Below are 70,663 nucleotides of genomic sequence, written 5' to 3'. Positions count from 1 at the left end.
ACCCAGGACATCATCGCAGAGGTGCAACATCACCGGGGGACCCACAGGTACCTGGGGGTGCCTAACCCCCCCAGCCCCCCTAGTCCAGCCAGCCCTACTGGCCCCTCTCCAACTGCCCTGCTCCCCGAAGCACTGGATGGGCCCCACCAGCTCTGCCCCTCCCGCTCCGGTCTCTGCCCCCCAGCAGGTGCTTCTCTTTCGGCATCGGGGACGGGGGCATGTGATCAAAGGCATCGCCCGGGCAGTGGGGGGCAGTGCCGAGTTCATCACCGGCCAGGACCGCATGCAGCCGAAGGTGAGAACCCAGCAGTCCTGGCTCCCAGCTCTTCCACTCGAGCCTACTAGACCCCACTCCCCTCCAGAGCTGGGGACAGGACCCAGGCATCCTGGCCCACCGTGTGTGTCCCGGTCCCCCTCCAGGTGCCGCAGTCTCTGAAGCAGGCCCTGCAGCCGGCGGTGACCGGGATCTCACTGAGCTGGGATCTGCCCCCTGGGATCCAGGCGGAGCTGCTGCAATGGGACCCTGAGGTGATCTTTGCTGGGCAGCGGTGCCTCTTCTACGCCCAGCTCCGCAGGCAGCCCCAGGTGAGAGAGCGAGGTCCCCACACTGGGATGCCCACAGGGCTCGGGGTTAATGACTGAGCCAGGAGCCCCACAGTCACCTCCTGGGCGATAACTCTGACCCCTAACGATGGCCATTGGGTCAGGGGTCTCTGTGCTACCCAAGCCCCATTGATTTCAGTTGGGATTGTTAACTCTGACCCCTAACGATGGCCATTGGGCCAGGGATCTCTGTGTCACCCCAGCCCCATTGATCTGAATGGGAATTGATAAATCTGACCCCTAACGATGGCCATTGGGTTGCAGGTCTCTGTACTACCCTGGCTGCGTTGATCTCAGAGCAGGTCTAGACTACAAATGTTCATCTCCTGCCGACGTAGCACTGTCTGCACTGGGGGCTAAGGTTGGTGTAACTACGCCACTCATGGGTGTGGATTTTTCATGCCCCCGAGCTATGTAGTTCTACCAAAGTATGTAGTGTAGATGAGACCTCAGTGGGGATTGATAACTCTGATCTCTGATGATGGCCACTGGGCTGGAAGTCTCTGTGCTACCCTAGCCCCTTTGAGCTCAATGGGGATTGTTATCTCTGGACCCTAATGACGGCCACTGGGCTTACTAAGCCAGCCCCCCAAGTGATGTTAATTGTGTGTATTTGCCCCCTTTGTTCTGTAAGCTGGGTCTGAGTGGTCCCAGGGCATCTTCTCCCCCCTTGCATTCCACCTCTGACCACCTTTCTTTCCCCGCAGCCCCCAGACATTCCCATGGGGGGCATCACCCTGCAGTACCGCATCCAGGACCAGACCTACAAGGAGACGCTGCAGTTCTTCCTGCAGCCACAGGATGGAGACAGGTGACAGCAATGCTCCCCTGGCTCCCATCCCCCACCCCAGGCAGCTGGGTCCTGCCCCCCCACGTCCTCACCCCAGCAGAACAGAGACAGGATGGGACCAGCCTCCCTTCTGTGACCACTAGACCGCACTCCCTTCCCGGGTCCAGGATAGAACCCAGGAGTCCTGGCACCCCCCCCGCATCCCGCTAGACCCTGCACCCCTCCGCGCAGCGGCTGGAACCCAGGCATCCAGGGCTGACCCCGTGAATCTCTCTCCCTGGGCAGGCTGCCCGTTCACCGGCTGGCAGCCAAGTCGCTGCTGCTGGAGCTGGAGGGGGCCGTGGGCGCGGGGTCGGAGGGGGACGGGCGCCGGGCACTGGAGGCCAGCCTGAGCTCGGGGGTCGTCTGCTCCCTCGTGGCCTACGTGGGGGTGGACAGGGAGCGGGGGCAGCTGGTGCAGGGGCTGCTGGTGAGACGGGATGTCCCGGTGGCAGGTAACCCCCGAAGGGACCGGGCCTCCTGGCGCCAGGTGGGGACTCAGCATGTGGGGGGAATTTGGGTGAGAGGTGGAACCTGGCACTGGGGGCGGTGGGGGGAACCTGGCGCCAGGGAGGGGGGCAATTCAGGGAGGGATCCCAGCATGGGGGGATCCCAGTGTAAGATGGGGGGACCCAGCATGTGAGGGGAACTCGGGTGGGAGGAGGAATCTGGCACTGGGGGTGGTATGGGGAAGTGGGGGGAACCTGGCGCCAGGGAGGGGGACAATTCAGGGAGGGATCCCAGCACGGGGGGATCCCAGTGTAAGAGGGGGGGACCCAGAAGGGGCATGCGGGGGGCGTCATGTTTATGGGGTAATGTCCCTTTGCCCCTCTCCCTGCCCCCCTGACTCCCGGGGGCTGTGCTGTCCCCTCCCTGCTCCAGTGCAACGGCAACCCCAATCCCCATACCTCCGGGGCATGGGGAGAGCAAGGGCACTGGCAGGGTGAGACTGGGAGTAGCCCACGGGGGTGTGTGGTCCCCCCCCGCAGGACCTGTGCCAGACAGACGGACAGAGGCAGACAGGCATGCGGAGACCCAGAGTTAGACAGGGACAGAGACCGAGAATCAGCCGACAGACCCAGACGGGGACAGGACAGAGAGACGCAGAGAGAGAAGGAGACCCAGTCAGACAGACCGACCGACCCAGACAGACGCAGGGACAGGAGGGGCGGGCACATTGCTGTCATGAGCAGACCTGGCTAGTAGGGGCCTCTCGCCCCCCAGCATCCTGCCCTCATCCATGGAGCGCAGCACCCACCCCTGCATCCCTTGGGGCTGGAGGAGGGGTCCTGGCTGAGGAGAGAAGAATGGGGCTGTGGGGACTGGATGTGGGGGTCACAGCCGGGGGGAAGGGCAGGAGCTGGGAGATCCTGGCTGTGTTGGAGCTGCGGGGAGAGGAGGATGGGGCTGGGTGTGGGGGGGTCCCAGCTCGGGGAAAGGGGCTGGGGGGTCTGGAGGAGGGGTCCCAGCGGTGCGTTGGCTCTAAGTGCCTGGGGGAGGGGTCGGAATTCTCTTCCCTCCCTTTGCTTCTCTGGGTCTGTTTTCGTGTCCGTCTGTCTCTGTGTCTGTCCGTCTGCTCCCTAAATTTCGATTTCATCATGGACTATATGGAGGTGATAGACTGGGTCTCGATAGACCCCATCTGCGAGCGGCCGGCGAGCGGAGTGCGCCTGGACGAACCGAACCAGCGCAGCGTCTTCGGGCGCTTGTCCCGTGACTTGGCTGCGGCACGTGAGTACCACGGCCACGCGTGCCTGCAGCTCCCAAAGTCCAGCGCCGGCCAGCGCCTCCCTCGCAAGCGCCTGTCCTGGCTCCGTGGCCTCCCAAAGCTCAGCCGGGGGGGGCCCAACACAAGGGCAGACAGTCCTGCAATCAGGGGGTCCCACCGGAGACGGCACCCCAGAACGGTGAAGGGGGCTGGGAGTCAGGACTCCGGGGGTGGGCAAACGCCAGGGTGACGCTTCATCGGGTTAGAGACCCATGTGCCCTGAAGGTCACGGAGCTGTGCAAGTCTTTAAAAACGACATAGAAAACGAAGGAAAAACCTTTGTGTTGCTGAGGGAGGGGGAATTCTTGGCTGTTTCTTTTAGTGTCGTGAAGCAAATTATCTCGAAAGAAAATGAATAAAAAAATAAGGAAACCCTCAGGCAAAAAACTCTGTGAGGGTGGAATTTGGGGTGTGAGTTTGTGTCAGTGAGCTAAGGGTGTGTGTGTGGGGTGGCGGGGGGGTGGGATCAGTAGTTTTTCTTAACAGGAATGTCTCTGAGCAGTTTTCTCTGAAATAAACCCAGAGGGAAATTCCCAGGCAAAAAAACCTTGTGAAGCTGGGTCTGAGCTTGGAGGTTTGTACAGGCGAGTTCAGGGGCAAAAGTCTTTCTTGGCACCTTCTGGTTTATAAACGAAGAAACCCACGAAAGGCAGAAATTTTAAAGTGAAGGTTACCTTAAAACCTGCATTTGGAGAGTCTGGAAATACAAAGTGACTGTAGCCCAGATAACGTTAACTCTGCCCCGTAACCCTGGCCCATGCATGGCTATAATATCATATAGACTCTGTAACATCCCATCCCCCGCTACCCCTTTAGACTCTTGTGTCTCTCTCTGGCCGTAGGTCTGTATCGCAGGTTGTAGTGGGGGATGGTCCCGGGGACAGACTGTGTTTGAGAAACACCGTGGGGTTGTGGAATTAATGCCTGGGCAGGAACAGTCACAGGGAGTTGGGTGCCCATCTCCGGTTGAAAGTTAATTGTCATCCCATGGGTGCAAGAAGGGACAGAGTTAAGGATGTCTGTTTTGAGGTAAAGTGTGCAGAGGAGCAGGTTAAGGACACCCATGGAGGGACAGAGTTAAGGCCACACAGAGGGTGACAGTTAAGGTTGTTGGCTGTCCCCCAGCCTGGACAGGCCATGTCGCTGTTCTGTACCCACCACCCTCTGCCAGCCCCATCTTCCTGTGTCTCTCCCCAGAGCGGGCACCGGAGGAGTCTCCCTTGCTGAGGCTGGTGTCTCTGCAAAATGCCGACATCTCGTGGAACCTGGACCCCCGGCTGGCTGCTGTGCTGAGAGTGAGTGAGACTGACGCCGAGGGGAGGATACCCAGTGAGGTGAGCGGGGGTGCAGAGGAGAGGGGAGAGATCAGGGGCAGGTGCCATGGGTTGGGCCTGTTCTCTGCTCTCAGATGAGATTGGGGGTGACCCAGTCGGGGGTGGGGGGTAGTCTGAGGGTGACTGGATTAAAGGACCCCTGAACCTGGAGCCCAGTGGGCGAGACGGGCCCAGATTGGGGGGCTGGGAACCCCCTAACGGGATCGGAGCATTTGATCGACGGGCCCAGGGCCAGATGGAGGCGCCCAGGTTGGGCCCTGTCTCAGGCCATCTCTCTACTCCCTGGACATGGCACTGGGCATCTGAGTAGAGGGTCCACAGTGCTGGAGCGGGGGCGATAGGAACCCTCTGAATCTGGGTGGGGGGGTCCCAAGGGAAGGGGGAAGGCTGGGTGAGGGATGGAGGTCAGGGGAGGGGGCCAGGCTGGGCGCTGACTCAGGCTGTCTCTATCCTGCCCCCCCACAGGACGTGACCCCCAGCATCTGGGCCACGGTGCTGGCCATGGTCTGGCTGCACGGCCAGGCTGTGGGGCAGTGCGACGAGTCGAGCTGCTGGAGGCCAAGGCTGTGGGCTGGGTGCGGGACTGAGCAGGTGAGAGGGGGCCTGGGGGTGGGGGGCAGGGACAGGGACAGGGTCCAGGGTCTCGACCCTGAGAGCCCCTGCCCCATGGGGCCCCTAAGCCTGGGCCCCAGGAACCTCCATCCTCACGCCCCTGTCCCCACGGCCCAGAGCCATGAGCCTGCCCCCCATGTCCCATAGCCCAGCCCCCTTCAGGGCCCTGAGAGCCTGTGCCCCATGGGTCCCAGGGCCCCCATTCCTGAGATTCCTGCCCCCCGGGGCCCCACAGCCCAGCCCTCGAGAGCCCCCATCCCCAGCCTCTCCCCATCCCAATCCCAGCACCCTTCTGGGGTTTCCATGCCCCGCCCCCCAGCACCTTTACTTCCCAGGTTCCCAACCGCCACGCCAGTCCCCCACATGCTGTGAGCTCTGTTCCCTTTGCCCCCAGGCCCTCCCCTCGTTCCCCGGGCTGGTGTCTCTCCAGTGCCCCCCTCTCATTTCAGGGGCCCGGCTGAGCGAGTCCCTGGAAGCTGCCAACGCCCTGCTGGGCTGCAGCATTGGTCCTGCCATCTTCGGGCTCTGAGCCCCCTCCGGGATCCCTGCACCCGCTCCCCAAACTACCCTGGGCATCCAACTGGGAGCCCGAGAGCCAGCAGGGGACACTGGGTGCAGACCCACTTGGCCGGCCTGTGCCCAGCCCAGAGCAAACCCCCAGCTGGGATCCCACCACTGCCACCAATTCGGATGCATCTGCCTCCCGCTGGCTGAAGAGGAGCGATGGCTGCCCCCCAGCTTCACCCCACTCTGACCCGCTGTTGAGTAACCCCCACGCTGCTCACAGCCGCCGCCTCCTCTCCTCATTGTGGGGGAGTCCTCGGGATCACCCTGCATCAATGTCTCACATTTCTTCGCTTTTTACAAATGACTGAGGGGTCCCTCTGTAAACAGCCCCCGGCACCCACCCCAGAGGTGGCTGCACTGACCTCGCCCTGCATGAGCCATCCAGTGTCAACCTAGTCCCATCTACACGGAGTTCAGCTACTGGACAGCCAGCCAGACCAACCGGATCTTTGCTTGTCCAAACACGACCTCCTTTTGTCGTAATGGCAGTTTTCTCTTCGCTAGACAATCCTGAACGCAAACACGAGCACAGTGCTTCGCTGAATTCTTCATTTCCTCTCTGCCTAGGTCCAGACTAGAGCTGGTCAGACATTTTCCAGCTGAACAGTGCTGTGTTGGCAAGTGCAATTCCGTGGTGAAGGCTGAAAGGTGGAATCAGGCAGCAGATGGAGGAAGCTCGCCCCGTGCTGCGTGTTGTGAATCCGTCCCCATTCACCAGCTGCTGAATTCTCTACCACAGGAAGAAATGCTTCAAAACCTGACCGTCCATCTCGATGGTTAATGCTCACACTGTGTCCATCCTGGGCAGCACCGGGCCCTTCTCAGGACATCCTGGGACTCAAGCGAACGATGAAAGACCTCAGCTGGTTAATTCCCTGGAAAGAAAGTGCTATTTGCATCAAGAAACTGCAGGAACATAAGGAAGAAGCAAACAGTTTTCCCCACTTCATGTTAGCCAGCACTGACCTCCTTTGAACAGCTTTCACCATATGTCTCTGTGCTGGGTGGTGTCCCTATTTCAGCCTTTCCGTGTCTGAGAAGGCAACTCAACAAATTCAATTTACAGCCACATTGCGCAGCGACTCCAGGGAAGGATTAAGATACCAGGTAATGGATTAATTGCCTTATGGCCTGAAGGAATGCTGCCCTGGGACTGAGATTTCCCCAAAGGCCGGACGGAATTCAGAGATCTTAGTTCTCACTTCCCGCTATGAATAGTGGAACTTCAATACCAGCGGTGACACCCTGGTCCATGGAAATCAAAGGCTGTTTTGTCTTCGACTTCAACGGGCACAGTATTTCAGCCCATGTTACTAGGCTTTTGCAAATTAAACCCTGTGGCTGGGATTTTGGAAGAAGTGGTTGAGGCACCCAGTTCCAGGGGATTTGTCCTCTTTGAAAATCCCAACCTACTGTCCTGGTCCAAACCCACTGAAGTCAGAGGAAAGGCTCTTTTCAATGGGAACTGGTTCCCCAGCTCTCTCTGAAACTCCAGCCGGAGTAAGTCTTTCCAGCGGTCTTTAGATAAACTCCGTTGGTAGAAGCTGATTGCCTAGCTCCCTTCGGCGCCTTTGGATATCCCAGCTTCCAGCTGACTCCAGTGGACTTTGAAGCAGACCCAGTCTGTATTTCTGAACCTTTAGATAGGTAGATAGAAAATCCACACACAGAACAACTAAATAGAATCATACGACCGTCTGTACTCACACGTATGTGACCATAAACAGCCTCACGTACTGTAGCACACCCATTAATGTATGAACCCTCCAGCCTGTAATGCCCCATCTGTTCCTATCTGGTCCTGGGTCCTAGGTCCTCTCCTTGGCTCTGGCTGGGCTTGGCATGCTAGCGACTAGAGCAGGGGTCTGGCCCATGGCGTTCCCGGGTTCTGTTTTGGTTCCTGGAGGCAAATGTGGCCTAGTGGGTTGAGTAGGGGGGACTGGGACTCAGGACTTCTGGCTTCTACTGTGGTAAAAGCATCACAGAGAAACCATAATAAAGACAAGAAACAGATGTAAACACACTGAGCATAGCAGGAGTCACCCGTCCGTCTTATGGGGCCCCAGCAGGTCAGAGTCTTTCCAACGCTTCCGCCAGCCCACAAGGTCCTGTCCGCAGATGGGTCCGAGTCAGTTCAAGCTCATCCTTTCAGAGCAGAAGTCCTTTCTTTGTTTCCTCGTTTCTGGAAAAGCCAGCTTGACCCAATGTGTGCGAACCCCCCTGAGGGCGTGGAACTTCTGTTGAGCGGATCAGTCTGCGGTGGGGTGTCTACACTGCATTGTAAACCCAGGCTTGTGGACTCGGTGTTTCCAAGCCAATGCTTGAGTGTCCACGCTGCATTGGAAGCCTGGGTTTACAATGCTGGGTCTGGGTTAGCTGTGCTAACATGTCCATATTGCACTGTGCAGACCTTCTGACTCGGGTCTGCGGCTTGACCCACGTCCACACTGCACAATGACAGGGCTTGGACCCGAGTCTCAGTGGGAGTCGGGCTCTGACCCATCCCCCGAGCAGCATCCTAGGACCCTGGCCCTGAGTGCTTCCTGAGCTGAGTCAGACTGACCTGTGTGCACGCAGATTAAGCCCATTGCTACTTCTCCTCCCTTCAGTGGCAATGGAAAAAAATGGATCACCATCCTCTTCAGAATAGCCCTTCGCTTATTGGAAGCCAGTTTCGGGTCCCCCTCAGTCTTCTGGTCTCAAGGCGAAACATGCCCAGTATTTTAACCTTTCCTCACAGGTCAGGTTTTCTAACTCTTTGGTCATTTTTGTTGCTCTCCTCTGGACTCTCTCCAGTGTGTCCACATCTTTCCTTAAGTGTGGTGCCGAGAGCCAGACACAGTACCCCAGCTGCGGCCTCACCAGGGCCGAGTAGAGCAGGACGGTTACCTCCCGCGTCTTACATACGACCCTCCTGTTAATACAGCCCAGAATGCGACCAGTGCTAGGGCCTGTGTTACACACGAGGGAAGATGAGATGGTCCCATAGTTTCCAAGGCCAGAAGAGACCAGGGAGTCATCCCCTCCCGTCCAGTCCCTATAATGCTGCTTCCCTCTCATTCCTTATCCTTTGCTGCCCTCTGGCGACCGCATGAAGCAACCAGAATTTCATGTTTCAGAGTAACAGCCGTGTTAGTCTGTATTCGCAAAAAGAAAAGGAGGACTTGTGGCACCTTAGAGACTAACCAATTTTTTTGAGCATGAGCTTTCGTGAGCTACAGCTCTGTATTCTCCATCTTTTCTCTTTACCAGTTCGCTTCCAAATGCTTCCCGTTTGTCAGTCAAAACTCCTAAGCAGCAAGGGCTGGTTGGGGTGCTTGGACTGTGGATGGGATCGCAGCGCCCCAAGCACCCACCGAGATTTGCCTTTGTATTAAGTCACCAGCAGGGAAGGCACGTAGGCCCCAATCCTGGTGAGACAGGGCCAATGGGAGGTTGGCCTTTGATCTCAGTGGGGACAGGTTTTGCCCCCATTGTCTATCTTCTGAGCACTGTCGTGTCTGAGCACACGCAGGGAGATGAGTCCAGTGGAGCTACGGCCGGATCACACCACCTGGGGATCTGCCCAGTGACTCCAATGGAGCGACAGCTGATTGTGGGCCAGATCCTCAGCTGGAGCCAGAGTTTAAGGTTGATATTTTCCAATCCTGACAAGGTGATTTGGACACACAATTCCCATCACATTTAGTTTGAAAACATCAACCTAAGTGACGCGCTCAGTGCCACACAGGGAGTCTGGGGCAAAGCCAGGAACTGAGGTGGGAGTTCCGAGGGCCAGTCCAATGCCTCCAACACACGCTCAGCTATCACCGCCACGCTGGGGTCCGTGGGTGAGGGTCTTTGGCCTGTGCTATGCCCAGAACAGACTATATCCCAGGGGTCCCTTCGGGCCTTGGAACAGCTGGGAACCTATGAGTCTCCTAGCGAAACTGATCCGTGGCTGTTCAAAACAATCGTTTAGCATTAAGCCTCCTGCTCCTCAATGAAAATTGCAACCTCTGCTTTTCCCAAATGAACAGCTTTAGGAAGATTGATTTGTGGCCAACATTTTCAAATTGGGGGACCTAAAATTAATAATAATTAGGCTGGAATTAGGCACCTAAATCCGACTGAATTTCAATGGGATTTGGACATCTAGCTTCTATAAAGCTGCTTTCAAAGTGCCAAACTTCGCTGTCATCTGGCCCAACCGTAGACCTCAGCCCCATCTGGCGAAACTGAGGCACAGAGAGGAGATAGGTCACACCTTCAAAAGCATCTACTCCTAGTATCCAGAGGGACAGGTTTTTAAAGGTATTTAGGTGCTTTGTGGAATTTTCACAAGTGCTTAAAAAAGTTAAATGCCTAACTCCCCTAGAAATGAAGAGAAATTGGGCATCCAAATCCCTTAGGCAGTTTGAAAATCTTAGCCTTAACGTCTCTGTTTTAGTCTGGGTGTGTTTTTCAGGATTGCTGGGCAGCCCTGGCTTCCAGACAGGTCACTGAGAAATGCAGGTGCCCAACACACCTACAAGTCTGGCCACTTTGATTAGTAGGGATTTTTGCTGGCTAACTTTAGGCACCTGAGTTTGAAAACTTTTGCCTAAGTGATTTGGCTGAGGTCGCAAAGAAAGTCAGGGCCAGCTCCGATATTAAAGCTAAGGTCTCTGGATCCCCATCGCATGCTCCAGACTATTCTTATGAATTCTTCTTCTTCTCCAAACTTACACCAGTGAGACCAAGGTTCGAAACTGACCTCTGGAGACAAATCAGGGTCTCAGGTGCCCCAATGCATTAGCCCCACTTAAGTCACGGAAGGTGAATTCTGATTCACACTATGAAGACCCAGAACTGTAACAGAAGTTTAACATTTTTGGTGATATATTGCGCTGTGTGTATGTGTATATGTGAGGAAGGGGGAATTTTTGGTACTATTTTTACGACCTCACTATGTGCCTCGGTTTCCCCTCTATGGCATGTGGTTACCCAGTGCGGGGAAAAGGACTCCGTGTGTTTTCAGGAAAGGCTAAAAGACAGAGGAGTGTGCGTGTCAGCTCCCTGTCTGGGTGGCATGAAGAGTCGTTAAGGAACTCGTTGAAACTGACCCAGATGAACAAGGGGGTCAGCGAGACAATGCCAGCGCTGCCTGGATTTCCCCCCTTCTCACAGGGAAGCTGAGCCAAGACACCCACCTGCCAGCTGGAGAACGGAGGACGGGGAAGGGGTGAGCTGGGGGGTCAGAGGTGGCTTCCGGACACTCTCTCTCTTGGGAACTGACTACATAGGTTCGACAGACACACAGACACAGCCTGGACATGGGGTTCACTCCGGCTGGGCGGGGCCCCGGGCTGACCAGAACAGGCGACGTTTTCACCTTCATTTCTCTGTGCTAACCTAAGAGCTTCCGAGGCTGTGTCCACGTGACTAATAAACCCGGCTGTTTTGCACACGCTGCCCGAGTGTCACTGCGAATCCTGGGGGAGGCGCCCGGGTCCCTGCACAGTGGACACGTCTCTCTCAGGAGTCTGGCTCCGCTGGACAGAGCTCACGGGATGAAGCAGGGGGGCTGGAGCCCCAGAGGGTCAGTCCAGGAGGTGGTGAGGCCATGTGGCCTCCCCTGAAGGGAGAGTGAGACCCTTTGAGGGTCTGGCCCATTGAAGGGGATCCGCCAAGGGACTGTTCCAAAGCTGGGGGCGCAGCATGGATCCTGTGGATCTGGGACAGTATGTCTGTGAGGCTGTTCCCCCTGCCGGAGGCTGTGGGATTTCCTGTGTATTTGTGTGTGTGTTTTGTTGTTGTCCCCTGCTGGAGGGAAGGAGACCTGCTCAGTGTGTGGGTGCAGGTGCATGCATCCCTGCTGTCCTCTTCTCTCACTCGGGTGTCGGGGGCGGGATGCGTATTTCCCTTCTGCACCCTCTTGGAAGGAAGGACACTTGTTCTCTGAGAGTGGGTGTGTGGGGGGAGAAGTGCAAGCTGCTTTGTGAGGCATGGAGACAGCTCAGTTCTGGCCTGGGCCTGGCCTGGCAGGGGCTGCCGGAGCTCAGAACTCCACAGAAATACCAGAGCTCTGAGGATGCAGGGCCTGGGCCAGGCTCCTTCGCCTGCGTGCTGCAGACAGGGCAGGAGCACTGCAGGAGGAGAGCTGCCGGTCACAACTGTGGTGCATTGACAAAGCTCTGGTGGGGGGTGAACTTGGATCGCAGAGGGTCAGGACGGATGGGAACTGTCAGCGCTGTGTGTTCGGGGCAGGGCAGCAATGACAGCTCCTTGCTGTGATGTATGGGCAGCGTTAGGACGGGCACAACAGGGGTATTGTCAGTCAGGGCTGAGATCCCTCAGCAGAGCTGTCAGGGAGTCAGGGCTGGGACCGCAGGGGGCTGCGGGTCGGGATGGAGGGGCAGCAGCACAGCTGTGTGTATGTGAGCCCAGAGATGGAACGGGGTGGGGGAGAAGGGGGCTGTGGGCTAGGACCAAGGACATCGGCAGAGGTATGGGTTGCGGGCAGGACAGCAATGCCCGTCAGTCATTGAGGCCTAGAAACCCGGAATTGCCATTTGCTCACTGCCCCTGGGCTGTGACGCCTTTGCTAACCTCGTGGGAAACTGAGGTTTGTTTACATGTCTGTTTCACTGCAGCTCCCCCTCCCACACACACACACACATTCCCTCACTACCTGAGGGTCTGATGGAATTTACGAAGGGGGGGATCACCTGTCACGGGCACTTGGAATGAACGGCTTGACTCCTTTGGCTTTACCCATCGGGGCTATCTGCCATAGGAACAGACCTGTCCCTTCCTTTGTCTGACTTTAATCAATGCCTCTGACTTTCTGTTCTAATCAGCCCCCACGAGACTGCCACCGAGACTGGCATTTCCCGGCAGTGTTGCCATTCTAATGGCCCGCGGCGGGATCCATTAAAGCAACGAGTAACTTTGTTTCTGCTGCTGGCCCGTAATTCCTCGAGAGGGTTGTCAGCTCTCCAGGCCGGGCCCAGCCCTGTGCTGGGCTGAGCCCTTCTCGGAGTGCTCATTAAGACGTGCGAAGTTCTAATGACCAGTGTGTCCTCCTGTCGGTCTCAGTACACTCACAGACGCTGCAAGGCTCATGGGAGAGAGTTCTTTTTAGAAGGAGCTTTGCTAACAGGAATGGTTTTAATGAGCACAGAATGAAGCAGCCTTTTGGGTTTGTCTGGGTTTTTTTGTTTTTTTAAAATATTTTTGTCCTCAGCAGAGCGTCAGTGAAATTAATGTGTTTCAAATGAAATTGTTCCAGGCTGTACAGAAGGTCACCATCGCCTCCTGCAGCACCCTTTGCAGCTGAGTGGGGCTCTGCTGGGTGCTGCCTCTGTCTTCCCCCCAGAGATCACTTTGACTTTAAGGCTAGCAGGGACCATCATGATCGTCTGGTCTGCCCTCCTGCACATCGCAGGCCACAGAACCTCACCCACCCACCCACTCCTGGAATAGACCCCCAACCTCTGGCTGAGTTACTGAAGTCCTCAAATCTTGATTTAAAGACCTCAAGTGACAGACAATCCACCATTTACACTAGTTCAAGCCAGCAAGTGACCCCTGCCCCGCACTGCAGAAGAAGGCGAAAACCCCCCAGGCTCTCTGCCAGTCTGACCTTGGGGAAAACCCCCCAAAAACCTGCATGTTCCCACATCAACTTTTGAATTAATCACACATGTATCTCTATGAGTTAATGCTCCATTCACCTTAGTTCATAGCGCTGTCAGGGTGCTCACGGCAAGAGAATCTCTCCTGACTCATGCCAAGGAGAATAAACACATGCAAAAAAGAAAAAAAAGTTGATGTAATCTCCCCTCTCTTAGGGTTGGATTTTCGAAGGGCTTTGAGAGGGATTTAGAGGTCCAGCTCCCCTGGAATTTCAGCTGGCCCCCGTGAGCCCCTTTGACAATCCTGGGCTCTATCATTTTCTTCACTAAATTGGTGTTTATATCATGGGAGGGAGTGGCTGGGGCGCTGGGAGCCTGCTGTTTATTTCCATGCCTACCACTGACCAGCTGAGTGACCCTGAGCAAATCACATGACTCCTCCGTGCCTCGGTTTCCCCATCTGCAAAAGGGGGTTAGCCATGCTTCTCTTTCTTTGTAAGGACTTTGAGCTCAAGAAAATTGCACTGGGTATGTGGGTGTGATGGGGTGTCCACCCCACACAAGCCCTGAGTGGGTTAATGTGGGCTGGGAGGGGCCAATTAACCTTTGATGCTGCACCTGGAGGGAAACCAGGGCTTGATAGGGCCTAATGGCAGGTGAAGCCCAGCTGTGGGAGGAGCTGGGCGAGCATCATCAAGCCAGGAAGCCCATGCAGGAATGAGCTGCTGGGAGGCAGGATGTCTGCAGTTGTTTCTTGGAGAGAAAGGGAGTTGGCCTGGGACAAGGAGGAGATCCAGGGGGAAAAAGAAGCCCTGGAGTTTTGCCCTGAGACAGGGAGTCTGACAAGAGATCTAGAGGACTGAAGTAGCTAAGGGGTGTGGAGGAAGCTCCAGGGGTGAAGCCAGAGGAAGGCAAGGAGATAGAGTGCTGGGCTGCAGCAACCGGGTCTGAGACTGAGCAGGCCTAGCGTGCTAGTCAGAGGGTACCTGGGTCCCCCCACCGGCAAAGTGGCCCAGGACCTGGCGTTGGGACAGAAGCTGCCTGAGAAGGCAGATGGACAGCTTGTTGGCTGGGACTGCATTACCCTGGGGTGTCACATAGTGACCTGGCCGGAGGGCTGAGTCACAAGAAGGGAGCACCCTAAGCAACTAATGGAAGAGGACACCAGGTGGGGTGAGAACTGATTCCCAGACCGAGCCAGGAGGAGGTGTGCCTGCGTTGAGTCACTCCCTTCCCAGGGAGATCAGGCTGAGATTTCAAAAGTGCTGAGGGGATTTGGATGTCCACAACCAGCTGAATGGCAGTGAAAGTCTGTGTGTGTCTGTACTAAGGTCAGGGCTAGCTCATGCGCATTTACAGAGATGTCCTGGTCACTCCAGTTAATGGTCCCCACACAGCTGTGCAGTATTTTTTTTTGGTGGGGGGGAAGGGCCCTGCCTGCCTGCCTATGGGGGTCTGACCCCTTCTTCTAGTCTCCTCCTACCTGAACCAGGTTCAGGTGGAGCTTGCCTTTCTGTGGGCCAGGATCTGGGGAGCCCTTGCCCCTCTGGATGGGGGAGCGGAGAACAGGCAGGCCTGGAGCATGCACCAAGAACACACTGCTGAGAAAGGGGGGTGCTTGACACACCAGAAACCCTCCAGCCCTGGGGAGGGGAACCCCCACTAAAGTGAACGGGGGCAGTTCACTTGCCTCAGAGCTGTGCTTTCAGGCTGTATTGAGCCCTCCTGGGTGTTCTCTTTCAGCTGAGAACCTCTCAGGGAGATGAGTGGGCCACTTCCCACCTCTCTGAGCCCAGGCTGCTGCAGATAGTTGGGTGGATCCCCTCCCCTTCATTCTCCCCCTGCTTCATACAGTAATGGAGAGCCAGGGCAGCTCCGCCCTAGCCAAGGTTGGGAAGCCCTTCTTGTTAAATGGATGACTCCAAGTGCTCTAAAATTCACATGCTTATGCAGATTGTCTTAAAACTTGCCATAGCAATCCTGGTGGCAACTGCAAACATTGCGAGGCACTGCTATTGCACTAAACCAGTGGTTTTCAGCCTGTGGTCCACAGACCCCTTTGGGCTCCATAGTCTGCCTAAGATTTCCAGAGGGGTGCATACCTTCATTGGAAATTTTTTAGGGGCCTGCAAATTAATAAAGGTTGAAAGTCACTTCACTATAACCAAAGTATGGGGAGGAACACTGGGGAATCACAGAGCAACCGTGCGGCTGAAGGGAAAGCTCGTGCCCTTCCATACCATTGCGTTCAGCAAATCTCAAACTTTGGGTAAGGTAAAAGCCCGAGTCGCCTTAACTCTGCCCTCAGTACGTGCTGCCCTGCCCCCATGACCATAATACACACGCTGCCTCTCTGCCTTGTCACAGCAATGGACGGGTATATCTGCAGCTGCCTGGCCTTCAGTGCTGAGCCAGGCCCTGTAAAATGTAACCAGACTTTTACAACTATGATGCTTCTTGGGGTGCCCAGGGCTGGGAGTCACCTTGTTACCCCCTGCCTCCAGCACGAGGGAGTCCTGCCTGTGCTGGCTGAGTGAGAGCTCCGGACACAACTGGCCGCTCAGACGCTCTCCTTTGGTCTCCACCAGCCCTGCAGGCTCACGGTCGATGCGCCCCACTCCAACACACCTGCAGGGCAAGCACAGACTGGGGGGAGGATTTAAAAGGGAGCAGGAAAGCTCCCTTGTGGGTAGACTTGGCAAGAGGTGGAGGGAGAGAGGCTGTCTGGCTCTTTGGAAGCACTAGGCTCTGGAGAGAGGTCTCTGGATCCTCAGGATGTGCAGGTTAGGAGACGTGGTTCCTGCCTAGGCCACATAGGGGCACCATTTAGGGGGAGCAGGGGAGGGCTCTTGCCCTCCCCGCCCCATGTTTTGGACCAGAGGCCTGCTCACAGGGCATGCCCTAGGCCCAGATGAAGCTCCTAGCTTCAGCACAGCTTGAGTGTGATAAGTTCTGTGCTGCTCCCAGCTTCCCCCTTGAGCCTGGGAGTTTGTTTACAAACAGAGGCAGGGTGATTAAGATCACAAAAGGCTTGTCATTCAATTCAATTAAGGATCATTGGATGATCCTGAAAGCATTGCCAGGCAGGCCAGTTAAAAGATAGGAAACACAGGTTAGGAATAAATAATCTGTTGTCAGACTGGAGAGAGGTAAATAGTGGCGTCTCCCAAAGGCCTGGACGGGGACCAGTGCTGTTCAGCATATTCCTCCATGATCTGGAAAAAGGGACAAAGAGTGAGGTGGCAATATTTGCGGATGATATGAAATTACACAAGATAGTGAAGTCCAAGACTGACTGCAAAGAGTTACAAAGGAATCTCCCAAAACTGGGTGACTGGACAACACGATGGCAAATGAAATTCAGAGTTGATAAATGTGAAGTAATGCAAATGGCAAAATATAATCCCAATTATACATCCAAAATGACAGGATCTAAATTAGCTGTTAGCTGGCAAGAAAGGGATCTTGGAGTCCTCGTGGCTAGTTCTGTGAAAACAGCTGCTTAATATGCAGCGCTAATAAAAAAAGCGAACAACATGTAGGGAATTATTATTGGGGCTCTGCCTCAGCCTGCAGCCCCCTTGCTGGGCTTGGTAACCCTCTCTGGGTGCATGTATGCCCCCTTCTTTGGGGCCAGTAGAGGAACCCTGTCCCACCTTGACACAGGTAGCAGCCCAGGCCTCTGTACTCAACAGCTAGGTCTGCTCTTTTCTCTTTGCTGCAGGTTTCCCTGGGCACATCCTACCTCTCTTGTCAAGTTCCCCTCTCGGGTTTCCTTGCGGCTTTCAACTTCCTACCTAGTTCTCATTCCAGTTCATAGCCCAGCTGAGCTTTGTCACCGCTGAACTCTGGTTCTTTTGGGACCAATACATGGTCCCTCTGAGATAGGACTCATTCTGTAATCAGTTGGACTAAGCCCCAGGCTCTGCAGCCCAGGGGAAAGCACTCTTCTTTCCCTGTTACAGACCTGCTCTGCCCAGCCCTGCTCTTATTGGGTTGAGGGGGTACATCTTGCCTATACGCTCAGTGTTTAGCTGATGGCCATATTTGGGCTGGGGAAGAAATTTTCCTCCAGGGCAGGTTGGCAGAGTCCCTGGGGGGGTTTCACCTTCCTCTGCAGTATAGGGCACCGTTCACTTCCTGGAGGATTCTCTGCACCTGGAAGTCTTTAAACCATTATTTGAGGACTTCAATAGTTCAGACACAGGTTAGGGGTTTATTACAAGCATGGATGGGTGAGATTCTGAGGCCTGGATTGTGCAGGTGGTCAGACTAGATGATCATAATGGTCCCTTCTGACCTTAAAATCTATGAGTCCATGAGTTCAGACCTCTCCACTTCAGACCTGGTTTCCAGATGGGCTAAGTTCACAAAGGCTCGACTGGCTGCAGTTGGAATTTTCTTGGTTCTGGTGATTCTGACATTCAGGCCCTTCATCATTCAGAGGCTGACAGGTTTGTTGAGAGGATGGTGAAACCCCATTGCTGATCAGAAGGAGGTCAGAGTCCATTCTCTAGGAGCTGCAGGTTCATTTGTCCTGCTGTGGGAAGTGGAGCTGGAGAGCGAAGATGTTATGTGAATGAGCCTGCATGATGGAGTTGGAGACTGAGGGATGGGAGCCTCCTCCCAGAAATACTCCCAGGAGATCAGGTTTGAGGACATCTCTGGGGAGCCTCTTGCGAGGAAAAAAACAAGGGTGGCTCATTGATGGAGATGTCTCTGTCCCAGGGATGGGGGAAGCTCCCAGCCAGGCTATGCAGCAGGGAACCCATTTCTACCCCGAGAACATATGCCCAAAGAAGTAAATGGCTCTTACCTCCATGAGGGAGAGGGGTCTTCCCTCTCAGCCTCTTTTAGAACTACCACTGCTTGGTTTCATAGGACAAGGTGAAGTGTCACCACTGCTCCCTGAGGTGGCTCAGCTTCTGACTGCACCCATCTGGGAGGCTGTCACACACCCCAGGGCCTAGAAGACACGGGGGGAGGAGGCTCCTCTTCATGTCAGACTCTGAGAGCCCAGAGAAGGGCCAAAGGAAGAACAAAGGGCAGGAGATGAAGCTAGCCCTGAGCCTCTGTCCCATCCTCACCTCCTCAAATGTGGAGCTTCCTGAGCTTCAGTTGGGCAGAGAGTCTGTAGCACTGACACAGAGGTCCTTCTGCGGCATATGGGGCAGGAAGATCTCTGCCTGGGAGCACTGGGAATGGGATGGGGGTGACATCAAGGAAAGAGGGGAGGGGTATGGGTGTGAAGGAAAGAGCTCCTGCCTCAGATGAAGGAATCTGGGGGGCCGAGGGAAGGACCCAGCTCCACAGAGAGGGGAGAGAGTTTCTGTGAGTGCCAGGGGCCTCCATTTCTGCTTCCACTAACCCCCCACTTACAGTGAGACAGAGCAGTGCCTGCAGCAGGGAGCGGGACTTGCTGAACAGGGAGGGGAACCTTGAAGAGCATCAGATGAGCCACAGCCCTTGCAGCGCCTCGGGCATCTGGTGCAAGTGCCGGATGATGTGAAGCTGGCACATGACCTTGGCTGTGACATCCTTGTGCTGCAGGGGAACGAGAACATGTCAGAGACTGAGACACTCCCCAGGAATCAGGGAGGATTAAGGACACATGGAACCAGCACCTGCTTCCTGAGCTCCCACTTCACGCCGCCCCTTGCCCCCAAAACCCCGCCCCGCCCCCAGCTCCCTTCTCTCCCCACTCATCCAGTCGCTCACACTTATGGCCAGTGAAAAGTGGTGGGCCCTGGTCCCCCTTGTTCCGGCACCCCTGGATGAGAGTGGGAGAGGATGAAGAACTCCTTTCAAATATAACCCCCCCCCTCCCCCCGACCATAAAAAAGCACAATTTGCCAGCAACCTCAAAACACGCACCTAACCTACCCGGGCCAGTCACGCTGTGTCATGTGTGACATTCCCATCCTGGGGCGGTTTGTCTTTGAGAATGTGAACCCTGCAGGCCCGGGTGTTTCTCTGCGTCATGTGACTTCAGTGCTCCTGTTGAGAGCCATTGTTTGTAAATGTTTCAGTAGCAGACATATTTATCATTCATGTACATACAGACATTTATTCATAATTAGAACTGGTCAAAAATAGCAGGGGTGGGGAGGTTCATGAAAATTGAAGAAGAAACCACTCCCCCGCCGTATTCTTCAAACTTATTTGTAAATGTTTTTAATGATCAATTTTTTGTTTCGTTTTGGTGGGAAAAATACCACGTTCTCTCTCAAGTGGGCAGAGAAATCCAAAATGTTTTTTTAAAAAGGGAACTTTTTTCAAATTATCAATGTAATCCAAAGTGGCATTTTTAGTTAAAAGGTTGCATTGTCAGTGTAAAACCATTTTGAACCAGCTCTGTTACTGTATAACAGGATGAGTTTATTTTTTGTGATGCATTGTTTGGGCCAAGTTCCAAGTGGCATTTCAGTTTTTGCACAGCTCTTCTCTTCTTGCGTCTGCACCTCTCATAAGCTGTGGCCTTAATCTCGGCCCTGGAAACACTTAGGTGCATGTTTAACTTTAATTAGTACTGTGAATAATTCCATTTCAATGGGACAACTCTGAGGTCAGGTTTACGCTACGGCCCTATATCGGTGTAACGACGTCATTTATTTAATTTTCTTTCTTTTATATGTGAAAGTTATTGAGAGGTTAAAGCAGGTAAAATACATGAACAGGTTGGGACAGTCCGAGTTTGTCAGTGCAAAGTGACAGCAGAGATGTGGGATCTGCTAGTTTTCCATAAGTCTCTCAGGGTTACCCAGGATAACTTTGGGGATCTCTGTCTTGCATCGGGAATGTTCCCTGAAAGTGTCCAAACAGCTCAGATACAGAACCATTCCCTGGACCCATTCTTATAGCTGTCTTCCCCGGAAACCAGTCTGGCAAGTGTTCCTGTCAGCTCATTGCTAAGTTATCTGTCAAAACACTAAAGTTTTCAGGTGCCTAAGTAGCCCCTGGAATCAGGGTGAAATTATCCTCCCCACCACCACCAAAATTGGAAATGGTGCCCCGGAGTGCACGGGACCCTACCGTGCTTCCCCCATGGGAGCTGCATTAACAGGCAACTCTGCAAGTTATCTGCATGCCTCTGCACGTGACCCCCATGCCTCTCCATTTCCTTGGCCACGTGTATCCTGTCCCCATGCTGGCGGCTAATCCAGAAAAAGAGGGAAAGAGCTCACCACTGCGACCACCTGAGGGATGTGTTGGGGTGAGATCAGCTGGTCAAAGCAGGCAATAGGGACAGAATCTGAGACTTGAAGCTCCTCGAGTGACCTCTGACCTTTCTAGACCTGCCCTTCAATCAGACACAGCGATTGTAAAGTTGAATGTGGTAGTAACTAGACCCATTTGAAACCCTTCACCACACAAGACAAAGCCCTTAGGATTCATCATGAACTATTTATTTCTCCTCCCCTGGCTCCCTACAGCCACCAGCCACCTTGGCCGCTTTCCCTCCTCTCTCCCAGGCTGGGCTCACTTGATTGCAGGAGCTCAGCGGATGGTCCAGCTTTGCCCTTTCGCTTCCATTCTTCACGTCTTTGGGTGGCTGCATTGGCAACTGAGCAGCCTGGTGGAAACACTGAGTCCTCTGTCTCGGCAGGCAGGCCCAGCCGCCAAAGCCTCCCTGAGAACAGGGGGAGGTTCGCCTGAACTCTCAGGAGTGGAGGCTGGACCCATAGGGTAGGGTTACCATATTTGAACTTTCAAAAAAGAGGACACTCTGGGGGGGAGGGGGGGGAGTGGTAGCCCTGCCCCCTATCTACTCCCACCCACTTCCTGCCCCCCACAGAACCGCCAACCCATCCAACCCCCGCTACTCCTTGTCCCCTGATCACCCCCTCCCAGGACCCTGCCCTCTATCTAAGCCTTCCTTCTCCCTGTCTCCAACTGCTCCCTCCTTAGACCCCCGCACCCTAACTGCCCCCCTAGAACTCCACCCCCTACCTATCCCCTGACTGCCCCACCCTCTATCCGCACCTCCACCCCCTGAAAGACCCCCGGCTCTCCCACACCTATCCAACCACTCCCTGTCCCCTGACTGCCCCCGCAGAACCCCCGACCCATCTAATCCCCCCTGCTCCCTGCCCCTGACTTCCCCCCCGAACCTCCGCCCCATCCAACCCCCCCTGCTCCCAGTCCCTTTACTCCCCCGTCCCCTCTCCCTATGCCCACCCCCTGACAGGCTCCCCCCAGCACCCCTGACCCATCCAACCCCTCCTGCTCCCTGTCCCCTGACTGTCCCTTGGGACCCCATGCCCCTTCTCCAGCCCCCCGGCCCCCGTATCCTGCTTCTCAGAGCACTGTGTCTGGGGTGCGGAGCCAGACACAGTGCCGCGCTCCCACGCAGAGCGTGCAGCTCCCACCCCCCCGGCCTCCAGAGTGCTGCATTGGGAGGGAAATCCTGGACCTTTGGAGAGTTTGACAAATTCCTCCCAGAGGGCGATTTAAAACCCAAAAAGCCGGATATGTCCAGGAAAATCCGGACGTATGGTAACCCGACCACAGGGACTCCAGGATCTGCAGCTGCTGCCACCTCTTTGGTGAATCCTCCGACTCATCACCAACCAGCTCTTCCCCATTCTGCCACTCGGCCCCACGATCTAACCGTGCAGGAGAACAGAAACCCTTTGGGACAGCAGGAGAGTCTCTTCAATGCCGCACTCTTTGTTTGGCTTCCCGCGGTCACCGTGAAACATGACTACCCTGCCCCCAGGAGTCTCTCAAGGAGCTGCCAGCGCAGTCACTGGGCACCCACTCGGAATGGTCTCGGGCAGTGGCATTGCAGAGGGAGCTGAGCAGACCGTCCTTTCTGTGACTGCCTGAATTGCTGCCAGGACGGATTCTCCTCTGCACTAGGGAGATTCCCCGAGGAAAAGCAGCTGTGGTGGGGGAGGAGGCAAGACAAGCACTCCCCCTGAGCCCTTGACTAGCAGTCAAGCAGGACTCTTGGAGACAAGGGATCGGTGTGTCTTGCTGGGAGAGCAGAGCTGGAGAGCAGAAAAGGGCATTGGAGGAATTGAAGAAAAGTCAGCGTCATGGCTGGGTCATGGGCAGCCAGACCTAGTGGTCTGAGGCAGAGTCCACACTCACAAGACAGGAGTCGAGAGTCAGCTGGGTCAGGACACTGGAAGAGCAGAAGCAAAAAACCAAATTGTGTTCAGAACCTCAAATCAGATGAGTCAACCCGAGTCCGGATGCCAGGAAATCAAGCCTGGGGAGTGGGAGCAGGAACAGCCAACACACGGTCCAGAGCCAGTGAGGAGCGCGGCTGTTCAGACAGTTTCTTGTTCCTGCTGCTGGTTTAAGGAGGTCCCGGGGGCTGATAAGCTGCTCTGGGACTCTGCCAATAGGAGCCTCAAACTGGGTCTGGACTTCGTCAGTCCTAGCTAAGCAGTTTTTCGTAGGCTTCCAGGTGGCGTGCTGGAGGGTGGCTGCTCCCAGGAACCCTGCAGACCCGGGTTAATAACCCACGGGTCATGACAGTGAGTGATCTCTCCCCGCTCAAACCTCCTGCACGAAACAGTCTCCAGGGTCCTGGATGCATCCTCTGAGAAGAAAAAAACACAGTCATGAGGATAAATAGGCTATGGAACAGGAGCCCCCTCTTTGTTGCAACAGCCCCAAGTGCCCAGAAGAGTGGACGGTTCTTACCTCCAGGAGAGGCCTGGGATCTTCCATCTAAGCCTCAATGGGACCCATGTTGCTTGGTCTGACAGGAGGAGATCATCTGTCCCCACTGCTCCCTGCGCTGGGCTGGCTGCAGCACACATCTGTGTAAGAGGCTGGGCCAGAGAGATGTCACAATCAGGGTCCAGGCACCCCACAAGGAGAACAGAGGGTCTGAAACCAGAAGACGAAGCAATCAAATCAGCGGATTCGACAGAGAAGTTTTCTACCCTATAGGGACATCAAAGAAGGTCTGTTAGGAAAGCTGAGACGTTAGTCTGGAAACTGCTAAGGCAAAGATTGTGACTTGTTAAGATTCAGTTTTAGTCACTGCAAAGTGTGTTGTGTTTTGTTTCTCTCTTTGAAATTTGTCTCTTTCTCTTGCTTAGTATCACTTAAATCTCTTCTTTGTTACTGTGCTTCCCAAACCACCTGAGTGTTGTGTGTTCAAGTGAAGTGTGAGTCTCCAGCCTACCCAACAGGCTGAGCTGTGCCCTGTCTCTCTGAAGGTAGCGAATAATTTCTTAGCGGTGCTGGGCCCAGAGTCCAAGGGCAGTTCACCAGATATCTCGTGTGAAGCCCAAAGAGACCAAAGGAGCAGGAGAGATTCCGGCCCCACTGACCCATGGGAACTTCCCACAGAAGAGGCTACACAGGGCTCCAGATACAGCCACTTCGGGTGTGTACCAGAGTTAACTCACCGCTAGATGCTGACCAGGCCTCGTGTCACCACTTTCTAGCTGGGCTAGCAACCCCGCTGATACTCACTCTTGCAGTTTGTTGGCTGGGAACTCAGCCCTCCAACTAGGTGACTGTCCTTTATTCCACTCCTTCCTGGGTCATGCTCTCTGCAAACGAAGTCCAAAAATGTCTTGAACAGAAACAAGGCCTTCCACCCTCGTGGGAAGTTCTTCCTCAGCCTGATTTCGGTTCGGCCTGCCCTTCTTGGGTTTCTAGGGTCTTCTATGTCCCCTTCCTTAGGGATGGTGAGAGAAGCCAGTCCTACCCTGGACTCCAGGGTTTGGCCCAAGGCCGTCTACTGAACAGCTCACTCTGCTTCTGTACTTTTGCTGCTGTTTTCCCTTGTGTCCTCTCAGGTGGGGCTCACTTGGTCATCAATTTGGCCTAGCTCCAGGCTAGGCAGCCATAGGCCAAGTCACCCTATTAGATACCCTCCTCCTTCAAATCCGGTCCAGCCCGGCTGACAGGTTTGCTGAGGGGATGGTGAAACCCATTGCTGATCAGAAGGAGGTCAGTGTCTGTTCTCTAGGAGCTGAAGGTCCGTTTGTCCCGCTGCGGGAAGTGGAGCTGGAGAGTGGAGATGTTAGGTGAAAGAGACTGCATGATGGAGTTGGAGACTGAGGGACGGGAGCCTCCTCCCAGAAACGCTCCCAGGAGAACAGGTTTGAGGAGTTCTCTGGGGAGCCTCTTGCTAGGAAAAAAACAAGGGTGACACATTGATGGAGATGTCTCTGTCCCACGGATGGGGGAAGCTCCCAGCCAGGCTATGCAGCAGGGATCCCATTTCTCCCCCAAGAAACCCATATGCCCAAAGAAGTAAATGGCTCTTACCTCCATGAGGGAGCGGGCTCTTCCCTCTCAGCCTCTTTGAGAACTACCACTGCTTGGTTTCCTAGGACAAGGGACCTGTCCCCACTGCTCCCTGAGGTGGTTCAGCTTCTGACTGCACCCATCTGGGAGGCTGTCACATACCCCAAGGCCTAGAAGACACGGGGGGAGGAGGCTCCTCTTCATGTCAGACTCTGAGAGCCCAGAGAAGGGCCAAAGGAAGAATAAAGGGCAGGAGATGAAGCTAGCCCAGAGCCTCTGTCCCATCCTCACCTCCTCAAATGTGGAGCTTCCTGAGCTTCAGTTGGGCAGACAATCTGTAGACTTGACACAAAGGTCCTTCTGCGGCATATGGGGCAGGAAGATCTCTGCCTGGGAGCACGAGGAATGGGATGGGGGTGAGATCAAGGAAAGAGGGGAGGGGTATGGGTGTGAGGGAAAGAGCTCCTGCCTCAGATGAAGGAATCTGGGGGGCCGAGGGAAGGACCCAGCTCCACAGAGAGGAGAGAGAGTTTCTGTGAGTGCCAGGGGCCTCCATTTCTGCTTCCACTAGCCCCCCATTTACAGTGAGACAGAGCAGTACCTGCAGCAGGGAGCGGGACTTGCTGAACAGGGAGGGGAACCTTGAAGAGCATCAGATGAGCCACAGCCCTTGCAGCGCCTCGGGCATCTGGTGCAAGTGCCGGATGATGTGAAGCTGGCCCATGACCTTGGCTGTGACATCCTCGTGCTGCAGGGGAACGAGAACATGTCAGAGACTGAGACATTCCCCAGGAATCAGGGAGGATGAAGGGCACCTGGAACCAGCACCATCATTTCCACCAGCAGCTGTTCATGTCTGAGTGGTGGATTCACCCTCCTGACCCCCAGGATGGAGGCTTGCTGTCCTCTCTAGTGACCTCCAGTGCCAACCCCCCTCCTTGTCGGGTGAGCTCCTGCCACCTCCCCATCCGTGCCCCTGACAGCTGTTCCACCTCCAACCCACCTGGGGACACCGCTCAAGTTCGGAGAACCCTCTCCTCCACCCCCACCTCCATCCCCACCCAGGTACGGCAGAGAGGGGGCTCTAGAAGAGTGGTGGGGGGCGGGAGGGATTCTGGCAGCAGTGAAGTGGGATGGGGAGAGCTTGAGACCTTTCCCCAAGTCACCCCAGTGACAAAAGCTGATGGCAGCCCTGGTGAACGGAGCAGGTCAGCAGCCCCTGCTGACTGAATCCTCCCAATCTCTTGAGAGCGGGTCCAGCCCTACCAGCAGCAAGACCAGCTTCCCACGCCCATGTGCCTCAGCCCTTCCTGCTCAGTCGCCATCACCACTCAGTCCTTGGCCTCCCAGGCTGCCAGGGATGGGAGCAACTCTGGATGGTGGCTCGGGTGACATGGACGCTAGGCCATGGGGAAATGGGTGCAGCTCTGTGGGGCAGGAAAGGTTTCCAGAGGGCACTTAGGGGACTCTCCTGTCATTCCCAGGGGTGATAGCACAGCACCACATCCTAAGAACAGAAGTCCATGAAGTCCAGAAGTCCCCACGAGGCTCCTTGCTACCAGGCCAGCGAATGCCGATAGGATGGGAATGAGGCCCTGGGCCCCACCCCAAGCTCCTCAGTCGATTGCAGCTGCTTACCGTGTCCCCTGTCAGTTGCTGGGCTTCCCCCAGGAGGGAGTAGACAAGCACCAGCCCAGCCTGGCTGACACGCAGCAGGGGGTCGTGGATGGCCAGCACTGCTGTCCGCAGGAAGGATCTTCTCTGCTCGACGGAGAAGAATTTTCCAAAGACCTAAAACCAAGAAGACACGAGGCTCGAGCAGATTGCCCAGAGCCAGCCTCCAAGTTCTGGCAGTACAATGGCATCTAGTGCCCCAAAGGGCGGGGAAGAGAGCTGCTGTGGCCAAGGCACTTCATTCCCAGGAGGCTTTCAGGGTCCCAGGGCTCAGGGAAGCCCCTTTATTAAAAGGTCGCAGATGCTGAGGAACAAAGCCTCCAGTGGCTCTTTCGGGAAGGCAATTTATGGCAGGGGCCAGGATGGGCTGGAAATGGATCTCTAATGTGTGTGAGCAGGCCCACTCTGCTGTGCAGGGCACAGAGATGACAGGGGAGAGATCTCCTGCACCTCAGCGGCTAGAGGAGTTTGTGTGTGCTGTTGTGGGGGGAGGGGGTTGGAGCTGACAGACCAAAGGTCTCTTCCCCCAGCTAAGTGATTTCTCTAGTTGCTGGCTATGGCCTCTGCAGCTCCTTGGTTTCTTCAAGGGGAATCCAACCTGCAGCCTGACAAGGACAAGGAGACTCATGGCCCAGTCCCCGTCCCAGACGCTCCTCGGAGACTTTTCTTCCACTGCAGCAATTCAGCTTGTGGGAGGCGGGACAAGCTCACACAGTTTCTCTCACGGGGTGTCTGTGGAGGAGCGTTCTGTAGATGCCCTTGTCGATCCAGGAGCCATTCCAAGGCCTCCTCTGTGATGTTGTGGAAATCACCCATTTCACCTTTGACTCCAGTCTGGGGGCACTGTGTTACGGTGTGTTCGAAGGTTTGGATATTCTCACCACAGTTGTGAGACGGGGGTGGGGGGGTGTCTTTGATTTTCTACTTGTGCAGCAAGAAGCCGCAACTTGGCTCAGTGACAATGTGCTTCTTTGGAACAGTGGCTGAGGTCCAGATACTCTGCCATTCCCTGGCCAGGTCTGGAGACATGAGGGGGGCGCATGTGGTCCATATTGGCTCTGGAGCTCACTATGTCCCCTACCCGGTTCCCAGGTTGGGGCATTCTGCTTCCTGACCGGCAATGGAATTGGGCAAATCCCACCTCCTTTCTCTGCTTCTACAGGGTGCAGGGAATTCAACAAGGGTCTGATCAAGCAATCATGACTGACTGAGCCAGTGCTCTCCTCTCAGACACTTGGGGATCAGCCAGGGGACAAGGAGCAGAGAGACACCCAGAGCCATTATCCTATCTTAACTCACCCACGGGGGATTCTCCTTAAATCACGGCAACTAGCGAGGTTCCAATGTGGGACCTTTAGCACCAGCCTGTCCCACTGGTTGCTGGATGAGGAACTCTGAGCTGGAGATAAGGAGTGGGCTCTTTTCCTGTCTCCAGGAGGCATCCACTGCAGGGAACCCAGCCAGCCACACTCCCTGAGCTGTGTCATGCCCTGGCACAGTGCCCTTACCTCCCCCACTCTGGCTGTATTCTTGTAGCCCAAGAGCCTGCTGTCCTGGTGCCAGTCATAGCACCAGAGATCTTCGGCGTCATGTATGGTCAGGCCTGGAAGAGAGAGAGAGAGAGAGAGAGAGACTTTTCTCCTCGTTCTGGTTGCAGTTTCTGTGTCCTTCCAATCCCATTGGTGGCTGCACAGTGGAGTGGAGAAGAACAGAGGCAGAGAGAGACTTGTCCTCCGGCTGGGGTCAGTCTGAGAGAAATTGCCTGGGGTCCCATTATCCATCTGTGGTCACTCTCAGTCCCCTATTGGGTTCCGTGTCCCAGCTGGGTTCCTTACCCCTCTGTTGGAGCAGCAGTTGGTAGAGCCGGTAAGTCCCCTCCCTGGCCTGCCGGCTGATGTCCTTGTCTGGCTCGCTGACAAATAGAGCCAGCTGGGCCACATGGTGACCCATCCGAGGGAACTCGGCTGAGATCTAAGGGAAGGGAGAGCAGAGGGGACTCCATCAGCATTTTCCTGTCAGCTCCCTGTCCCCCCAGGCCAGAGGGCTCCTTCCTCTTAGCCCCTCTGCAGGAGATGCTGGGGGAGAGGAGCTTGAGATCGACCCTTCATTTGCTCTGCTGCCAAGGGAGCCCGCAGCTGCTTTGGGATGCCAAGCAGGGGCTGGAGCATGGTCCCCTTAAAGGCCCAGGGACAACACTGAACCAGGACAAGAAGAACTTGACTCAAGCCGAGCTCAGTCCTGCTCTGACTCTGCCTCCCCATGAAGAACCCTCCTAACCCACAGCCCCGGCAGCAGCAGCAGATCCTGCAGCCCGCTGGAGCCAGCCCGCCTCCGCCTGGAGCCAGCAAGCTGGGCTCGGAGCTCACTTACGTCAAACTCAGGGAGGGTGATTATGTATCTGAGCAGGGCTGTGCTGCTCCTGGTAGCCCTGGCTCGCTCCTGGGACACCCTGGACACGACCCAGAGGTTGACATGCTGTGGGGAAAGGAGGCAGGTCAGACTCAGTGGCCAGCTGCACCTGCTTTGCAAATGAGCCCCATGCCCCCAACCCCAGGGGCCTGAGACATTCTACGCAGGGGGGAATATCTGAGTCATTGATGGCAGAGCTTTAGAAGGGGATTCTTTCCCCCAGGACGCAGCTTGTACCCTTCAGGTCACAACTTCTCAGCATCTCTCTAGATTGGGACAATGTTTGGGGTCGGGGCTGGTCCCATCCTCCCAGAACTCCTGATTCCTGAACAGTTCACCAGAAAGGAGACTGAACGCTCGGCCCTTCCCTGCTACGCAAATCCTTGGGGGGATGTAGGGAGTGACTGAGAGCACAATCCCCCCAGGAATTTCAGAGCAGATCAGAGGGAAGGGCTGATTCCCTGGGCTCCTCCTGTTTCTCTAGGAAGGAGCATGTGCCTCTTCTCTGAGAACCATCTCCCCAATCTCATGGGCTCTGTGTGTTGGAGGGGTGGGGGAAGGGTGGGTTTTCAGACTCTCACTCCCCAAGACAGCCAGGAGCCCTGTGGTTAGTGCTCAGCAGAACCAGGCAGAGCTCTGGCTTGGTGTCCCAGCTCCTTCCTCTGTCCCTCAAGAAGGAAGGACCTGACACTACATTGCACTGACCTCCCCAACCAAGGACGGCCCACTGGGGACCCAGCTAGGAGGACAGAGTAGAAAATGCATCTTCCAGTCTCTCCTTACCAGTCCCCCAAAGAGTTACGGTCAAATGGGGCTCACCTCCAAGATGAAGTGGAGCCTGTCTGTGTCTGGGGACTCTGCCAGCAGGTTCCCCAGCATGGCATCCAGGACCTCTGGGATGACTTTGTGCAGAGCCTGCAAAGCATGGGTCAGAGTTAGGGAGCCTGGGCCTACACCTGCCACAGGATGGGAAGAGGGGTCTCTGGGAAGCACTGGGGAGACTCCCAAACACATCTCCCGGCCTCTCTCCTTCACATCACACTGCAGGCAATTCGTAAGAATTGATGACCCCTGGACCTTTGATCCATGAGCTTAGCAGGTCTCTGCAGAGGGCCTTGTAGGCAGAAGAGTATGAAACAGCCAAGTTGCTATGGATGGAAGCTGGGCTTCTGGGCAAAACACGGCTTATAAAAGAAAGAAAGAAAGAAAGAAAGAAATCCCCTAGGGAGGGGTAATCTCTTCCCTGCTGGAGGGACGGATCCAACCCTGCAGCTTGTTCCATCTCCGCTACCCCACCCCTAAATCTGGAGCTCCAGGGAATCAAGGGAGCAGGGACCAAGGACTACTCTGGAAGAGGAGGAGGATGGAAGAGGAGGAGGTACCTGGATGCCGGTGGTGTCCTTCTCCGTGCTCAGGGTGAAGATGGAGTGAAGGGCAGCTCGCAAGAGGTGGGTCTCTAGGGCTGGCTCCAGGGCAGGTTTCATGGTGCTGGCAAGAGAGAGGAGCTGGTATTAGACTGTGCAGTACAGGAGTGGGACTGTCGCCAACACGGACACCAAGCCACAGGGATAGAGGCACAGGCTGGCGAGAATGGAAACTGAGGCACTTAGCTAGGGAATGACAAGGCCAAGGCGTCACAGACAGACAGTGGCAGGACAGGAATAGCTCCTGTTCCCTGGAGCCTGCTGCCCCTCCTGTATCTGAGCCCGGGAGTGAGCCCCTCCCCAAGGTCCCTGTCATGGAGAGAGTGAACCTTCCCACCCCACCATCTCTGCCAGAGGCGCCACTCTTGGGAGGTGACCTGGGAGGGACAGTGATGGTGACTCCCAGCCTTGGGCCTGAGCAGCACTGGGGTGAGGGGAGCCAGCGGGATTGGGGGGTGGGGCTGTCTCGGTATCAGAGGTAGCCCACTGCAGCCAGGGGGTGGGCGAGGACGGCGCTGGGTGACGAGTCATCGGGAAGCTCCTCGATGAGCTCCTGTGAGACACGAAGGAGACAAAGGAGCGTGTGAGATTCAGGCCCGACTGACACCTCCCAGTGACGAGATGACACAGCCAGTGCCCCACATGGCCAGCAGGATCCCCCACCACCTCCCGCTCCTCCGATTCCTTCCTGCCCATCAGACTTGTCCCCCTTCCCGGATTCCTGCCCAGCTCACTCCCAATCCCCTTCTCTCCTCCTCCCTGTAAAAACTGCCCCCATTCAGCCCCATCCCGATGACCGAGCTGGAACCATGTGATTCCTTCTCCCCAACTCTCAGCTGCCTTCCAGCCCCACAATTCCCCCCCTGCCCACTACTGACCAATCTCACAATTTCTCCCTTCCCTTCTCCCAAGTCTTCAGCCCCAGCAATCCTTGTCCTCTGCTGCCCCCTCCAACACCACCCAGCCCGCACCCATTAGCCAGGCCATACCCCTGCCAATCCCATGTCTCTCTCCTCCCTCCAGCTGCTGTATGGCGTGTCTCACTCACCACAATCCTCTTCACCAGAGCCGCCTTGCAGCAGCGCGGCTCCAGCGTGTCCTCCCCTCTCTCCCGTGCAGCCAGACATGCGGGGTAGATGGCCTGAAGGAACAGGAGCTGCTGCCCCTCATCCTGGACCCACCAGGAGTGGGGTATAGCGAGAGAGAACCTGTTAGCTAGGGACCTTCCTGCCCCACCCAAACCAGCTCCAGGGCTCAGGCTTCAATGGGGGATTGTGGGGACCCGCCTATTGTCCAAATCCCTCACAACTCCTACACAAGCAGGATCAGGAACAGGGACAGTGCCTGTGGGGGGAGACGACCTGGGTTGTTGTGGGACAAACACCCCCATCTTGGGGGTCCCACATCATGGATGTAAAAGGGCCCCATTAGGGGTGGTGGATCAGGAGGGACAAGACCCTCGGCAGGGGGTGGGGATGCTGGGAAGGGACAGGGCAATCTTGGTTCCAGCCCAGGTGGGGAACATTTGTACCTTATCTCTGCACTGGAGCTGCTCTCGGATGACCTTGAGAGCAGCTTCATCTTTGGCCATGTCCACCCCTTCCTCCTGCTCCGAATCCAGGGGGGTCCCTGCACCAGGGAGGGAAGGACAGGGGTGTGGTGGGCAGAGCCGGATTCAAGACCCCCCTTCCCACCTCAGGCACCCAGGGCAGATCGGGCCCCAAACCTCCCTCTCAGGGATGTCTTCAGCCCCAAACAGCTTCAGAAGCCCAGAGCAGAGACCCCCCTCCACTGGCCAGGACTCCAGGGGAGGTGCCGATTCCCCCGGCCCCGGAGCAACAAGGACCAAAGTGGCAGCAACTCTTCATGCCCCCACCCCCAGGTCCCCGTGCGAAAGGGGCAGCTGTGTGACTGCTGCTGCTCTCAGTGGGGTTCGCGTGGCTCAGGCCAGACCCCTGGGCTGGGGACCCACCCCCCCATATCACTGGGAGAGCGTCTGGGCCCAGGGTGTTCACATCCCGTCCTCACCCCTCCCGGAGCCCAGCCTGGCTCCTCACCTGGAACAAAGCAGTGGCCTCCATCGGCCTGGCTGCTGCCAGAGGCCCAGGTGCTGCCGCTGTCCCCTGCTGAGCTGCTGGTGCTGGGACAGGGACCTTCCCCCTCCTGGCCTGCGGGGGCTGGAAGGGCCTCAGTGAGCGGGCAGGGCGATGCCTCCTGATGGGAACGAGGGCTGGGCTCCTGGGGCCGCTGCTGCCCACACAACAAGCCCCAGAGCCACCCTGCCCGGCGCCCCTCCTGGGCTGGGTCCTGTCTGCAAAACCGCAGCCTGGGTCAGCTCCACTGGGGCCTGGTCGGGGCCTCTCCCAGCTCGGCGCCTGCGCCGGGAGCCGGGTTCCTTTTCCAGAAGGCCGGGCACTTCCGCCGTCTGGCCTGGACGGGAGCTGCTTCCCCGCCAGCGGGGACGCAGGAGTTGCTCTGCCCCTTGGGAAGATGGCAGTTGCTTCCCTCAGGCTCTGGGGCCACCTGCAGAGCCTTCCTCCTGAACATCCGCAGGAGCCTGGCCATCCTGGAACCGAGCGGGGAGCAGGTGTGAGTCTGGGCTCAAGGCAGCCTTTCACTCCTGGGCCTTTTCTGTCCCTCCTCCTTCCTGCTCCAACCACAGCCGCCCCCTCTGCCCCCACAGGAGTGCAGGGAGTGCCATCTACACACACGAGCAGAAGTTCATTGCATGATCTGCTCCCAACGTTCCCCCTCGTAATCCCTGCTGCTGCAATATCCAGGAAGTCTCATCCTTTTCGAGCAATGGAGTCAGTCCTAAAGACCATCGGTTACTCTGGACAAGCAGCCCCCTCCTGTCATCCCAGGCAACACACTCCCACCCAGGCTAGAGAAGGAACAGAACCCAGGAGTCCGGACTTCTCCTGGGAAACCATTCCCCACGTCAAAGTCACAAAGACCCTAGGCACAGGAAGACCAGGGCCCTCCTCGTTCCCCACTGATTTCCAGGCTCAGCAGCTCACAGGGTCTGGCCCAGCTCAGAGACTCTCAGCCTGGGGAACAGTGTCCCACAAGGGAAGGGCTGGGAGCCCCATTGCTGAAACCTTTCCAAACACAGTGGAGACGGCTCTGGAGAAGCCTCTGCCTGGCCTAAGAAGGAGGGGCTCTTGGGGACTGTTTGCAAATTAAATCCCCCTTTGGAGATAGTCTCTCCCCATTTCTGCCTCTCCCCAGACAGACAGCGGAAGACACCGAGGAACCCGAATGCCACTCACTTGCTCTCAGTGATGGGATGATGGATGTTCAGGGTCAGCAGACGTCCCTCGCCCTCCTCCTCACTCTCCAAGCCCAAAGCAGGCTGGAGAGGGTGGTGACCTCAGGAGTTACCCTGCCCAGCCAGCAGGCAGGGTGATGACACGAGGGCGATCGACTAGCTGTGAAAACAAGAGTCTGTCTTATTGCCAAGGGATGGAGAAACTCAGCCAGCAGCAGGGGGGTGCAGAACACTGCCCTAGGGTGGAGGTGACAGCGCCTCCAGGATCCTGACATCCCAGCACTTTACACACCTTCCTGGAGCCTCCCAACCCCACTGGGCTGTAGCGATGGGACCCCAACCCTACTGATGGCAAACGGGTCTCAGCTACCAGCTCAGGGTCACACTGATTGTCAGAGCCATAGATGGCCCCCTTCACTAACCACTGCCGCACACTCCCTCCCACAGCTGACAATTGCAACCAGGCGCTAATGTCTGGTCCCCCTGACTTTGAGAGGGAGTGTCACTCCTGCTTCCATTGCTGCCCATTGATCTGTGGGACTTTGGGCAAGTTGCTCCCCCTCTCTATGGCTCTCTGGGACTCACATCCCTGAATGGGCTTTAAAAAAGACAATGGTTAAAGTTTGGCCCCAACTAGTTCTTCTTTCTCAAGACTAGCCATTTTAGCAAAGTTTAGAATTCTTGACGTTCAGCACCTGGAAACATCCCTTTCTCCTTCGCAGACGGCCTTAACATCCCTTATCGCACCCAGGCTCCCTGCTGCCTGGAGTTAGAGAATTGACCCTATTCCCATTGGACCTACCCAAGGTGTCACGCAGCAAAGCGGTGACGGAGCCAGAAAGAGAAGACAACAGTCCTGACTCCTGTTCGAACTAACAGACAACAACCCCCCGCCCGGAGGCAGAGATAAAGCCCAGGAAATCAGGTGTGAACATTTTCATGGAAACCGTTTTCTGGCAGAAAATCCATTCAGATGAAACCACTTTGTTTCTTGAAATCATAAGAAGTAGGATGAAAATTCTTTGCAAAAATATTTGCTTGCAAAACAAGAGCATCTCCTGTTTGTCACAGTGCATTAAACTGTCTCGTCGTACACAAAGGGGAGACACTATGATCTAGAAAATTAGATGAGATGCTTCAGTCTGAGCTAAGTAGTTGCAATTTCAAAAGAATAAAATACAAATCCAATTGAATATTATGTCATAATCGGATATGGCTCAGTGTGATAGGACACCCCTAGTCTGCACTGCTCCAAGTGACACTCTTCAGTGGATCCCCAGCAGCCACCCATGGCGAGGTAGGTGGGAGAGGATTGTTATTCGTTCTTGACAGAAGGAGAAACGAAGGCTGAGAAAGGAGCAGGGACTTGTCTTAGCTGATGTAGCCAGTCAGTCGCAGAGTTGCTCTTAAATGAGCTACAGACCAACAATTGTTCATAGTAATTATTCAGCAAATATTTCAGAAGAATTGGAATGTTCGAGAGGATCATGAACTGCTCCGAGACAATGAATGGAGAGCAGCATCCACATTGGTCAAACATTTAACTGGTTGTGACTTATTTGCTTGGTCATAAAAGAGAACAACAAAGACCAGAGTTTCCTCCCTGTCAATAGCCCCCTCCTCAGCCAATCAAGGTTGAGACTTTGAGGGGTGGGAGGCTAAGGGTTCTCATCAAATAGCCCAAAGAATGGCCCTGGTTACCATCGAGGGGATCACTCTCGGAGCACTATTCCAGTCTCACCTCTCTGTGAGGGCCTCCCACAACCCCCGCCCCCCTCGGCCCCCGCTCCACACACAGAGCTCCTGGTGGTGGGAGGAGAGCAGAGGAAAAGGACAAAGGAAGCAAGAAGAGAAAGGTAGGAGGGACAGAGGAAAAGGAAAAACAAAAAGGAGAAACCCCAATGTCCCCAGTAATTCTGAGGGACAAAGTCCTAGGTCGGAAATAAAATGCTGCCCCCACAATCTAATGTTTTCCTTTCCTAAAAATCAGCCGGCACCTGATGGATCAGACTGAAGAGGTTCCAAACCTCTCCGAGGCTCTTACCTTCTATACAGGGACGTCTGTTTTTGAGCAAAACTACTACAAGAAAAGGAGAAAACTCCGAAGAGGGTCCTCCTTGCGCTCACGAATGTGAAAGTGAATGCTCAGTCCTCCAGGAGAGACCTCGAGAAGGAGACGTGCTGAAGCAAAGCCACAGGGATCTCCGAGGTTGCCCCTGTCCTGCACCCCTGTCCTGCCTGGCTGAAGTCAAGATCTCTCTGTGAGATCATCGCCTCCCCGCCACCTTTGTCCAATAGGCTGAGGTCCTGCCAAAGGCCCTTGTGATGTCACTGCCACACCCACTCCTCCCTTGCAGTGCTGATGTCCTGCCCCTGTCCAGCCACACTGGATGTTTGAGCTGCTTCCCCTGGATCATCCCACTCAATGACTCTTCCTTGTGAGGTGACACCGACTACACAGTCAAACACAGAGGTTCTTAGAATCATAGAATCATAGAATATCAGGGTTGGAAGGGACCCCAGAAGGTCATCTAGTCCAACCCCCTGCTCGAAGCAGGACCAAGTCCCAGTTAAATCATCCCAGCCAGGGCTTTGTCAAGCCTGACCTTAAAAACCTCTAAGGAAGGAGATTCTACCACCTCCCTAGGTAACGCATTCCAGTGTTTCACCACCCTCTTAGTGAAAAAGTTTTTCCTAATATCCAATCTAAACCTCCCCCATTGCAACTTGAGACCATTACTCCTCGTTCTGTCATCTGCTACCATTGAGAACAGTCTAGAGCCATCCTCTCTGGAACCCCCTTTCAGGTAGTTGAAAGCAGCTATCAAATCCCCCCTCATTCTTCTCTTCTGCAGACTAAACAATCCCAGCTCCCTCAGCCTCTCCTCATAAGTCATGTGCTCTAGACCCCTAATCATTTTTGTTGCCCTTTGCTGGACTCTCTCCAATTTATCCACATCCTTCTTGTAGTGTGGGGCCCAAAACTGGACACAGTACTCCAAATGAGGCCTCACCAGTGTCGAATAGAGGGGAACGATCACGTCCCTCGATCTGCTCGCTATGCCCCTACTTATACATCCCAAAATGCCATTGGCCTTCTTGGCAACAAGGGCACACTGCTGACTCATATCCAGCTTCTCGTCCACTGTCACCCCTAGGTCCTTTTCCGCAGAACTGCTGCCTAGCCATTCGGTCCCTAGTCTGTAGCGGTGCATTGGATTCTTCCCCAGGCCGCAATTAGGTTTTCACAAGTTAGTTGACTTTATGACCAAAAGGAACCGTTAGAGCATTTAATCTGATCCCCTGCGTATCCTAAGACCTCCTGTATGTCAGAAGAGCTGGGCTTTTCTTTTACTCAAACATTTTCCAGGAAGGCATCTAGTCTTTATTCAAAGAGATCAAGAGATGGAGAAGCCATCATTTCTGTTGGTTCTTTGTGCCAATGACGAACCACCCTCTTACAAATCTGGGTCTTACTGTCATTATACTTTTTCTGATTTCTGCTTCCATCCATGGGGTCTTGTGATGCCTTTCTCTGCTACATAAAAGAGCCATTTATACTCAACATTTTCTCTCCATGAAGTCAAGCAACTCACCTCTCATTCTTCTTTTGTAAATACTAAACAGATTGAGCTTTTTCAATGTCTCATTAGAAGGCATCATCCCCATCACTCACTTACGAATCTTTTCTGTACCCTCTCCAATTGTTTTAACATAATATTCAAAATGTGGACACAAAAACTGGATTCAACATTCCAACATCAGTCTCACCAATGCTCTTTCACTTCCCTTTCCATCCTCACGACTCTATCCAGCCAAGAATGGCTTTAACCTTTTTTAACACAGTTTCACATTGACAGATCATGTTGAGCAGCTCATCCACTATGGCCCCGAAATCCTTTTCAGGGTCACTGCTTTCCAGCGGATTGTCCCCCATTCTGTAGGGTGCCGCCTGACTCCTTTGTTACTGGAGGTATGGGGTTGCATTTGGCTTTATTAAAACCTAATTATTTCGTAAGTGTTTTAGAAGAACTAGCCCATTAGAGAGAGACTTGTGAATTACTCAAAGACAATGAATGGAGAAAAGCGGCAAGAGCAATCAAATACATGTTTGGTTACAGCCTATTTCCTTGGTCTTAAAAGAGGGTAATAAAGACCTGAGCCTCCTCCCTCACAATAGCCCCAAGCTCCCCCAATCAGCATTGAGACTCTGAGAAGCAGAAAGCTGAGAGTTCTCACCAGATGTCCTGGGTCACCACCGGAAGGAGTCACTCTCAGAGCACCATTCCAGCCACATGTCTTTGGGAGGGCCTCCCGCAATGAGAGTTGGAATGCAAACCCCCCCTGCCCCCCCTCCGTCCCCAACTCCACATGCACAGACAGGTCCTGGTGGTGAAAGGAAAGCAGGGAAAAAGGACAAAGATGCAAGAGAAGACGAGAAAGGAGGGAGAGACAGGAAAAGGGAAAACAAAAAGGAGAAACCCCAACGTCCCCAGTAATTCTAAGGGACAAGTCCTAGGTCGGAAGTAAAATACTGCCCCCACAATCGAGTCTTTTCCTTTCCTAAAAATCAGCCGGCACCTGATAGATCAGATTGAACAGGTTCCAAACCTCTCTGAGGCTCTTACCTTCTATACAGGGACGTCTGTTTTCGAGCAAAACCACTAAAAGAAAAGGAGAAAACTCCGAAGAGGGTCCTCCTTGCGCTCACGAATGTGAAAGTGAATGCTCTCTCAGTCCTCCAGGAGAGACCTCGAGAAGGAGACGTGCTGAAGCAAAGCCACAGGGATCTCCGAGGTTGCCCCTGTCCTGCACCCCTGTCCTGCCTGGCTGAAGTCAAGATCTCTCTGTGAGATCACCGCCTCCCCACCACCTTTGTCCAATAGGCTGAGGTCCTGCCAAAGGCCCTTGTGATGTCACTGCCACACCCACCCCTCCCCTGCAGTGCTGATGTCCTGTCCCTGTCCAGCCACATTGGATGTTTCAGCTGCTTCCCCTGGATCACCCCACGCAATGAGCGTTCATTGTGGGCTCAAGCCCAACATACTAAAACATCAGAGGCTTCTCCTCATTCTACGCTCAGTTTTTCATAAATGAGCAGACTTTATGGACAGAAGAGACAATTAGAGCATGTCATCTGACCCCCTGCATATCACATGCTTTCTGGAGAGCATAGTAGCTAGTTTTTGACTACACACTTTCCAGAAAGGCATCTCGTCTTCATTAGAAGATATCAAGAGGTGGGGAATTCCCACCACTTCCCTTTCTAATTTGTTCCTTTGGTGATTCATCCTCACGGTTGAATATGTGTACCCTCTTTCGAATACGAATTGGTCTCTTTTGAGTTTCCAGCCACGGTTATGCTTTTCTCTGCTAGATTAATGAGCCCTTTCATACCCGATATTTTCTCTCCATGAAGTCACTTCAACACTTCAATGACGTCACCTCCCAATCTTTTTTATCATCTAAACAGGCTGAGCTCTTTCAATAGCTCATTTGCAGGCATTTTTCTCCAGCCCACAAAACGTTTCATTGCTTTTTGCTGCCCCATCTCCAATATTTCCAAATCTTTTTTCAAAGGTGGACGCCAAAACTGGATGCAGGACTCCATGATCAGTCTTCCTCATGGTGTGTCACCTCCCTATGCTCCTCACTGCTCTTTTCATACATCTAATGATGGCTTTAGCCCTGTTCACCACAGCATCACCCTGGGTGCTCATGTTGAATGGCTTGCCTAGCATGGCCCCTAAATCCTCTTCACAGTCAGTGCTTTCCTGGATACACTTCCCCACCCTGTAGGTGTGGCCTGTATGCTTTGTCGCTAGCTGTAGGACCCTTCATTTGGTTCTTTTCCAACTTGTTTTCTTTGAATGGCTCCAGCTTATCAAGGGATCCTATTGCTCTGTGTCACTGACCTCTCCTCATCATTAATTACCACTCTGCTACTATTTTATCACCCACCAATGTTAGCAGCAGTGATTTTTTATTTGGGTTGCAGTTCATTGATATTTATTTTCAAGAATTAGTCCTTGAGAGCCTCTTCATATCCCTCGTGCCCAGAACCTGCTCCGCACAGCACAGCGAGAAAAGGCCGCCCAGCCCAGCTGTGCCCTAGGGGCTAAGCACAGAACAAATGTAGGGAGCTTGTGTCATCCACAGCTTCTGAACAACATGTGGGGGTCATCAGCTTACAAATACACTCAAGACCGGTAGCGTAGACAGACCCCAAATGTATCTAAGTGTCCCGCCTTGAAAAACAGGAGAGAAAAAAACATAACCTTGAGTAGCTTTATTTTATAGTCGTGGAAACTGAGGCACACAGAAGCAAAGAGATTCGCTCGTGGTCAAAAAGCCAGGAAGAGAAAACGGCAGATCTGCTGATAGTCAGTCCTGGGCCCTAGCCGTGTTTGTCCTGGCCTCTCTGCTTCAGCTCCAGTAACAACCCGAGTCGAGGTTTTCTTCTTCTCCGTGTCCTTTAACTTCACGTCACTGGAGAAGAAAGATTTTTTCTGACCAGCTGGCTCTAATGCATGGAGATGTCTTTCCAGAAGTCGTGCTCTGGCTCAGTCCCATGTCGCAGGTTTTCTGGAGGAAGCACTCGGTGATGTTCTAGGGCCTGTGTTACACAGAAGTTGGACAGAATGGTCCTTTCTGACCTTCAATTATTTCTTTCGCTAGGAGGATAACGCTGGACATTTTCTCTCATTCACTTTCCTTTGGAATAATTTCAATCCAGTCCAAAGGATTTCCTCTTCCATTGTGTCTTCAGCACCTTTCCTAGCAAACAGTTACTGTTCGAGCACAGGTTTCCAGTTTCAGGCTGTCCCAGGGTGAGATGGCCATGAAAGGGGTAGTAGCTCAACTGAACCTATCCCCAGGTGAAGGGAATAAGTGCAGGGGTCACATGAGAAGGAGCAGCATGTAACTAGGATCCAGGCCTGTTGGGCGATATAAGAACAGCTTGTGCTCAGCCAGGAGAGAGACCCGCAATGGGAGCAGGCCTAGGAGGGGCTTGGATAGTCCTTTCAAGGCAGTTTCGTACACAGTAGGGGATGGAACAGCCAAGCTGCTAGGGTTGGGAGCTGAGCCTATCATTGTCACTATCATTGACCCCATTTTAGAGATGTGGAAACTGAGGTCCAGAGAGGGGTCTGGCCTTAAACCTGAATCTGAGCCTGGGTTTACTATGTGGTGTAGAATCTGTCGACTGTGTGGTTCTTCCATCTTCCTCAGAGACACCTGGTGCCGACTGCTGTTGGAGACAGGATTCTGGTGTAGTTGGGCCCTGGATTTGCTCCAGCCTGGATCAGCGTCACTATGTTCCAGTGACAAAATAGAGGAAGCAGACTGAGTAGCCCCATTATAGACACTAAACCAAAGCAAAATCGGAGGCGGATTTAAGCAACTTTTTACCCATCAGTTTCATTTCTCTCCTCAGACAGACAAGGTTTAATTTCTGCCTACGTTCCCCACCCCTCCAAATCACCCAAAACAAGCCAATCTGCTTTGGGTCGGCACCGGTCCATGTCCGTCGTGCCAGTGGCCGACCGCTAGTACAGCCGTAATACCACCGGACCCCCAAAAGACCCCCCTCAACAGCGCACCACCCCACCAGAAATGCCCCAAGCATCACTGGCCAACAGCGGTGGTGCTGTGCACGCCACTCCCTCCCCCTACAACCCCCAAACCCAGCCTGGCCACTCCCCAGTCCTCCCCGGCCCCAACTTGGCCCAAGCTATGCTGCAGCCCCCTCCAGCTTTGCAACCCCCTGTCACCCACTGCCTGCATCCACCCTCCCCCATGCCGGTGCAACACCACCACCAGAAATGCACCAACAGAAAGACCACTGACCACAGCCCACTGTTATCAGCTCACCCAACCCCCCGAGCAGTCCAGGCAGGAGGCAGCCGGTGGGGAGAGAGTAGGCACTGCAGGGCACGGACACACACACACGCATGCATGCATGCATGCAACACTCTCACCGCGAGGACCTCACTTAGGGAAGAGGAACCCAACCCACAGCTGACTGAGCTGGATTCCAGGTTCCCTCCTTCATCTCTAATGCCCTATCGGGCTGACCTGTCGCGCTGGCCTCTCCCCCATTGGCCCTGGGCACTGTCAGTCTCAGAGTCCTGGTTTCTTCCCCTCTCCTTGCTTTGGGTGTTGGGAGAGGGATTGGGCAACAGGGAGCCAATCACGTTCTCCAGCAGGACATTTGAAAAAAAAAAAAAAAAAGCAGCCAAAAAAGCCCCCAAAGAAGCCACGTGAAAAACGCCCAGTTGGGGTTAAGCCACATCTTAGATCCCTGTGACACTGTCTGCAGGGAGCCATGGCTGCAGCGAATCCTCTGAAAAGCTTCCGAGATGAAGCAACTTGCTCCATCTGTCTGAGTTTTTATAAGGATCCCGTGTTTTTAGATTGTGGGCACAGTTTCTGCCAAGCCTGCATCGCCCAGTGCTGGGAGGGATCGGATACAGCTGTCTCCTGCCCTCAGTGCAGAGACCTTTCCCCAGAGGACCCTCAGGCCGAACAGACAACTGGGGAACTTTGTGGAAACAGCCAAGCAGCTGAGTTTCCAAACAGCAGCAGGAGAAGGTTGGTACAAGGCGCACTAGGAGCCTTTCAAACTCTTCTGTAACCAGGACCAAATGCTCATCTGTGTGATCTGCAGAGAGTCCCAGGCTCACCGTACTCACAGGGTGGTCCCCACAGAGGAGGCTGCCCAGGCCTACAAGGTAGGAATTAGCTGTGCAGGGTAATTACTTCGGTTTGGGCATGTTTGCAGTTTTTATTACAATAGCTCCTAAAGGCACCGAGATCAGGGCCCCTGTTGTGCGAGGCTCTGTACAAACACACAGAGAGTCTAAACCAGTGGTCCCCAAATTTTTCCCCTCAGGCTCTCCCTTACCCTGGCTATGGCCCCCCACCTGTGAGTGGGGCCACAGTCAGAGGCTGGGGCCACAGCTGTGGGGGTGTCTTGGGGTTGGAGGTGGGGCTGGGCCGGGAGTCGGGGGCTCAAACTGGGGCTGGGAACAGAGCCAGGGTCAAGACTGGGGCTGGGAGCGGAGCTGGGGTAGAAGCCAGGGCCAAGGGGGCCATAGCAGATCTGAGTGGCACTCCCTTCCTGCCCCTTGCGGGGGCTGCCATGCCATGCTCCCTCAAATGTTCTCCATGCTCCAGTTTGGGGACCACTGATGTAAACAGTCAAGGTAGACAAAGGCTGGGGATTCTGAAAGGTACTTAAGGTGTCTATACCCCAGATTTAAGTGGATAAATCTGGAGTTTAGGCACCTAAATGCCAGTTTTAGGCTCCACTGCAATCCCCAGAATTCCTGTAGGAGCCCAAAAAGAAAAGGAGTACTTGTGGCACCTTAGAGACTAACCAATTTATTTGAGCATAAGCTTTTGTGAGCTACAGCTCACTTCATCGGATGCATAAAAGTGGAAAATGCAGTGAGGATGTTTTTATACACACAGAGCATGAAAAAATGGGTGTTTATCACTTCAAAAGGTTTTCTCCCCCCACCCCACTCTCCTGCTGGTAATAGCTTATCTAAAGTGATCACTCTCCTTACAACGTGTATGATAATCCACTTTTATGCATCCGATGAAGTGAGCTGTAGCTCACGAAAGCTTATGCTCAAATAAATTTGTTCGTCTCTAAGGTGCCACAAGTACTCCTTTTCTTTTTGCGAATACAGACTAACACAGCTGCTACTCTGAAACCTGTCATTATGGAGGAGCCCAGACTCACTCAGTGCCTGTGTATTCAGGGTACAACTTCTTTCAGTGCCTGTGTTTCTGTGGCATGTGCACAGCTGCCCCCCTGGCTGCCTGTCTCCTGGCCACACCCAGAGCAATCCATGAGCTGGGGAAAACCAGGCATTCTGCTTCTCTCCTCTACGGGGCCTGATCTGGTGGGCATGCTCGGAGACAAATCAAAGGAGTGGGAGGAAAACAGAGGCACAGAAGCGGCAGTGACTTAACCAAGCTCACAAAGCAGCTCAGTAGGAGAGCCAGGAATTAAACCCTGGCCTCCCCATGCCCATCCTAGTACCCTAGCCACTCGACCACACCGCCTCTCGTCACTCCTGTCATGCAGTTCTCTACCATCACATTACAAACATCTCAGCACAGCTGCAGACTGGAGGCGTAGTGCCCCAGCTTGACCATTTCACATCTGATGACCACTGCTTTCAGGCGAGCCACAGGAAAGTAACACATGGTCAGCAGTGTTCTCAAGGAGTTTGTTCTCTGCTACTTTCTGACGCATAAGGTGCCCTGAAAGATTTCTGTTTAAGAAACAAAGGTTAATCTGCATAACTTTTTCCTCAAGGAAAAACCAGGATGATGAATTCCCGTTTTCCCAGGTTTGCTGAAGGATGGTCACTTTGCTGCTCCTGAAGCAGAAATCGTGGGCGACGGGTATGACAGGCCAGGGGAGGCACAGCCCTGCGTGGCCCCCTCCACCCTCAGACTCCCTCTTGCTTCCTGCCGGGGATCTGCAGCTCTTCCCCCGTGGCTGGTCTGGGGGGGCCTCTGGCAGAAGGGGCCGGACTGGGGTTAGCCTCCCTGAACCAGTGGCTCACGTCCTGCTCATACAAACTTTGGAGTTTTGCAACATTCTAGGGCCCATGAAGCCCAAGTGGATTGGAACCTTAAAAAGCCTGTTGGACAGAGCAATCCCCTCGGGGCAGAATCCGCTGTGCTGTACGCCACTCTAGCTGTGAGGACGAAGTGGGCTGTATTAGTGCCACGATAAGATTAAAGGAAGAAAATGGCTGATTCCCAGGACCATGTTGAACAAGCCCTTTCCCCCATGCCAAACAATCGAGCACAATATTTATGCACCTTGTGAGTGTGTTGGATTTTTAACGAGGAGTCTCTTTCTCCCAAGTGTTCATTAGGCACCGGAGTTTAATGTACTATTTTTTTTTTAAAGTGTGTTAAACATTCTCACCAAAACTCCCTTCCCTTTAAGTTGCTCATCTTTAACTCTCTGATGTCCAGCTTCATATAGTTTTCTCTGTCATTGCATGGGAGCAGGGCACCCTACCCTACACTGCTGCAAAATGGATACGACTTCAACCCTTTGCCCTGCAGCACTTGGAGGATTCGCTGGAGGCAAAGGGCTGTTCTAGACAGAGTCCCTAAGTCTCTATATTAGGTCTGGTGCCCCCAAGGCCTCTCTCTTCCCTGGCAGCATGACATACAGCATAGAAGGAAAGTAAGCAGGGCTGAGAATGGGGCCTGAGATGCCCAGCTGCCATGAAATGAACGGGAGCTGTGCTTTTAAATCCTCTCTGTGGCTCTGCAACACCTCACCCCCGGTGAATTACAGAAGAAGATCCTTACAGCACATTTTCAAGAGCACCAACTGACTTTAGAGCCGAAGTCCCATTTGCAAAGGAGATTTAGGCCCGAATCCCCAAATGCACTTGGGTGTTGTGATGCTCAGCACTGCAATGCCTAACTTTTAGGCACCTAGAAAATCACTAAGGACATAAGAACGGCTGCACTGGGTCAGACCAATGGTCCATGTAGACCAGTATCGTGTCTTCCAACAGTGGTCAATGCCAGGTGCCCCAGAGGGAATGAACAGAACCCGGCAGTTATCAAAGGATTAATTCCCTGTTGCCCAGTCCCAGCATCTGACAATCAGACAAGCCCTTACGGTTGCCAGCCTGTAATTGCCAGGATTTCCTCTGGAGCCTTTTTAAAAAAGCTGGCTTTCCATCAGCTATCCTCCAGTCATCTGGTACAGTTTGGAACAACAAATCCTGAATTAGGCATTTGGGGGGAGAGAGGCATCCACAAAAGCCAGCATGCTAGCTGGGGAGACTAGCCCTCTGGAGATACTGATGAGAGGGGTGTGTCCTAAGCCCCAACTCCTTCAGAGTTTGGTGTAGGAATGGGCCTGTCTCTGATCCACACCTGGGAACCCCTCTCCTGGAGTCGGGTGGCGTAGCTACCTAAGCTGTTTCATGCAAGATGGAGTTCTGCACCTGTGTTGCTCCGCACAGCGTGGCCGGGGAAGAGGTTGAAGACTTTCTTCATAACCGATAGCCTGGGGGTAGGGCACTCACCTTGTATGTGGGAGACTCCAGTTCAAGTTCTCCCTCTGCCTGGTGAGGAGAAGAGATTTGAATCTCCCATCTCTCAAGAGTCAATTGTGACATTGCCATGAGCACCGTCCTGGGGCAACTTGAGAGGGAGATGGAAAGTCAATGGTAGTTGAGAACCCAACTTCATGAGACTCCTTTGAAAATCCCAGCTTCAGATAATGAAATCAGCACTGCAATGTATATAAATTGCAAAGAGGACAGACTCCTCAGCAGGCTGACCTTCCCCCCCCCCCACCCCCAACATTGTTTTTCTTGCCTCAGGAACAAATTCAAACCCAATTGAACACACTGAAGCAAGAGAGAGGAGAACTTCTGGAGTGGAAACAGGATGCAGAGATGCAAAGCCAGGAATATCTGGTAGGTCCCCATTGTTATGGTCCAGAAGTTACATCAGTCAGGGGTGATATTTCTCTCTGTGGGGAGAGTGTCAGCCCTTGTCTACACGCAGCACTGCTTTGATTTAGCTATGGCTACATCTACACGGCACACCGCTGGGGGCATCCTGTAGGGTATGTGTAGCTACACAGCACAGTGAGAAACAGGCTGTGTCCACACTGTCATGTGTAGCTAGATATGTGAATAAAAGACTCCAGCGGGGGAGGCAGCAGAGCGGCCAGAGCCTTCCCCCACTCCTGGAGCCTTTTCCTGTGGTGGGGAAAGGCTCTGGCACTGGGGAAGCAGCGGGACACTGCAGTGTAGATGGGGGAGGCCCTGCTTGGGGGCGTATAGTGCCCTGTGTGTAGGGTTTATACCCAGAGGGTTCAGGCATATCGCGACTCTATTTGCTTAAGCCATGCCTCGCCATCTACACTGCTATTTATGCCCATGTTAGCGGGTGCATATAGTGTACGTCCTCTACACACCACCACAACATTCGCGTAGTACAGATGTACCTCAAATCACTTTTTAATGTAATGTCTTTATTCTGGTGTAAGGCCCTCACAGGCAAACATTTTGAACCTAGTTTAATTTGACCCTAGTGTGGCGTGTAGGGTTCACCTTGTCCAGTTAAACTGAGATAAAATGTGCTAACTGGGAGCATGTCAAGCTCAAATCAGGGTTAGCTGTGATGTATTGGGGTCCGAGAGACTTTGTCCGTTGGACCATATGAACTGGAACCATAAACTCACTGAACGTTAAATCTCACAAAATGAGGGTCAATCCATCCTCATGATTGTATCCACTCATTGTATTCCACACCTGAACATAGCTATTATATGAACAACGTACCCTCATGTCTCAATGTCTGTACTTTGACCCCTTAACCTCTTACCCTCAATCGGGGATATTGCAGAGTATGTATTCCTTACGCCACTCGATCTGAAACCGAACTTCGCTCCTCTTGATAATCCGTACATTATTCCCTGGTATCCAGAAACATCTACTCCAGGGGTTCTCAAACTGGGGGTCGGGACCCCTCAGGGGGTCGCAAGGTTATTTACATGGGGGTTCGTGAGCTGTCAACCTCCACCCCAAACCCCGCTTTTCCTCCAGCATTTATAATGATGTTAAAAATATTAAAAAGTGTTTTTAATTTATTAGGGGGGTCGCACTCAGAGGCTTGCTATGTGAAAGGGGTTGCCAGTAAAAAAGTTTGAGAACCACTGTTCTACTCTGTACTGTTCATGTTTTTTTTTAAACATCATCTTGATAACCTCAAGCACTTTGTCTCTTGTTGAGACACCCTTGCAGGGTGTGATCATGTTTATCTTTGTTTATCATCCCTCTGGGCTGATTCCTCCACTGGCTTCCAGTTTCAACTCAAAGCACTGATCTTATTCCCCACACATCCAGCTACAAACGCTGATTTCAGGGGAGATTTTCAAAGGCACGTATGGTGATTAGGTGCCTAATTCACATGGACTGTCAGTAGAACTTAGGCACCCAGTGGCTGTTTTGTATCTCAGAAATCTTCCTCCTGAATCTCCACCAGGCACAACTGGTTTCCTCTGGGACAGTGTAATTAACAGAATGCCAGATGAAACATGCAAAAGCTGGAGAAGAAGCATTTTGCATGGTGTGTTTTGTAACTGGTGTTTTATGTGGATAACCAGCAGAACCCTTTCCTTCTTCAGTCTTCTCCACAACTCTCTGCCAATGTATTTCTGATTCTGAGTCAGACCTCCCCCTTTCCAACCTTTCTGCTATTGGAAGATTCTAGATGATCAACAGAATATACTAAGCTACTCAGACCTGAAAACTCACCATTTTAGAGAGATTGGGTGACATTTTCAGAAGTGCCTAAGTGATTTCGGAGCCTAGGGTTAACAATTTTGCAAGTGGTTAAAGGCCAGATTCTCAAAGGGGGCTTAAAATGCAGGGAGAGGAGTCCTATTTTCAAAAGTCACTTTCAAAGAAACTTAGGCTCCTTAGCATCCAAAGTGACCTTTTGAAAATGGGAACTGGAGGCGTAAGTCCCGAATGCACTTCGGAACATGTTGTTCATTCAGGCCAGCTGAGAGACTGTCAGGCATATTCTCCTGAAATCTCAACCATATGTTTGTAGTAGGTTGATATAAAAAGAGGGCTCTAAGAACTGTTCCTATCAGGGACATGGGGAGAGTCTGGGATGTCCAACTTTCTCATTTGTGAAAAGCGGATGCTGAGCACCGGAACCTGCCCTGTGCCCTGTGCCGCCACTTTCCCTCGAGGCCCCGCCCCCCACTCCTCTTTCCCTCTCCCACTGTCGCTTGCTGCTCTCTCCACCTCCCTCCCCCTGCCAGCTGAGCAGAGCTCTAGGGGTGTGGTGGAGGTGACTGGGGCAGGGTGGGAGAGGGAGAGCCACGCTCCAGGGGTGGACGGGTGATTGGAGCAGGATGGGGGAGATGCCGGTACTTTTCTCCCCTTCATGGAGCCATCCCTGAGTGCTCCTCCAGGCTCCAGCAGCAACTGCTGCTCTTCTCGCCCTCTGGTGGTGGAAGCCAGTTACTGTGGGTAACCGGACTTCTCATGTCCAGTCAGCAGTGCTGACCGGACACTGCCAGGTTTCCCTTTTGACTGGACTTCCCAGTTGAAAACTGGACATCTGGCAACCCTTGTCCTTGATCTGTCCTTTCCTGTTTATGTCCCTTCATTATAGGGAAAGATAGAAGCTGAGAGGCAGAAGATCATGTCTGAATTTGAGCAACTGCGGCAGTTCCTGGACGAGCAAGAGCGACTCCTGCTGGCCCAACTGGAAGAGCTGGACAAGGAAATTGTGAAGATACAGGATGAAAATGTCACCCAACTGTCTGAGAAGATTTCCCGTCTCAGTGACCTGATCAGTGAGATAGAAGAGAAGTGTCAGCAGCCAACAAGTGAATTCCTGCAGGTGAGACAGTTAGAGACACCCAGATCCCTGCCCAGGGAAGGGAGAGATTCTGATTGATTAGCTTTGGAGTTTATTAAGTTCTTGGAGAGGTCCTACTCCACAATGGAGACTGTCAGTGTGTCCTTTAGCGAAGCGAGGGAAAACAAAATTTGACATTTCTAATATTTCCAATGTGGAAACAGTTTTGCTGTTTTAAAGGCAGATGTTTCAGGCCTTTTTGAGACATCCTGTGTAAGCCCCTTCATTTTCAGTTTAAACCAATTTTTACCAAAAAATTTCTGGGTTTTACAAAAAAGTATTATTCAGTTTTTTCTGATTTTCATCCTACTTTTTTATCATTCAAATATATACAAAAATCTTGTTTTATTAAGAAAATACAATACATTGCATGAGATCTCTGTATTCCGATAATACATTAGTCTGTGTGTATATGCAAAGCTACCTGCTGAAGTAAGAACGTATTGTTCTAGAAGATGCACACAATAAACCAACAGGCATGCATGCAAGCTCTGAAGTGCGTGTGCGTCTGAACCTACTGATAAATCACACGCCCACCAAGTACACATTTCAAACTGTTAGTAGACAATGGGTTAAAGATCTGATGCACTAAAATGGGAAGAAAATGAAAATCTACATCAGAATACATTTCAGAACACAAGGAAGTATTCAAAAGGGTTAAAGAAACAACAACAGGAGAAAAGGATGAAGTTGAGTGTATGTGCTGCAAATGGTGTGGCCCAATTATCAAATGTGAATATTTATAGACTAATCGTTCTAAGCAAAGCTTTTGATACGGTCTCCCACAGCATTCTTGCCAGCAAGAAGTATGGGCTGGATGAATGGACTATAAGGTGGATAGAAAGCTGACTAGATTGTCGGGCTCAACAGGTAGTGATCGATGGCTGCATATCTAGTTGGCAGCCAGTATCAAGCAGAGTGCCCCAAGTTGCAGTGGGGGAAGTTTAGGTTGGATATTAGGAAAAACTTTTTCAGCAGGAGGGTGGTGAAGCACTGGAATGGGTTACCTAGGAAGGTGGTGGAATCTTCTTCCTTAGAGGCTTTTAGGGTCAGGCTTGACAAAGCCCTGGCTGGGATGATTTAGTTGGGGAGTGGTCCTGCTTTGAGCAGGGGGTTGGTCTAGATGACCTCCTGAGGTCCCTTCCAACCCTGATATTCTATGATTCTACACCAGTAACCTGTTTGTTCAAATGAAACGTTTTATTTGGGGATTGGCCACTCAGAATTTCAGAGACACACAATCGCCAGATGTTTTAGAAAATGTTGAATTTAACCTCCATGGCTGGGATTTTTCAAGGGGCCTAAGGGATTTAGGCCCCATCTCTCTCTGACTGTCAATGGGAGTTGGCCACCATGTGGCCTCAGCCCTTTTGAAAATCCCAGACTCTGTACCTCAAGTTCCTCCATCTTGAAAAAGGAGGAAATAATGGCCAACCTACCTTGTTGTGCTAATTAGTGAATGCCACCGAGTGCTTTGAGATCGTTGGAGTAAGGCAGGAGATGGACGATATATTTTGGACGGTGATTTCACTTTAGTTTGGTCTCATGGAAAGGTCTCCCCATTCCAATCTGCCTCTCGTTCCGTGGTCTTTTCCTTTGGGCTGTCTCTCAGAATTACAGCACGGTTCCATGCCGTGCTGCAACAGCCGTGTCGGTGCCAGGACATTAGACAGGGTGGGGGAGGTCAGAGCTTTTATTGGACCAACTCCTGTTGGTGACAGAGACAAGCTTTCGAGCTACACGGACCTGAAGAAGAGCTCTGAGTAAGCTCCAAAGCTTGTCTCTCTCAATCACGGTTACATTAATTAACGGTAGAAATGTCACCAGAGTCAAGACAACATGAAATCACCTCTCTTCCAATCCTTCCTTTCTCTTGAGACCCGGCCCTATGAACTGAGCTCAAACGCAGAGAGAAAGGGTATGGGCTAGATTCACAAAAGGACTTGGGGTGCGGGTGGGGGGGTCTACTTGCCATTTTAGGCACCTCAGTCCCAGAATCAGACCACATTGGGATTCACAAAGACCCCCACTCAGCTGCAACCAAACCTTGTAGGTGCCTAAAATTACTCATCACCTCTATTTTTTCGGTAAAAGTCCCCTAGGCACCTATGTTTCTGCTTCTGTGCATGCACTCTGCAGTTCCAGTCCAGCTACCAAGACACCTAAGCCCCACAGAGATACACAAAATGGGGAAAGAAAGGGGTTCCTCCTCCTAACTCACCTACAGGGCCACAATCTGAAATGCCTGCTCTGAGCACGCTAACTGACTAGGGCCCTATATGTGAACTTACCCAAAAGAACCAGGCTCTAGGGAAAGAGGAGCTCCCTTATAATGTATAGCTCTGTGATTAGGGTACTGACCTGGGATGTGGGAGATCCCCAGCTCCAATCCTCTGTCCCCCCCAGGGGAAGAAGGGATTCCAACAGGGGTCTGATATAGGCCTCTCTGTTGCCCCTTTTGAATCTGATCCACTGTGTATAAATAATTGAGCAGCGGGACAGGCTTCTGGGCGTCCCTCCCAAGAGCGTGCTCTAACCACCTGGGACGTTCTCATGATTTCTCTCTGCCTCTGGCCCAATGAATTATTGATTATCCCCAGTGGAACCTCTCCCACAGGAGAGAATGTGGGCACCCCGCATCAGACAATCCTGCAGCCCAGAGATTAGGGCGCTCCTTGAGAGGTGGTAGATCCCATTTCAAATCCCTGCTCCCTCTGTGGCACAGGCTTGACTTGAACCAGGGGTCTCCCAAAGGCCAGCTGAGTGCTCTAACCACAGGGCTAAAAGTTATGAGCGAGGTGGGTTTCCTTCCCCCGCCAGGCTTCTTGCAAAAAATGGCACAGGTGCTGGTCATCAAGAGAGGGCTCGCAGCTGAGAATCCCACCCCGAGGGAGGCGCCTACGGTGCTGCCCAGATTCGGTCGCCGAACTCCCTGAGGGGGCCGGGGCTTAGCACACCCCCGCACCTTGGCATTTCCCACTGGCTGGCGTAAGCAGGGAGTCGCCTAGCATGCTGGCTTTTATGAAGCTCATTCCAAGGCGCATCTCTCTCTCCATTCATGGTGCAGATTGCCTGGGAGCCTGACTCTGGCTTTGTGAATCACAGTGACTTTCTAGGTGCCTAAACGTTGGGTGTTGTGATACTAAGCGTCAGCTTGCCTAAGTTTCTTTGTGAATCCAGCCCCGTTTTCATGAGGCTATTTTCCTACAAGAAAGGGGCAAAGCACCTCTCCTCTGATCTTTTCTTCCTCTGCCCTATTGACTGAACTTTCTGATCTCCAAGGCAGAGAAAGAGGGTAAGTTTTCATAAGGATATTTTCCTACAACAATTATTAATTAAAATCTCCGGATTAATTTTTTAGAAGACACTTCTGGATTCAAACGAGAGGTTTCCACCAATACAGAGTCATGGATTCCAAGGTTAGACGGAATCATTACATCATAACGGCCAGACTGGGTCAGACCAAAGGTCCATCTAGCCCAGTATCCTGTCTTCCGACAGTGGCCAATGCCAGGTGCCCCAGAGGGAATGAACAGAACAGGGAATCATCCAGCCCATCGCCCATTCCCATTTTGTGATGTATGAACGTGCACATATTATTTACAATTGGAAAGTAGGGTACATTTTTTAGGTCCAGTAATCAGCCTTTAGGGCACACTCAGGTCACATTTTTCTGCTTCTCTCGGCAATTATAAGGACTAGAAATTTGCTCTATTTTTATTTTTTATATGAAAGACAAGCTTCACTGCTGGAAAACATCATTAACGCAGAGTGCAGGTTGACCATCAGTGCCTTGTACTCTCCCAGAACGTGAAAGGAACCCATATTTCAACCTCTGAAAACTGGGAAATAAAGAGTTAAGGAAGCGTCTCCCACCAGTTCCTGTGCTATACTTCCCTCTCACCCTAGCGTCAGGAGCATGGACTCATGTGCTGGGCTCCATCCATCCCCAGCTGGTGGAAGGTCCCTTGGTGGGAGACCATACTAAGGCCAGTAGTGAACCAGGCAGAGAATCAGGACTGCAGCGGCAGTCAAAAAAGCAAACAATGTTGGGAATCGTTAGGAAAGGAATAGATAATAAGACAGAAAATATCATATTGCCTGTATATAAATCCCTGGTATGCCCACATCTTGAATACTGCATGCAGATGTGATTGCCCCATCTCAAAAAAGATATATTGGAAAAGGTTCAGAAAAGGGCAACAAAAACTATTAGGGGTATGGAACAGCTGCCATATGAGGAGAGATTAATGAGATTGGGACTTTTCAGCTTGGAAAAGGGACGACTAAGGGGGGATATGATAGAGGTCTATAAAATCATGACGAGTGTGGAGAAAGTAAATAAAGAAGTGTTGTTTACTTCTTCTCAAAACATAAAAACTAGGGGTCACCAAATGAAATTTCAGAGTAGCAGCCATGTTAGTCTGTATCCGCAAAAAGAAAAGAAGTACTTGTGGCACCTTAGAGACTAACAAATTTATTTGAGCATAAGTTTTTGTGATCTACAGCTCAAAGTGACCTGTAGCTTATGCTCAAATAAATTTGTTAGTCTCTAAGGTGCCAAAAGTACTCCTGTTCTTTTTTCAAATGAAATTAATAGGCAACAGGTTTAAAACAAACAAAAGGAAGTATTTCTTCACACAACACACAGTCAACCTGTGGAACTCCTTGCCAGAAGATGTTGTGAAGGCCAAGACTATAACAGGGTTCAAAAAAGAACTAGATAAATTCATGAAGGATCAGTCTATGAATGGCTATTAGCCAGGATAGGCAGGGATGGTGTCCCTAGCCTCTGTTTGCCAGAAGCTGGGAATGGGCAACAGGGGCTGGATCACTGGATGATCGCCTGTTCTGTTCATTCCCTCTGAAGCACCTGGCATTGGCCACTGTTGGAAGACAGGATACTAATAGCCATTGATGGATAAATTTTTGGAAGATAGGTTCATCAGTTCAAGGAGTATTGTCTCTCCCTGGAGGTTGGTGCTCCCTGTGGTACTGGGAACTGTCCCTTTAAGTGGTTTGGCTTCCCAGACAGGAAGGAGGAGCATAGCAGAAGCTCTGTGATACAGAACCCTGGATAAAGAGGGTTTCATTCAAACATCATGCTCCCAGCAGGATTACTGAACACCACACTTGCAACCGTGTTGTGTCCCCGTCCTTGTCCCATGAGCACCACTGGAGGCTGGGGAAGGGGCTCTCTTTTGATCTCATAGTTACCTATCTGGCCCCCCACAACAGCATCTGAATACCTGGCATCTTTTATGCCCATTTGACAAAAAGGGAAGCTGGACTGCAGAGAGAAGAAGGGACATGCCTGAGGTCATACAGCATGTCAGTAGCAGAGTGAGGAATAGAACCCAGAAGTCCTGGCTTCTAACCTCTAGACCATGCTCCCTCCCCAAAATGAGTGTAGTGCATTGGATGACTGTTACACATCCCTCTGGTGTGGACATTTAGTGCCACCGAGAAGTCAAATTCCCAGTGCACCAGAGAGCCCAGTGTCTCTCTAGCAGGGCTGCTCACTACTTTCTCCTGGTCCAAGCGGGTGGAGGGGTTCTCACCCCATGTGCTGTACTCTTGGGCTGGGGACTTTCCACCAGGAGATGGGGGAGGAATAGGGCAGCATGGAAATGCATGAAAAGCTGAAGTTGGTGTCCCTGTTAACGTCCTCTGCCTGGTGCCTGCTGCCTCCCCTGCTCTGTTCTGTTGCTGGATGTGGAGCACCCCCAGCAAGGGCGAGAGATCGGGGGAGGAGACCGAGATCCCCTCTGCCGCGGATCCACAGGATTCGTGCTGCAGCCCCCGCTTTGGAACAGTCTCTGGGAGGAGCCCCTTCGATGGGCCAGACCCCCACCATCAGCCCCCTCTTACTCCAGGGTAAGCCACGTGGCTTCACCCACGCCTTAGGCTGGACCTCTGGGCCTTCAGCTCTCCTGCCTCACAACATGAGCTGTGCTCAGTGCGTCCAGCTGAGACAGACCCCTGCGGGAGCCCTCTGTGATCTTAGGGAGCAGCACGGCTCTGCAAGCACCTGCAGTGACACTCAGCCACCGCTGTCACTGTCAAGCCCCTGGGGTTATTAGTCCCCTGCTCTGCACCACAGCCCAGGAAGACCTTGGTTAGCTCAGAGAAATGAAGGTTACAGTATAGTCCATTCTGGGGAGCCGGTGCCCAGCCCCGCAGTGCAAACCCCGTGGTTCAAGCTCTGTCTCCCTGTCCATCTGATCTGCTTTCTCAGACTCCCAGGTGTGCCCCCCACCATAGGTGCTGATTCTGTAGGTGATCCGGGGCTGGAGCACCCATGGGAAAAAAATAGTGGGTGCTCAGCACCCACCAGCAGCCCCGTGGATCAGATCCTCCCCCTCCTCCCTTCCCACCCACTGGTGGCCCTGCCAATCAGCTCCTTCCCCTCCCTCCCAGTGCCTCCTACCCACCGCGATCAACAGGCAGGGGAGGAGCAGGGGCAGGAAGAGGTGGGGTAGGGTGGAGACTTGGGGGAAGGGGTGGAGTGAGGGTGGGGCCTGGGGCAGAGCGAGGGTCAAGCACCCCCCAGGAAGTCAGCTCCTCTGCCCCCTACTGCTTCCTGCAGCCAACACGTAACTTCCGCTTCACCCCTCCCCCACCTTGAGTCCCTTGTTCCCGAGCCGGGGCGATGCAGCTCAGCCACAGAGGCGGGGAAGGCCGTAGGTCTCCGGGTTGCTGATCGTTATGTTTCTATGTCCGGGCAATTGGATTTGCCATTGTCTGCTGAGGACCTCAGGCCCCAGATAGTGACGTGGGCAGCTTAGCCTGCCCTGAGAGCAGACACTCCCGTATCACCCACTGGGTAACAACGCTGCCTATTGGGAAACTGAGGCACATATAGGTTTCATTAAAAAATTGCAAAAAATCCCAGTTTCTCACACCCTCCTAACAATACCTCCTTGTTGCCTGGCGGGAATGATGGGGAGTTTCCTGCTCAGCTTCAGCCAACAGGCAGCTCCCCAGGACTGACACTCAGGGCCCACCCCAGCCAGCTCGGGGCTACTGGGGAGCCTGAGAAATGGTCCTAGCCTCCCCCAGGGCAGAGCTCTGCCTGTAAGGGTCTGTCTGCACTGCAGAGTGAACCCTGGGGCTCAGCACCCAGGTTAGCCTGGGCTGGGTGCAAGGAGCCATGCTGCTGAGCCTGACCTCACTTACTGGGTCCTCACAGGTGCTGCTGAGGCTCTAGGACTCTGGGAGCACATCCCCTGGCTGATGAGCTATTCTGAGTTTCTTTCCCAGTGATTCATGGGGTACACGGTCTGTCTTTCACGGGGGAATTAGGGGAAGGCACTGGAGGGCTATTTTCCCTCAGGTCAAGCTGGCAGTGGCGTTCGGGGGGAGGCTTTCCACCTTCCTCTGCAGCATGTGGATGCGGGTGATGTGCCAGGATTATGTGGGGGTATCTCACCGAATCATTTCCCTGCATTGCCGGGGCCTCGGGCACTGGTGACCCTCAGTGCCTCCTCTTCTCTGCCTGTGGCACATCATAGCACGGTCGGCTGTAGTCTGTCATGCTCTGGGCTAATGTTGGTTGCTGGGTTAGGTGGGTGCTGGGTGGGGTTGGTGGCCTGTGATATACGGGGGTCAGATTAGATGACCTGATGGTCCCTTCTGGCCTCAGACTCTCTGACTCTCAGCACTGGAGTGGTTTAGCCTGCACAGAGGTGCCGACTTCCCCAGTTCCCAGGGGGGTGCTTGACCCTTGCTCTGCCCCAGGCCCCACCCCCACTCCACCCCTTCCCCCAAGCCCCCACCCGTGCCCCATCTCTTCCTGCCCCACTCCATTCTGCCCCCTTCCCCTGCCTCTTTCTGCCCCCACTCCTCCCTCTTCCCCCCCCCAGAACCTCCTGCCCACCGCTGAACAATGGCTCCGTGGCAGGAGGAAGGCGCTGGGAGGGAGGGGGAGGAGCTGATCGGCGGGTGGGAGGTGCTTTGGGTAGAGGGGGAGGAGCTAATCGGAAGGACCTGCCGGTGGGTGTTGAGCACCACTATTTTTTTTCTGTGGGTGCTTCAGCCCCGGAGCACCCACGGAGTCTATGCCTATGCTGGGTGGAAAGCAGCCCTGAACTCAGATGAGGTGTTTATGCATCTGGACAGAAAGGGCATTAGAGTTAGCAGCCGAGTAAGCGCCTGGGTTAACTCTGCAGTGAGGACAGACCTTAACACTCTCCTCCTGTCTCTCTCTCCCCTCGTGCAGTGCAGGCCACTCTGGATCGAGACCTGGGAATTTCCTATTCCGTCGTGTCCACAGATGAGAGTGTGATACAGAAATACCAAGACACAGGATATGTAGTGACACAGAACAGGTTTTACCCTGCTGCCTGTGTGCTGGGCTATAAGGGCTTCACCTCAGGGAGATGTTACTGGCAAGTGGAGGTGGGGAACAAACGTAATTGGGTTTTGGGCATTGCCAAAGAGTCTGTGATGCGTGAGGGAGAGAAAAGCCGTACACCAGAGGAGGGGATCTGGGCTTTGCAGAGTACAGGGAATGGGTACTCGGCCCTCACCTCCCCTGAGACTCCTCTGGCCCTACCTCGTAGCCCCAGTAACATTGGGGTTTATCTGGATTATGAAGGGGAGAAAGTTATATTTTATGACATTACATCTTCTGGCAGAGAGCCGATCTTTACTTTCACATCTTCTTTCACTGGGAAGATCATCCCCTTCTTTGGGAGCTGGCGTGCAGAATTTCAGAGTTCACTGGTAAGCATACCGTTACGTGTTCACTGGCCGGCATATCATTAATGTGACAGAGGAGCAGGGTCACTCAATATGAGATATCTAAAGTAGAGCAAAGACATAGGTAATATATAAATTACAACTATCACACTTTGCCATTCTAATCACAGTCTTGCCAACCTCAAGCATTCAAAAACTGTGTCAGGCCCCCCAGAATCATGAGATTGGCTGAAACATCTTTTTAAATATTGTGTTATTTTCTTTGCCTTCTGGTTTCCCAGCTTTTGGGGTGTTCTTGTTTCCAATTTTCAATCTTTGCTACACAAACGTGAAGGCTGGAAATGTATCTGGAGTATAATCTGAGGATGCCTTGCAATCTATCTACTCCTGCTGCTGGGACTTTAAGAAAAACACCAAGTGCTGCGAGACTCACAATAAAATGATGAGAGAGGACAAGACTGACTTGCTTAGCATTATACTGGTGACAGGAGTTTCCCGACCCTCTTACATGTCTGTCTCTGTAACTCTGTGATCCTCCAGGCACACAAAAACTGGCCAACCAGCAGACACCAGGAGCCACTCTCAGGGTCACAGCAGAGCCTGCCTGTCTTAGGGCAGGTCTACACTTAAAATACTGCAGCAGAACAAATGCACCGGTGCTGCTCCACCGCTGTAATGCTTAAGTGAAGACGCTCCTATGCCGACAGGAGAGCTTCTCCCATCAGCGTAGTTAATCCACCTCTGAGAGAGGCGGTAGCTATGTCCAGGGGAGAAGCTCTCCCGTCAACGTACCGCTGTCTACACGAGGAGTTCAGTCGGTACGACTGCGTTCATTGAGGGGTGTGGATTTTTCACAGCCCTGAGCGATATAGTTCTACCAATGGAAGTTTATAGTGTAGACCTGGCCTAAGTTCTCACTCACTTCTGGTCATCCATCAAGCTCCTCTGCTCTTTACTTATGAATATGAAAATCATAGTGGTGTTTACCTCTCCCTCCAATTCCCTAGCTCAATGCTCCTATTTTGCTCTGTTTAGTTATTTGGCTGCTGTAAATTCAGATGAGTAAATTCACAGAATAAAGTTTATTTCTATCTTCTGGTCTTGGAGTTTGCCCTGGTCTACACTAGGATTTGAGGTTGAATTTAGCAGCGTTAAATCGATTTAACCCTGCACCCATCCACATGATGAAGCCCTTTTTTTCGACTTAAAGGGCTCTCAAAATCGATTTCCTTACTCCACCCCCGACAGGGGATTAGTGCTTAAATCGGCCTTGCCGGGTCAAATTTAGGGTACTGTGGAAGTAGTTAGATGGTATTGGCCTCCGGGAACTATCCCAGAGTGCTCTATTGTGACCGCTCTGGACAGTACTCTCAACTCAGATGCACTGGCCAGGTAGACAGGAAAAGGCCTGCAAACTTTTGAATTTCAATTTCCTGTTTGCATGGTCACCTGCAGCTTGCCACGCTGGCCAGAGCTCATCAGCAGAGGTGACCATGATGGCGTCCCAGAATCGCAAAAGAGCTCCAGCATGGACCGAACGGGAGGTATGGGATCTGATCGCTGTATGGAGAGAGGAATCCGTGCTATCAGAACTCCATTCCAGTTTCCGAAATGCCAAAACATTTGTCAAAATCTCCCAGGGCATGAAAGACAGAGGCCATAACAGGGACCCGAAGCAGTGCCGCGTGAAAGTTAAGGAGCTGAGGCAAGCCTACCAGAAAACCAGAGAGGCAAATGGCCACTCCGGGTCAGAGCCCCAAACATGCCGCTTCTATGATGAGCTGCATGCCATTTTAGGGGGTTCAGCCACCACTACCCCAGCCGTGTTGTTTGACTCCTTCAATGGAGATGGAGGCAACACAGAAGCAGGTTTTGGGGACGAGAAAGATGATGATGATGAAGCTGTAAATAGCTCACAGCAAGCAAGCGGAGAAACCAGTTTTCCCAACAGCCAGGAACTGTTTCTCACCCTGGACCTGGAGCCAGTACCCCCCGAACCCACCCAAGGCTGCCTCCCGGACCCGCCAGGCAGAGAAGGGACCTCTAGTGAGTGTACCTTTTAAAATACTATACATGGTTTAAAAGCAAGCATGTTTAATGATTAATTTGCCCTGGCATTTGCGGCTCTCCTGGATGTACTCCCAAAGCCTTTGCAAAAGGTTTCTGGGGAGGGCAGCCTTATTCCGTCCACCATGGTAGGACACGTTACCACACCAGGCCAGTAGCACGTACTCGGGAATCATTGTAGAACAAAGCATTGCAGTGTATGTTTGCTGGCATTCAAACAACATCCGTTCTTTATCTCTCTGTGTTATCCTCAGGAGAGTGATATCATTCATGGTCACCTGGTTGAAATAGGGTGCTTTTCTTAAGGGGACATTCAGAGGTGCGTGTTCCTGCTGGGCTGTTTGCCTGTGGCTGAACAGAAATGTTCCCCGCTGTTAGCCATGGGGAGGGGTGAGGGGCTAGCCACGTGGTGGGGGGAGGCAAAATGTGACCTTGGAACGAAAGCACATGTGCTGTGTATGTAATGTTAAAAGCAAGGTTTACCGTGAAAGAGTGAACCTATTGTTCTATAAAATGTGTCTTTTTAAATACCACTGTCCCTTTTTTTTTCTCCACCAGCTGCATGTGTTTCAAGGATCACAGGATCTTCTCCTTCCCAGAGGCTAGTGAAGATTAGAAGGCGAAAAAAACGCACTCGTGATGAAATGTTCTCTGAGCTCATGCTGTCCTCCCACACTGACAGAGCACAGACGAATGCATGGAGGCAGACAATGTCAGAGTGCAGGAAGGCACAAAATGACCGGGAAGAGAGGTGGCGGGCTGAAGAGAGGGCTGAAGCTGAAAGGTGGTGGCAGCGTGATGAGAAGAAGCAGGATTCAATGCTGAGGCTGCTGGAGGATCAAACTAATGCGCTCCAGCGTATGGTTGAGCTGCAGGAAAGGCAGCAGGAGCACAGACCACCGCTACAGCCCCTGTGTAACCAACCGCCCTCCTCCCCAAGTTCCATAGCCTCCTCACCCAGATGCCCAAGAACGCGGTGGGGGGCCTCCGGACACCCAGCAACTCCACCCCAGAGGATTGCCCAAGCAACAAAAGTCTGGCATTCAATAAGTTTTAAAGTTTTAAACTTTTAAAGTGCTGTGTGGCATTTTCCTTCCCTCCTCCACCACCCCTCTCAGGCTACCTTGGCAGTTATCCCCCTATTTGTGTGATGAATTAATAAAGAATGCATGAATGTGAAGCAACAATGACTTTATTGCAAGTGGTGATCGAAGGGAGGAGGGGAGGATGCTTAGCTTACAGTGAAATAGAGTGAACCAAGGGGCGGGGGGTTTCATCATGGAGAAACAAACAGAACTTTCACACCATAGCCTGGCCAGTCACGAAACTGGTCTTCAAAGCTTCTCTGATGTGCACCGTGCCCTCCTGTGCTCTTCTAACTGCCCAGGTGTCGGGCTGCACATAAACAGCGGCCAGACGATTTGCCTCAACCTCCCTCCCTGCCATAAACGTCTCCCCCTTACTCTCACAGATATTGTGGAGCGCACAGCAAGCAGTAATAACAGTGGGAATATTGGTTTTGCTGAGGTCTAACCAAGTCAGTAAACTGCGCCAGCGCGCTTTTAAACGTCCAAATGCACATTCTACCACCATTCTGCACTTGCTCAGCCTGTAGTTGAACAGCTCCTGACTACTGTCCAGGTTGCCTGTGTACGGCTTCATGAGCCATGGCATTAAGGGATAGGCTGAGTCCCCAAGGATAACTATAGGCATTTCAACATCCCCAACAGTTATTTTCTGGTCTGGGAATAAAGTCCCTTCCTGCAGCTTTTGAAACAGACCAGAGTTCCTGAAGATCCGAGCGTCATGTACCTTTCCCGGCCATCCCACGTTGATGTTGGTGAAACGTCCCTTGTGATCCACCAGTGCTTGCAGCACTATTGAAAACTATTGGTTTATGTACTCGCCGGCTTGGTGCTCCGGTGCCAAGATAGGGAGATGGGTTCCGTCTATGGCCCCACCACAGTTAGGGAATCCCATTGCAGCAAAGCCATCAACCATGACCTGCACATTTCCCAGGGTCACTACCCTTGATATCAGCAGAGCTTTGATTGCGTTGGCTACTTGCATCACAGCAGCCCCCACAGTAGATTAGCCCACTCCAAATTGATTCCCAACTGACCAGTAGCTGTCTGGCGTTGCAAGCTTCCACAGGGCTATCGCCACTCGCTTCTCAACTGTGAGGGCTGCTCTCATCTTGGTATTCATGCGCTTCAGGGCAGGGGAAAGCAAGTCACAAAGTTCCATGAAAGTGCCCTTACGCATGCAAAAGTTTCGCAGCCACTGGGAATCGTCCCAGACCTGCAACACTATGCGGTCCCACCAGTCTGTGCTTGTTTCGTGGGCCCAGAATTGGCGTTCCACCGCATGAACCTGCCCCATTAGCACCATGATGCCCGCATTGCCAGGGCCGGTGCTTTGAGAGAAGTCTGTGTCCATGTCCTCATCACTCTCGTCACCGCGCTGACGTTGCCTACTAGCCCAATTTCACTTTGCCAGGTTCTGGTGCTGCATGTACTGCTGGATAATGTGTGTGGTGTTTAATGTGCTCCTAATTGCCAAAGTGATCTGAGCGGGCTCCATGCTTGCCGTGGTATGGCATCTGAACAGAAAAAAGGCGCGGAACTATTGTCTGCCGTTGCTCTGACGGAGGGAGGGGCGACTGACGACATGGCTTACAGGGAATTCAAATCAAGAAAGGGGGTGGCTTTACATCAAGGAAAAACAAAAACAACTGTCACACAGAATGGCCCCCTCAAGGATTGAACTCAAAACCCTGGGTTTAGCAGGCCAAATCAAATCTGGTCTATTTCTTGTTTTGATCCACTCCATCTATCTTTTACATCTTTGGCTGGCAGCAGACGGTGCAGAAGGACTGCAAGCCATCCACATCTCTTGGCTGCTCGGCAGAAGATGGTACAATAAATAGGACTGCTAGCCATCCTCATCTCCTGCCTGCTCAGCAAAAGATGGTACAATAGGACTCCTAGCCATCCATATTGCCTGCCTGCTCACCAAAAGATGGTACAATAGGACTGCCTGCAGGACTAAAGAGAGTGACCTGGTCAAGTCACTCCTAATGTAGTCCCTGCACTCATGTCTGCCCAGGCGCTCCTGGCCGATGTGGCCAGGAGCACCTCAGACATGACGATGACAGCTACCAGTCCTATTGTACCGTCTGCTGCCACAAGGCAATGGGTTACTACTGCTGTGTAGCAATGCAGGACCACATCTGCCAGCACCCAGGAGACATACAGTGACAGTGAGCTGAGCAGGCTCCATGCTTGCTGTGGTATGGCGTCTGCACAGGTAACTCAGGAAAAAAGGCGCGAAACAATTGTCTGCCATTGCTTTCCAAGAGGGAGGAAGAGAGGGAGGGAGGGCCTGATGACATGTACCCAGAACCACCCGCGACGATGTTTTTTGCCCCATCAGGCATTGGGATCTCAACCCAGAATTCCAATGGCCAGCAGAGACTGCGGGAACTGTGGGATAGCCACCCATAGTGCAACGCTCCAGAAGTCGATGGTTGCCTCGGTACTGTGGAAGCACTCCGCCGAGTTAATGCACTTAATGCACTTAGAGCATTTTGTGTGGGGACACACACAATTGACTATATAAAAACGATTTCTAAAAAACCGACTTTTATAAATTCGACCTAATTTCGTAGTGTAGACATACCCTTTGTCACAAGGGTACTAGATCTGTACGGTTCTGCCCTGAAAGGCTAGACAGACCCACCAGCAAATGCCTTGAAGGGGCTTGAAGAAAAGCAGCTGGGTAACTCTAAGCGAAAGCTCTAAAAGCAAAGCTTGAGGAAAGAGTAAATAAAATCAAAGAATCAAGCGACGCTTTCCCTGGGCAAGAAAAGAAGCAACAGCATCCTCGCTGTGAAAGAAATCTGTTGGCAACTTCCAGCAGCCGAGGAACAGAAGGAAACTGGCAATAAAGTAGCCAGCTCATATTATCAACTGCAGTAATATTATGGGCTGGCACCTGGCCGCACCATGGTGCTGCAGCAGCGTTTCTTTCCCAAACCAAATTATCCCTTTTTCTTTAAGTTCACATTCGCAGTCTGAGTGGCTAGAAACCTGATCCACCACCTGAGGGCAGAGGGAAGGGTCAGGGGTACAAATCTGGAGTCATTTGGTCAAGGGGTGCATGAGATGCAGCCCCTCCCAACACAAGCTGTTTCCAAAACTGAGCTAGGCCTGGAATACCAGCAGAATCCTGGCCAGGGCTGGGTGAGGGAGACTCCCAGCACACCCTGGAGCCGGCCCCGGGGCTGGAAGGCAGAAGAACTCAATCTCTTCTGCGGCGGTTTCTCAGCAGTTTGTCTTGGCTGAGGCATCGCACCCTGGGGGAGGTACCTGTGCTTTGCAGATGTGATAAGAGAATCATAGAATATCAGGGTTGGAAGGGACCTCTGGAGGCCATCTAGTCCAACCTCCTGCTCAAAGCAGGACCAATCCCCAACTAAATCATCCCAGCCAGGGCTTTGTCAAGCCTGACCTTAAAAACTTCTAAGGAAGGAGATTCCACCACCTCCCTAGGTAACGCATTCCAGTGTTTCACCACCCTCCTAATGAAAACGTTTTTCCTAATATCCAACCTAAACCTCCCCCACTGCAACTTGAGACCATTACTCCTTGTTCTGTCATCAGCTACCACTGAGAACAGTCTAGATCCATGCTCTTTGGAACCCCCTTTCAGGTAGTTGAAAGCAGCTAACAAATCCCTCCTCATTCTTCTCTTCCGTAGACTAAACAATCCCATTTCCCTCAGCCTCTCCTCATAAGTCATGTGTTCCAAACCCCTAATCATTTTTGTTGCCCTCCGCTGGACTCTTTCCAATTTTTCCACATCCTTCTTGTACTGTGGAGCCCAAAACTGGACACAGTACTCCAGATGAGGCCTCACCAATGTCGAATAGAGGGGAATGATCACATCCCTCCATCTGCTGGCAATGCCCCTACATATACGGCCCAAAATGCCATTGGCCTTCTTGGCAACAACGGCACACTGTTGACTCATATCCAGCTTCTCGTCCACTGTAACCCCTAGGTCCTTTTCTGCAGAACTGCTGCCGAGCCATTCGGTCCCTAGTCTGTAGCGGTGCATGGGATTCTTCCGTCCTAAGTGCAGGACTCTGCACTTGTCCTTGTTGAACCTCATCAGATTTCTTTTGGCCCAATCCTCCAATTTGTCTAGGTCCCTCTGTATCCTATCCCTACCCTCCAGCGTATCTACCTCTCCTCCCAGTTTAGTGTCATCTGCAAACTTGCTGAGGGTGCAATCCACACCATCCTCCAGATCATTTATGAAGATATTGAACAAAACCGGACCCAGGACCGACCCTTGGGGCACTCCACTTGATACCGGCTGCCAACTAGACATGGAGCCATTGATCACTACCCGTTGAGCCCGACAATCTAGCCAACTTTCTACCCACCTTATAGTCCATTCATCCAGCCCATACTACTTTAACTTGCTGGCAAGAATACTGTGGGAGACAGTGTCAAAAGCTTTGCTAAAGTCAAGGAACAGAGGCTGCAGAAGGTGAACTCAGACAAAGCTGGGAAGATGTTTCATGGATTCCAAGGCCAGAAGGGGCCACTGTGATCTTCTAGACTGATTTTCTCGTCTCCTGTGTCACACAGGCCACAGAACTTACCCCAAATAATTCCTAGAGCATCGTTTTGATTTTTTTTTCTGAATCTTGATTTAAAACTTGGCAAATTGCTCTAGTGCTTAATTACTCTCACCATTAGAAATGTACACCTTCGTGCCAGGTCTCTGTCAAATACAGCAGACCCACACCTCAATCACTGAACCCCGCGGCCTTTGGAAATTAATCTACCAGCTCAACTAGCCACACAGGCCAGTAGTTCAGGCGTGGTGCATGGCCCAGCTGCACAACACTGAAACAAGGGTGCAGTTGATTCAGGCTTGGAGCATGGCCTAGACACCCAGCCCTGGGACTGGGGGCAGGGGAGGTAGCTGAGAATAGGTCGGCTCTGTGCATGTCCCAGGCACACAGCAATGCGAGCAGGCTGGGAGAGTCAACAGCCGGCCGACTTGGGGCATGGCAGACACACAGCGCTGAGAACATGCAGAGTTGGGGCATGACACGGACATAGCACGGACTGGGGCGGGGGGAGCTGCAAACAGTCATGCCTAGTGCATGGCAGAGACACGTGGTGCTGGAAGTGGGGTGGGAGCAGCCACGCTCTGTGCATGGTGCAGACATGCAGCGCTGACAACAGAGAATCAGCTGAGACAGGGGTGGCTGATGAGAATGGGCAGGCTCGGTGAATGACACAGACTCTGTACCTCAGTTTCCCCATCTGTAAGCTAGCTGGGCTCTTCCAGGGCAGGGCAACCTCCTTTGGCTTGCTTGGAGGACAAGAAATAAATTTGTGTTGTACAGGGCTCCGGTGGGGGTTCCACGTTCACAATCGCCCCCTGTTGGGAAGTGAGGGGAGGGCGCTGTGGGGTGCATCAGAAAAGAGGACACTGCAGGGTTGCGCTTGGCGAGATGAATTTTGGATGATCTTCATGTGGCCTTCATTCAGAGTAGTGAGGAAGGGAAATTGCATCTTGTTGCAACATTGTATCCCTCTGCAGAGCCATCCTTGTAACCAGACGGGTCCCCAGCGGAGCTCCAGTCACTGCCCTTTTCCCACCATGGTTACATTACATGTTCTGGGCCCAGGTGGCTGCTTCTCCGAGGCCCCCTCAGTCTGTACCAAGATGCCCTCTCCTGCAGCTGGAATAGACAAGGGAGCTGGGAAACTCTGTGTAACCCCTTACCTGTACAATGCAGGGGTCCCAGTACCAGTTCCCCTCACATACACTTTCCTGGGCCATTGGTCCTCTGCCCTGACCTGGGATGAATCTGTCTCTAGAGGGGAGAGAGGAGCTCTGTCTGCACGGTCCATTGAGTCCCTGACCTCTCCGCTGAGCCTCACACAGAGGTGCACGATCAGTGGAGAGTTTGCTGGTTACCTCGGCATGTGATGGAGACGTCTACACCCCGAGAACCAGGCTGAGATCCCAGGGCATTTCACGCAGCCCCCTGAGCAGCTCCCCAATGGACTTTCAGCCACTGGCCACATGGGCAGGATTTGGGTTATTAAACTGAAACAGACCAGCCAGAAAGAAGCATCTTTACTTGGTCCCAACCCCAAGGCTTTGACAACTCACTTTGTTTCTCCCCAGAACAAGGGGTTTGGGGATGGCTGAATCTTTCTCAGGTGCCTCTCCAAAGGGAATCCAGAGAGAACTAGGTCAGATGTAAGTCGACCAGGGGAAAAGAGGGGAGGTGGGCAGCGGGGCCAGGAAGATGAGCCCAGGAAACTCCTGTTTACAGATTGGCCTTAAGATGTTTGTTCGGGCCTGCAGAGCTATGTCTTGCTGCCCCATGGCTGTTCACTATTGCCTAGTCTTTCTAAGGCTGCTCTGCAGGTGGATGGACTAATGATTTTGCATCTGCCCACGCAGTGCTCACTGGGGCCTCACTGGTGTAACTGTTCTCTCTTTTCCCCTGGCTTTCTAATGAGTTTGTCTTTTAAAAATGCCACCATCCTAATGGGGATTTTCTGAGCTGTAGCTGACACTAGAGATTGACAACATTAGCTCCAGCATTTAGTCAAGCTTTTCCCTGTGCATTTCACACCACTCCTAGGGCATGCTGGGTTACAATTCTTACCATAGTCTGCAGGGGCTGTAACTTTAACTATGGCCTGATTCCAGCTCAGCAAATGTGAGTCTCTTCCAGGGTGTGGGGAAAGCCCAGTGTTTACTGCATATGGAGTTTGTGACCCCAGCAGAGGTTGCATGGGATCCATGAACAGCTCACCCTGACCTTAACCTGTCTGCGGATCAGAAAATTGTCAGACATTAACACACACGACAGGACCTGCCCAAATTTCTGAAAGATTTAATTCTGCTGTGTGCACTGGGCTCTGAAGGATTCCTGGCAGGGAAACATCACTGGGAGGTGGAGGTGGGGAATAGGGAAAGCTGGACCATTGATGTGGCCAGAACATCATTGAAGAGAAAGAGATGGTTCTGTGTAAAACCTGAAGAGGGCATCTGGGCTCTGAGATTCTGCTGGAACCAATTCCAGGCTCTCACCTACCCACGGACCTCTGTGACTCTGAGCATAAGACTCACAAAGATCAGGGTTTATCGGGGCGAGTGGCACTTTACGATGCTGATAACAAGACCCCAATCTTCATGTTCAATTATTCTTTCACTGAGAAAATCTTCCCTTTCTTTTCTCTTCAGCCTCCGAGATCATACCTTAAAACTGTGCCCCTGAAAGCCAATAAATGGATTTCATTGGGTGTCATTTTTTCCCTACTGTTTACACAAGTCTCCAAGTTACTAAACTGGAAAGAGAAAGGATTTGAGCAATGTTAAAAGAAAGGCTCAGATTCACAAAGGGACTTAAGCAACTAAGGCCTGGTCTACACTACAGAGTTAGGTCGAAGTCTGGCAGCTTAAACGCGGACCTAATAATGTCAGCGTCCATACTACAATGTTCCTCCCACCGACCTAACTCGCCTGCTACATCAGCTGAATAGCTCCACCTCCAAGAGAGATGCAGCGCTTACATCGACATAGTTAGGTCAACGCAGTGGCAGTGTATACGCTGCATTGCCTACATCAGTTTAAGTGGCCTCCAGGAGGTGTCCCACAATGCCCCATTGTGACTCACTCTGGTCACTGTTTTGAACTCCGCTGCCCATCAGCCAGGGTCACAGGAACAAGCCCCTCCTGTTTAAGGACTGGGAGTTTTTGAAATTCCATTTCCTCTTTGCTCTGCATGGAGAGCTCACCTAGCAACTGCCCAGCTGAGCAGGCTCCAGGCTCCCAGTGCTCTGCTGCCGGCACCACTCAGGGGGTGGTGGATCTCCTGGGTCTGTGGGGAGAAGAGGCTGTGCAGGCCCAGCTCCGATCCAGCGTAGAAATGTGGACGTCAGTGAGCAGATTGCTCGGAGCGTGGGGGAGAAGGGCTAGAAGAGGGTCCCGCAGCACTGCCACGTGACAGCCACGGAGCTGCGCCAGGAGTACCAGGAGGCGAGGGAGGGAAGCAGTCGCTCTGATGTGGCTCCACAGACATGCTGCTTTGACAAGGAGCTGCACGCTGTCCTCTGCGGTGATGCTGTGCCACCCCCGAGTCCCATGGGTACCGGAGGAGTTGGAGTCATGGGCCACCGCAGCCAACCCTGAGGATGAGAATGGGAGACAGGCGAGCAGGGGGTTGATTTTCAGATTCAGAGCTTAAATTCAGCTGGAGCTGTCCGGAGCGGAGCTCTGGTAAATATTTTCAACCCCGATGGAGTTTTTATCCCATATTGGAGGAGGGCATGGGGGGCTCTGCGAAATACACTACAAGAATGTAAACCCTGATCAGATTAAACTCTGTGTTCTAATCTGTAATGGACCGAGACTAATAAAGAAATAACACCGCCTTCGTTCTGGGGTTTACAAACACTCGCCCCGAGGTTTAATGCTGTAGAACACGTTTCCCAATCACAGAGGTACTTTATTTGTGTCCAGATTTAAAATAGAAATGTCACACTCCAAGCAAATGGTCACAGGAATGCCCCCGTCTGTCATAATGCACTGCCCCTGGACCAGAGCATGAGGAAAGGGAGAGGTAGCATTACTGTGATAGGGGAACTCCCATCATAGCGCTTTGTTACCTCTGGGCCAGGAGATGGGGAAAGGTGACAGGTAGCAAATTGCGATGGGAATGCTCCCTCTGGACGACAGGATGGGGAAAGGCAAAGGCAGCAAATTGTTTCATGGCAGTAAAAGAGAGAATAGAGATGTCAGTAGCAACTACAGGTCGCAAATTGTGCAGGCAGCAGTTCGTAGCGTTGAACTAACAACTTAAAATGCCTTGTTCCAAAATTTTAAGTAACACTTAACTTTCAAACGCCTGAACAGCAAATGTAACTTTTCTTGTCTGCAGAGTAAACACTGGCATTTTTATCTGTTTGAATAATCAAAGTGGTGCTTTCCGTGCCTTCTGGGCTGCAAAGATTTGAACTGCTTCCTGCTGAAGGTCCACCGTCTGGGCCAGCTCATGCTCTATTGAGGTGGTTGCAAGGCCGACCAGCCTCTCCTGTGTCATTGTGGAGCCTAGATGTGTTTTTATTAACTGCAGCTTGGAGAAGCTGTGTTCTCCACTGGCAACTGCTACAGGAAGTGTTAGAAGTATGCGCAGAGCAATAAAAGCATTTGGAAAGAGGTGGGTCATCTTCTTTGTGCACATATATTCCAGGACAGCCTTTGGAGTTGATCCTGCTGAAATGTATCTTGAAAGGGCTTTCAGTTCATCACCTAAATCACTCGCATCAATATCGCGCATGTCATCATGTGTCAACACTGTCTCTAGTGCCCTGCATTGCTGGTGTAGGTCTTCTTCAGGTGTAGTGAGGAGTTTTGGAATATCATACAACATCCCAAATATATTGCTGTGTTCCTTGAGCTGCATGAAATGTTCTTCAACTGACTGTATTGCACAATCTAGCACCTGGTTAAAGAATTCAACTTTGAATTGTTGTTTGGGGTCTCTTATGGGATTATCCCGTGCCTCGTCATCAAAATGTCTTCTTCTGCGGTGACTCTTGTGTAAGCAGAGTCAGGATGAGCTTTACCCTGACATCTGGTGGCGAGTCATGGTGGGTTGTGGAAAAGAACTTCAGGGGCTGATCTCGTTTGCATAGGCACACCCCCCATGCCTAGATGGTCACTTTGGCTGCAGTAGGAACCCCAGTTTCTCTGTTATTGAGGCAGGAGTAAACTGTTATTATCCTGATTATGTGAATCAAGGACAGTGGAACTGTACTCGGCCTTTTGTTATGATGGAGGGACTCACCATCAACTAAGCAGCACTCGCTAGGCAAGGGTCATGAGTTCCAAAACCCAGTGAATGAAGAGAGGTTTGGGATAGGTATTAATAGTTGGTGGCATGGGCCCCCTAGTGGGGGCCTTACATGCTAATTGCATTTTCTTCTCTCTCCACTGTGGAACATCAGAGCTAGCTTTGATATTATTAGGAGTCTAGTTACAGGCTGTTGAGCTGAATTCACTTTGGGATAATAGTACA

General features: G+C 52.7%; 1 protein-coding gene, 1 long non-coding RNA gene and 1 pseudogene across 2 annotated transcripts; 2 read left to right on the top strand and 1 right to left on the bottom strand.

The window, feature by feature from the left end:
• Nucleotides 1-6,274, top strand: part of LOC114019136 — a 10,355-nt pseudogene extending 4,081 nt beyond the window's left edge.
• A 17,630-nt stretch (nucleotides 6,275-23,904) lies between these two features.
• LOC122462877 lies at nucleotides 23,905-25,292 on the bottom strand. The gene is made up of 3 exons (XR_006285758.1): nucleotides 25,136-25,292; nucleotides 24,556-24,746; nucleotides 23,905-24,415 (listed from the first exon to the last, which is right to left on the bottom strand). It is a non-coding gene; the product is annotated as an uncharacterized LOC122462877 (long non-coding RNA).
• Nucleotides 25,293-41,384: 16,092 nt separating this feature from the next.
• Nucleotides 41,385-58,564, top strand: LOC102945939 (zinc finger protein RFP). Its single transcript, XM_043528531.1, is given in 6 exon segments — nucleotides 41,385-41,808; nucleotides 41,810-42,047; nucleotides 45,699-45,794; nucleotides 48,517-48,801; nucleotides 52,027-52,060; nucleotides 56,987-58,564. Coding segments are annotated over 6 exon segments (1,368 nt in total). The 5' UTR covers nucleotides 41,385-41,641; the 3' UTR covers nucleotides 57,535-58,564.
• The last annotated feature ends 12,099 nt before the right edge of the window (nucleotides 58,565-70,663 follow it).

The sequence above is a fragment of the Chelonia mydas genome, chromosome 14 (assembly GCF_015237465.2).
Source record: "Chelonia mydas isolate rCheMyd1 chromosome 14, rCheMyd1.pri.v2, whole genome shotgun sequence".
NCBI lineage: Eukaryota > Metazoa > Chordata > Testudines > Cheloniidae > Chelonia > Chelonia mydas.
The sequence above is the reverse complement of the archived record's forward strand: the minus strand, read 5'-3'. Positions and strand labels throughout refer to the sequence as shown.